This window comes from Capsicum annuum, chromosome 1 (genome assembly GCF_002878395.1).
Source record: "Capsicum annuum cultivar UCD-10X-F1 chromosome 1, UCD10Xv1.1, whole genome shotgun sequence".
In the NCBI taxonomy this organism is placed as follows: domain Eukaryota; kingdom Viridiplantae; phylum Streptophyta; class Magnoliopsida; order Solanales; family Solanaceae; genus Capsicum; species Capsicum annuum.
This window is the reverse complement of record NC_061111.1, coordinates 20,557,269-20,609,035: the sequence shown is the minus strand read 5'-3', so window position 1 is coordinate 20,609,035 and position 51,767 is coordinate 20,557,269. Positions and strand designations below refer to the sequence as shown.

Here is a 51,767-nt window from a genome sequence, read left to right as displayed (position 1 = left end):
TACTACTATTCCTATAAGTGTATTATTCCTTCTGTACTTTTCAGTTTTCACTTATTCCATATAGTATAATTCAAAAAAGGAATATTTTTTTAAATATTTTTTAATCAAATTTTCTATTTTGATTAGTACGAGTATATTTGAAATATGGAGATTGATATGCAAAACACATCTATTGTTCATTTACGAAAGTTGAAGATTCGACGAAGATTATAGTTGATGATTCAATAAAAAAGATTGAGAATTTTAATTTGAACGTCAAAGATTGTGGGTTCGACTTAAATAAATTTTCGGTAGAAAGAGAGGAAGGATTTGAAGACGCAAAATTAGAAAAGACGTATGCAAAATCTTACAATGTCAAAGACTGTGGGTTCGACTTAATGATGCATTTTTTTTTAAATACCTCGTACCTTAAAAGCATGGAAGGCTATATCTCCACCGTATGGCAAGGGGTTAAAACACCACAAATTTTAGCTCATGATGAGGGGTATTTTATATTCTGATTTGAATCCCAAGAGGACTGTGATAGTATCTTAAATGGAGGATCGTATACCTTCCATAACAAGCCGTTTATTATACGAGAATAGGAACTGAATTTTGAGTTTCAACCAAATTGTCTCACCACGATCTCATTATGGATAACATTGCCTGGGTTACCTGTGGGTTACTGGTCCACAGAAGCTTTGAGCAAAATTATGAGTGTTGTAGGGAGGCCTCTATACACGGACGGGATCACAGCGGGGATGCAAAGAATCTCTTATGCGAGAATCTTGGTAGAGGTTGATGTCTCACAGCCTCTTGTTGAAATGGTAACCCTGAATACACCTGGGGTGAATTTCAACAACGGGTTGACTATGAATGAAAACCCCGATATTGCTACTATTGTATGAAATTTAGGCATGTCGAGGAACATTGTTGGATTAAAGAAGAACAAGAGCCAAAGGAGCAACAGATCCCAGATAGACCTCGAAGAAGAAGAAGAAGAAATCATAGACCGAGACCATGCCAAGATGGGCTGCCTAAAGATTTAGATGAGGAAAGGATAGAAAAACTCCCGCAGCATAAAGGTCAGTCTTTTATACAAGAGAAGACTAGGAATTCACGAAATGGACACACAAGAAGCAAAAACAACACAAAAGAAAGGGGATGAAGAAGAAGATTGCATAAACGTAAAGATAGATAGAAAGACCCTTACTTCTACCAAGTGATTAACAAAAGATAGTGTATCAAACCATCAATCAAACCTCACCAATAAAAGCTCAAACCTTCCTCTTAGGTGGACCAAAGGAATTCACACTTCTCAAAACCCACCTTTCTTGCCAATTTGTCAACACAAGTGAAATCCATCAAATGTGCTAACCCTAATTCAGTTTCTCTCTCTTAAGGATAAGGAGAATACTACAAGCTAACACTAATATTACAATCTGAAAATTCACTCAATTCATTATGTCAAAACTTAGGAAAAATAAGAGCTAAGGTGTCTATTTATACTTATTACAAACAAGGACAAAAATACCCTTAATGAAGGGTGCTCCTTTGGAGTGTAAAAAGGGAGTCTTAAAAGACAACAATAGCCCTAAAATGGGGCGCCTCTTGAGTGTCAAATCATAGTGTGCAAAGTCCATTTTGTCCTTCAAGTGAGGCGCATCTCGAGTGTAATGATTCCCTTCTCCTCCTTCCACTTGACAAGGCTTTAAAATGCTCCAAACACTTGCCAATTCTGAAGTTTGAACCTTTAAAAATGCCTTGTACAATTTTGTGCACCTCATGCTTGTATCATCCTCTCCATCTTAGTGGAATTTGTCCTCAAATTCTGATCCTATAAAATCAAAGAGAGAAGAAAATAAGCACACAATCCTCTTTGTAGGAGGGTTAGAATTAGTGCCAAATTATATGAACACACCAAGGGGGCACACTCTTAGAATATAGCCAACAATCCTTTGTAATAATCATGAAACACTTACTATAAGCAACACAAAGGACATGAATAAGATATGCATCCAAGAGAGGAAAGTCCAACCCAAAATCATCATATATTTCAACACTCCAAGGTTGTTCACATTTGAAATACAACCACGGGTCCTTTGTGTGTGAAATGAGAAGCTTAGCATGAATGGCATAAAGGAGGTGGTTTTGGAAAATATCAAAAGATAAGGAAACTACAATGGTCTTAACGATTTTACTATACCCAAAAGGTAAGACTACCTTTGGCTTAGGAACCATAAGATATATTTGTTTCATTACCTCTACAAAGGACCTCATCAAATATGGTTCCACTATTAATCCTAAGGTCCACCTCACCCACACATCACTATCATTCAAATAAGGAAACCAGCCACCAAACTTCCTACCTCTACACAATACAAATTCAGAATTAACATGTTTATCATCATAGCTAAAGAGGTAGTATAAAAAGGAATCAAGTGTGAAGACATCATGCCGAGGGGTACACTTTTAAAATACAACCAACAATCCTTTGTTCTAACCATGAACCATCTAGTATGAGCATTACAAAGGATAGGTATAAGACAAACATCAAAGGAAAATAAACACAAGCCGAAACAATTCTTTTTCCTCCCCACTAGTACACCGGGATCAAATGGGTGAAGTGGCCAAGGTACTAAACCGAAGCTACTCATTCCATCTACTAGGGTATCACACTCACCCAAAGCATTTGTTCTTAAGGGAAGACTACCACACAAGGATAAAGACCTACGGCTTAGTAGGCTTCCCTTAACAACATACACCTCATCATCCATAATCTCTCCATACACATGATCACCAAGAATACAATTAATAGCAAGGTTCTCACCACATAAAAAGTTCAAGGGACCATATTCATTATCAAGATCAACATTATATACATTAACACTAACTTGAATCTCATCAAGCACATCATACATAAACTCAAGTAGTGGGCTATATTCGTGAGTAAATTGATCATCATTCACATCCTCACTAGTTGTTGGCAACTCACATACCAACGTAAACTCACCTCAATTTTCACAAGGGTCAACTAGTGTGTGAATACTCTTGTCACTTAGTAATGGAACCTTATTCAAGTCATGAGTGCTAGCACTAGATGGACACAAATCATTCTTACGAAAAGAATCAATTTTGTCATCTTTAGGATCAACTAGTGCTTGCAAACTTACATTAAGAATTTGGTCTTCATGCAATCTAATAATACCAAGAGTATTACAAAGGTAAGACTCATGCGATTCTCCTCCCAGCAAACCATCAACTACATCCATTTGGCTACTACTAGCCACATCATGACATTCTAAGTTTATAAGAGTGTAGGAGATAGCATTGTTACCTTTTAGCTCACATGAGGTATGGCCTTTACCTAGGTTTGGATCATGGCAGCCCATTTGTTCCTTTGGGAAGCTCTCATTACAAGGGAGTTTGTCAAGAATTTTTCCTTGCATCACCTCTTTGTCATTTTTTCCAAAGTTGGAATTCTTAGCCAAGAGCTTCATTTGATCAACAGCTATGTGTTCTTGAGGAACTCTCCTTGAATTCTCCAGTGGAAGTATATTATCTTGAACCTATACACAAGGCGAATTGATACTAGGCAAAATGCTAGCATCTTGGTTAGTAGTGATTCGGCTTAGATGACATGTTTCAATCATCAATTGGCGTAGACTTTCAAGGTGCCAATAGAAATTTTCAAAAGGATCCGAGGTAGTATAAATACTATAACTATCCGGAGTGGATGATATTGTTCCTTCCATTGTCAAGGTACCTAAAAAGAGCAAAAAAAAACATCAAAGGCAAAAACCTACAAAATGAACAAATAAGTTAGTTCAAATAACCTCACACACTCATACTCGGATCTCACCTCACACTTGGTCTCACAAGTGTTGAATACTTGGCAATACTTGGTAAGTGAATTGAGTGGTGAATATGCCTTGGTTCGAAATTGATTTTTGTTTGATAAGACTCAAATAAAATGATGCATGGACTTGAACCAACAAACTACTATGACTTAAAAATAAGAAAAGCACACAAAAAGCGAAGACACGAACAAAATGAACTCAAGACTAATTATCAACCTAGTAGGTACTTACTAGTTTGCTAATTATTGATAGAATCAAAACAAAAGCAACTAGAAACATCAAATAGAAACTTAGAAATCTAATTTAGAACTCAATTTGGTTGTTCATAAAATGATGACACGGCAACTTGTGGTTGACGTCACTTTTCAAAATTTTCAATTCCAAATCTCTTGTTTCGGAGAAATACTCCTTTGGGGAAGAAGAATTTCAATTTTATGAGGGAAAATGAAGGTTTGAAGCCTTTTTGGAGCTTCAAATGAATTCAAAATGGATTGGTCCCCTCAAGTGTACTTTCAATTGTACTTGTTTGTCCCCTTGTCCCCTCTTTCTTTTTGGAAGACTTAGAATATGCTAGGGAATATTCTTGTACAAACACTTTGTACACTCTTTTTATACTCCCTTTTTGGATCAAACAAGCTACTTGAATATTCTTCTTCAAGATTTAAAGATGGTGGATGAACAAGATGACTATTCAAGAGTTGACCAAGGTTTGACCACTAGGCAAATGAACCCTAACTTTAATTTTTCTTTTAGATCTAGGTTTTCTTTGTCAAACCAAGCACAACCAACACAAAACCAGCCACAAAACACCATACACAATTTGATCAAAAAATGAGACCCCTCCTCAAAAGCTTCAAACAAGCCACAACAATGGTGGATCTAGCTCAAAAACAACCAAATCTTGTTCTAAACTTAGATCTAGACCCTTTAAGTGCTAAAGAACAAGAATATAACACTAGAAACTATCAAAACAGACTAAAAATTAGTAGATCTAAGTTGTGAAATTCGGATCTACTACCAAACAACAAGACAACACATAATTTTATTTTGAGTTTTTCAAATTTTTGACTCTTTTTGTGGATATTTTGACTCTAGACTCTTTTTTTGTGAAGATTTTATTAGATCCAAGACTTAGAGTTGTGGGAACAACTCTAATACATGTATCTGATACGAAATGATACAAGATAAGACTACGAATTCACGAAATGGAAACACAAGATGCAAAAATCAGCAAGCAAAAACAACACAAAAGAAAGGGGATGAAGAAGAAGATTACATAAACGTAAAGATAGATAGAAAGACCCTTACTTATACCAAGTGATTAACAAAAGATGGTGTATCAAACCATCAATCACACCTCACCAATAAAAGTTCAAACCTTTCTCTTAGATGGACCAAGGGAATTCACACTCCTCAAAACCCACCTTTCTTGTCAATTTGTCAATACAAGTGAAATCCATTAATTGTGCTAACCCTAATTCGATTTCTCTCTCTTAAGGATAAGGAGAATACTACAAGCTAACACTAATATTACAATCTAAAAATTCACTCAATTCATTATGTCAAAACTTAGGAAAAATAAGAGCTAAGGTGCCTATTTATACTTATTACAAACAAGGATAAAAATACCCTTAATGAAGGGTGCTCCTTTGGAGTGTAAAAAGGGAGTCTTAAAAGACAACAATAGCCCTAAAATGGGGTGCCTCTTGAGTGTTAAATCATAGTGTGCAAAGTTTATTTTGTCCTTTAAGTGAGGCACCTCTCGAGTGTAATGGTTCTCTTCTTCTCCTTCCACTTGACAAGGCTTTAAAATGCTCCAAACACTTGCCAATTCTAAAGTTTGAACCTTTGACAATGCCTTGTACAATTTTGTGCACCTCATGCTTATATTAGTCTTCCCTTAACGCACAATCTGAATTGAGTAATCAAAAAGCTAGTGATCACTCTGGGAAGTTTAAGACTATGAACATGAGAATCAATAGTGTGCCAACTGGCAATCAATTTGAATCCCTCTGCGACCCAGTTAGCCAAATTGACGAAGGTCATGGGGGTGATCATAGGGGAAGTCACAACCCTCCATTATCATTGCTAAATGGAACATGAGGGGCTTAAATCAGCCCTTAAAGCAAAAAGAGGTGCGACTCTTTTTGCAAAAGTATGAAGTAGAGGTTTTTGGTTGTCTTAAAACTAGAGTAAAGGAACATAAATACAAGGGTATCTTACAAAAAATTATGCAAAGGTGGAACTATAGTTGTAACTACCCTATGGTTGCAAATGGAAGAATATGGCTACTATGGAAAGAAAATATTAATTTACAAGTCATTGAAATCAGAGAACAATTTGTGCACTGTCATGTTAAGAACTCCACAGTCAACTTTGCAACATTCCTAACAATAGTTTATCCTAGGAATGAACCCCAACAGAGGGTACTATTATGGAATGACCCGAAAATATTAGGCAGAGCTATGCAGGGCGCTTGGTTACTAAGTGGTGACTTCAATAATGTGCTCTCTACAAATGATAGAATTGGTACACCAGTGATACCTGGAGAAATTCAAGCTTTTCAGGAATGTATTGATGATCTACAACTCACCACTCTAAGGGGAAAAGGCTGGCACTACACCTTCTGTAATAGACATGAAGGTATTACCAGGGTTTACTAAAAAATTAATTGGCTTTTGGTAATTTCCAGTGGTTGCAGAGATACAACCAGGTGGAGGTAGAATACTTAAACCATGGAGTCTCAGATCATACCCCAATTCTGATTGAATATAGACAGGTTAATAACAATAACCCCAAGCCATTCAAGTTGTTTAACACAGTGATGAAACATCCTGATTTCCCTGGCCTGGTAAAAGAAACTTGGGCAAAATCATGTAATGTCATAGATTATGGAGGAAGTTGAACTTGCTTAAGCTGATAGTTAAGAACCTAAACTCCGATCTATCACCTTATGTGTCGGCTGCTTAGAAACCCTCAGGATCAAACTTTGATTGAGGAAGAGAAGCAAATACAAAAGGATGTGATCAAATAGAGCAGTGTTGAAGAGCAAGGTCTGAGGCAGAAATCTAGAGCAATATGGATAAAATTTGGAGATGCCAACACTAGATACTTCCATGCTCATTACAAATTAAGGATTCATAAGAATGTTATCTCAATAATGTACAATGACCACGGCACCAAGCTTACTGAACCAGATTTGACTAAAAAGGATTTTATCGTTGTCTTTATCAACCAGATGGGTACAGCTGCAAATGAACTCCCATGCCCAGATGCAGGCATTATTAGAAGAGGACCCTGATTGACATATCATCATAAATGCTCTCTGATCAGACCTGTGTCGATAGAGGAAATTCAAATTATATTGAAAGAGATACCAGTTGAAAAATCTCCTGAAATTGATGAATTTCCTATAGATTTCTTCACTCAACAGTGGGATGTGATAAATGATGATGTGAGGAAAGCTGTTGCTGAATTCTTCTCCTCTGGTAAACTTCTTAAAACCTTCAATTGTACATCCCTTACATTAGTCCCTAAAGTTAAATCCCCTACTTATGTCAAAGATTATAGACTCATTGCTTGTTGTACCACCTTCTATAAAATAGTCACAAAGATCCTCACTAACAGAATCAAGAGAGTAATTAATACTATAATCAGCCCTTCACAATCAGCATTTATAGAACGAAGAAGCATTACTAATAACATATTATTTAGCCATGAACTACTCAAATGGTACACTAGAAAAGGGTTATCCCCAAGGTGTGTATGAAGGTAGATTTAAGAAAGTCCCATGACTCAATAGAGTGGGAACTTATGGAAAACATGCTTGCTTATATGGGGTTTCCTTTCAAGTTTATTCAATGGGTTATGGAATACATCTCCTCTGTATCTTATTCGTTGGTCATAAATTGTGGGTTTACTAAACCTTTTTAAGGAAAAAAGGGTATTAGGCAAGGTGATTCAATGTCACTCTACCTATTTGTAATTACAATGGTGTATCTACTAAGGGAATTAAATGTCATAGCTGACCACCCTCAGTTTAAATTCCATCCTAGATGCAAGAAGTTGGGTGTTATGCATATATGCTTTACAAATAATCTGTTGATGTTTTGCAAAGCTGATATTCCCTCTGTAAAGCTAATGATAGAAGCCTTTACTAAGTTCTCAAAAGCAACAGGCCTGCAAGCCAACATTGACAAAAGCTCTATGTACATGAGTAGGGTCAAAGACCAAATGAAATAGACAATCTTATAGGAACTAGGCTTTGTAGAAGGCTCCTTACCTTTCAGGTACCTGGGGGTACTAATTTCATCAAAAAAACTGACAATAGACCAGTGTATGCCTCTTATGGACAAGATTGTTGAGAGAATTACTTGCTGGACAGCTAAGCTTCTTACCTATGCAGGGAGATTATAGCTTATCAAAGCTGTAATCTTTGGTCTCCAAACATATTAGGCACAAATCTTTGTGCTCCCCAAGAGAAACTTAAAGCTTATTGAAACAGCTTGTAGAACTTTTCTTTGGACAGGTTCAATGGAGGTATCAAAGAAGGACCTAGTTTTTTGGGAGAAAATACGTCATCCAAGGGCAGTAGGAGGCCTAAATGTCTTAAACATGCACAGGTGGAACAAAGCTGTTGTGATGAAGCTGCTTTGGGCACTAGCAACCAAGAAAGATTGCTTATGGGTTAAATGGGTACACATATATTATATGAAGCATGAAACAATTGATAGCTGCCAGGTTCCTCAGAATGCTACATGGGTCATCAAGAAGGTACTTGAAGCTAGGGAAATCCTCAACACTTTGAGTACCCTAAATGGTGGTGTTGTTACTAGATTGCAAACAATGGTAAGCAGAGATAGATTCCTGGTCAAAAATATGTACAATACACTAACACCTACATTTCCTAAAGCAAGCTGGAAGAGTTTGACAGAGCAGCCGGCTATACATCCTCAACATAAATTCTTTTTATGGCTAGCATTGCAGAAGAAACTTCCCACAGTTGAGAGGTTATTGAAGATTGGTGTGGTAGTTTCTCCTACTTGTGTATTCTGTAAGTCTACTGATGAGACTAAAGAACATTTGTTCTTTGAGTGTAGCATCACCTATCAGCTCTGGCATAGAATTCTAAGATGGATAGGGGAGCACAGAACAATTGGACAATGGCAAACTAAAATGAAATGGGTTACTAGCTGGTAAAGAAGAAAAATGACAATGGAGGTATAATAAGTTGTCTATTTGCTATGGTAATTCATGTGATATGAAGGAAACGTAATATAATGAGATTCCACCAAGGACAATATGACCTGGATAGAGTGTGCAAAGAAATTGTGGCATTCATCCATACTAGAGGTTGTGACATCAAGCAATGGAAACCGATTTTGCAGCAACTGAACATGCCTCCATGAGGATTTGCAGCACCTGGACATTCACTAGAATTACTGTAGGAGCATTTTGTAATTAATTTCCTTAATGTAAGTGAATTTCTTAGTATCAGTAGATCTAGTGTAGTGAAATGATTGTATGAGAGTTAGGAGGTCTGCTCCTAGCTGGCAACATGTACGAACACTTTGGTATTAAATAAAACCTGTTTAGTTACCCAAAAAAAAAAAATTAATGATTTATAGATTCTAGACATATGCATTCATGGTTGGAATAATTGCACTAACTTTCCATGCTTACTTTATTATTGAATCTTACAATGTCAAGAAGGGTAAAAAGGTAAAATACACATCTAATTATTAGGTTTCTTAATGGGTGTGTCAAGGTTGAAAGGGTCATCTAATTCGAAACAGAGGGAGTAGAAAAGGATTTACTCCTTCGTTCATCTTTACTTGTCCACTTTTCTATTTTGATAGGTCCAACAATACTTGTCTAGTTTATAAATTAATAAATAATTTACTTACTTTTACTCATTTATACTTTATATTATATACTCCCTCCGTCCTAAATTACTCATTCCAAATTTCTAATTTGATTTTCATTTTACTTGTCCTTTTTCATCAAGAAGAGACAAAAAAAATTTTTTCATGTTTTACCCTTTGCATTAATTACTTTTTCTTCAAATTAAAACGTAAACATCATTTAATAGGGGTACTATGGTAAACTAGTCATGTTATTAATTATTTTTTTAATAATGTATCATCTCAATTTGGGACTGATAATTTGAGACGGAGCGAGTACAATACATCACTTATTGTATTTTTCAAGGCAAGAAATTTTTTATATTCAAAGAGTGACATAGTAAAATCACCCATCTATTTATTATTTTTTAAGATATGTGTCAAATTAAAAGTAGATATGTATTTACGGACAGATGGAGAACATTAAAAATTATTTTTTACTCTTAATAAAATGTTATATAACTAATATACTTATTCAAGGATTACCTTAAATTATAAATTTTACTTTTATATATATATCATGTCAAATTAAAATATATCACATGAGATGAAAAAAATATCATTTATCACATAATATATATTATAAGATATTAAATTTATTATTGTTAAAAAAGGTGATATTGTTATTAACAATGTGTGTGTGAAGATAATAATGAACAAAGTATTATTATCCACCAAACTGGCCTTTAAAAAAATGTTGTCGGTGATTGGGGAGAAGTGGGCCCGAGTATTAACGCACGGAGAAGTGACACGTAGATGACAGCGTGGAATATTCGCCGAAGAATAAGGAAAACAGAATATTATTCGTACATTCACGTGCCACGTCCTCCCAAATACTACTAACTCAATTAGGTAATATAGGCCATTTAAGACAAAATAAAAATATTCTAGTTCTAGCTAAATTATGAATAAGAGCATTTTTTTCTTTCTTTCTTTTTAATTCTTTAGCTATTAATAATTTTTGTGTGTGTGTTATATGAGTTAATGTTTAAACATTGATTAATTACAAAGATAATTTTGTAATTAGCTTTTGAGAAAGGAATAATTAAATGAAATACTCATTTTGGTGATCTCTAGTCTATTAGATTTAGCCTAATTATTAGTTAATTAGGTTTACCATAACATTTGGTGATCTAAATTATCAAATGTGGCCAAACTTTGGTATTGAAAGTATAATGCCATTTCTTAAATATCCAGTTTTATTTTTATTTTTTAGTATAATTTTATAAGTAAAATTCAAGGATGATAGAATATACGTAAATTTTACTTTCCGAAAATAAAGTAATTAACTCGGTCTATAAAACTAAAATAAAAGAGGCCAGAAAGAATGTGTGTTTGAAGAGTTAATAATAAGTTGTACTAACCATATGCAAATGGGAACATAAGTTTTACGTGGCGTAAATTCAAATTAATCCTTGAATACAAATATTTAGCACCAAAAAAGATAGTGCATGATAGGTTCCCAAAAATCCTCTCTTAACGGCACTCCTTGACAAGAATAGGAAAATTGAAGATCATTAATTTTCTACGTTATTGTAATTTCTTAATTCAATTTATCCTTCCTTCGTTATCATACATACATGAAAGCTATATCAAATTAAATATTAGGAAAAGGTTTAAATATGTCATAAAAAATTTTAAAAAAAAAAACTCATTTATATCATTCATTAAAAGTTGGGCTCACCTATGCCCAAGCGAGAGATGGCAGTCAATACTCTATTGTATATCATAAACAGCAGTGGCGTTGGTGAACCCAACGTTTAACGGAAAACAAAAATAAACTTTTTTCTAAAAATGTTTAATAGCATATTTGAGCATTTTCCCTTAAATATTTAAAAGGAGAAAGAAGGCAGGTTTATTCAACAACCAATACTATATAGTACTAGTATTTAATTAACCAGTTCATCTCTAAATGTACCTACTCCACGTTAGATTTCTCTACTACATAAAATTTATCTCTGTCTATCTTTTGGATTTTTATGAGTTCAAGGATCAGAAACCATCATAATCACATACTATTTTGAATAAATTTCAGCCAGCTTACCCATGTTCTCTCAACAAAGTGAATAAAAAAAGCTAAATTGCATATACATTACTAATGTCAAACCTAGCTTGTTCGCAGCTCAACTAATTTTACGAACATTAGCTTTAGTGAATGCTAAATGCATATGCGGAACTTCTGAAATGGGAAAGAATGTGAGCAGTCTATTATCATGATTAAAAAAGAATACCTCCTTTCCAAATTAAGTGTCGTTTCACATCCAAAAAAAATTGTTAGTGTCACTTTAAAAATTCAAGAGAAAAATAGACTTCCTATGTCTCAACTTATATGATTCATTTTGTTTTTTTAGTCGGTCCAAAAAAAAACAACACATTTCTACCTTTAGTAAATTTATAAATAGATATTGGAGTAGCATATTGTTCTCTCAAAGAATCTCAATATTATTATCTTTCTATGGAACAACAAAAGAATTGTAGAGGTCAGAAATCAGACTGAAAATGGCACTTTGAATAAGAATATTGCAGGAAAGCAAAAAAGAGAAGGGAGCAGGAAAGAAGGGGAAGGATGACAGTAGAATTTTTTATTTTGTTTTTGAGAAGGATGACAGTAGAATATTCTTGCAAGAAAAAAGATACAACAGACAGAAATGTCTTGTTAGAATAATATTGACAGCAATGAGCCAGCTATAACGCTTCTTTGACCCTATTTTTAACTCATCCAAATAGGATTTTTTGCTAAAGGGAGATCAGAGCACAAAGCATCCCGCATTAATGTAGGAAAAAGGAAGAGGATTTTTATCTATGCTATTAAGTCTGAATTCTTGGCAATCTAAGATGACATAAGTATGACTTGGTTGAGTTGAACCAAAAAGCATTATGCAGGCCCAAAAATAACACCTTTTTTTCACTTGCTAACAAATGTTGAACTAACACGTTCAGACTCATACCTGAGGGGGGAAGCATGTAACAGCACAAACTGAAACACAAACACAAAATGATAGAGAAAACATGAAGGAAGCAAAGATTGACTTCAATGTATATCAATTTCAAATGAGACGGTACATCATTCATCACAATCTTTTTACATGGGACACATCCCCGAAGAGGAGAAATTGAGAGAGAACAAAGATACAAGAGGACAGTATCACATGAAATCATACCCTATATAGATTGCATGATTGAACTCTCACGGTTTCATGGAGGTCACCTAACGGCTATTAGTATGCATCTATGCTCAAGCTGAACTATAGAGCTTGCCGGTGGATAACATGCGTCCATGATCTATTCCTCACGTAAGCAGCCTTTGAAACCTTTTCTTAATGCAGTTTCATTTAGGTTTCTACCTATGAATACTAACTTGTTTATTCTCTTCTCGTTTGGTTCCCATGTCTTGCCTGGGCATCCATCTAAAATGGAATGTACTCCCTTTGCCAAAAAATTAAAGAAAAGCAAGACGATAATCAGAATTAGGAATGACAGAGCATCAAGAGGAAAAAATATCACAAAGACGAAATTGATGAGAACCTGGAAAACATAGCGCTGTTCAGAATTGCTCACAGATAAAACCCCTTTCATCCTGTACATGTCATCCCCATTCTCTTCAATCAGTCTTTCAAGCCAATCATCAACCTGGATCACATACCAGCACGGAAATGTTGTTCATACATAATCAACAAGTTTTGGACGAAAAATGGACAAGGAAGCATTTTCAACTATAAAGTTCATGTTTTTTCTCTAGCACATTCAAGTGTTTAGTAGAGCAAGTCTTGTTAAAATATCAATAACCGTTACATTAGGGCAGAGCCACAGGACTTTAAGCATGTTGCGGCGAGTGAAATTGGCAACTCAACAATAATCAGATAATGATATCAAAAAATAAGAAGTTAACTAGAAAGAGAAGATACCTCATCTAAATCTAAGGTTCCCTCGGACACAATACTAACACTGGATACAGCAGAATCATGTACATGATCATGAAGGTGGCCGTGGCCCTTGTGATGTTCTGCAAACAATGAGGCATGCTATCAAAAACCTGAAGGAGCTTTATGTTTATCTTCTACTAAGATGAGAAGTCAGATCAGTAATAAAAAAGAATCAGACATATCAAACAACTCAAACATACATTTAAAAAAAAAGGAAGAAAACCAGGGAGAGTCGGGGAGACATTAGAAAGAACACGGAGAACAAAGAAATGTTTCTCAAAGTTAACACCATTCACTAACCATGCCCATCTTCATGTTTGTGCCCACAGTGGGAGCCCTCTGATTGAACTTCAGAATCAACTCTGGAAAGCAGGCATAATTCAGCAACAATAACTCAACATACCATTCTCAGCCAAGGAAAGGGAAACAGTTAAAGGAGCAAGTTCTTTAAGCAAAATCACCGGTCAAGATCGTAGCCACCAACTCCCAAAACGAAGTCCATATCAACCACCCCATGCTTTGCTCTCTTTATTTGTGCCATCCCATTGATATGCTGGAAAGTCACGGCAATCAAGATTGTATTCAAAAAAGGAGTCGTAAATATAATTGGAAAAAGGGAAAATATAACTAAATGCAGGCTCAAGGAGTACACATTGCATATCCAGCAGAAATGGCTATGCAGATGTTTACCTAGCTGTCAAAGCTGTTAGAAACATGAAACAGATGCCACATAACTTTTTTAAAAAAGGAAAAAACAGAAAGAGTTCAAGATTGCAGCAACTCAAAATGCATTACTAGTCCTATTGGAACAAACATTACGGAAGAAATTAAAGGATTACAATAAGAAAGCAGCGAGAAGAGCCTCACAAGGAAATTCTTCCTTCAGATTAAGCAGATTAGTTCTTAAAACTAAATACGCAATAGGGCAATTTTTAAGCTTAGTATCATTGAATCATTCATACATAACATATTGCAACAATGTAAGTTATGTTTATGTTAGAGCAACTACCTGCACTGCTATTGTAAAAGAAAGAGAAATAAGACTAGAAAAGAAGAGACTCTACCTTGATTCTCTTTGTTAACACTTCGAGCTCAGATTCAGTTACCAAGTCTATCTGTCAACACAATCAGAAGAACACAAACTGAAATATAGGATTCCCATGATTGCTTGAACCTACAGCAGGCTAGGAAAAGTGTAACCAAGTAAAAGCTAGAAGCTGCCTTACCTTGTTCAAGATAATACGATCTGCATAAGCCACTTGTTCGACAGCCTCATTCGTAACAAATCTGGGTTTTACCTCATTTAAATGCTGCAACGCGTGCTTGCAATCAACCAATGTAACAACTCCATCAAGTTTGACATGTCTTGAAACCAATTCATCAGAACAAAATGTTTCAATAACTGGACCAGGCTTTGCAAGACCTGGAAAACAAGTAGTGACTCAAAGGATCGGTTAGGGAGATGATGAACACACGCTAAACATGACTTCCAAATTTCAACTTCTGAAGTACAACATCCTATAGAGATTTAGTTAGACCAAGATGCATAATTAGTATTTAGTCAGCATTCTTTTTCCTTTGCGCTGCTTCTCCCCATGAGTAAGAGGGTCTATAAAGGATTGTTCATTTCAGAAAGCTAGCAAACAACATTTAGCAAAATTGATAAACTTTTTCTGTCAACGCCAGCAAACAACATTCAGCAAAATTGATAAACTTTTTCTGTCAGCAATGCCAGTGGACATTAACTATCCCAGACCACTTAGAGAGCAATTGAAGTTAACCATGAAGTTACAACAGATTTAAACAAGGTTTCGTGCAAAAGACATTAAATGAAGCTACATGCATCAAAACATCTGAATTTCATTGTCACCGTCAGGAACAGACAATTATCAAAACGTAAGATCAACACTACATATGGATATGTTCCCTCTTTTTTCCTGTCCATATCATTGCATCAACATTGTTGGGAGAAGAGGTAGCAATAGTACAAGCTACTGTTTTGGATTAATGCAGATCTATTTCTACGTGGAATTGTTTATGGCACATAAATTTAACCCATCCCATCAATAAAAGAGATTAAGAAGAACCATATACTAAAATGCTTTGAGAATGGTAACATAACCCTCCATTAAAATGTGTTCACATACTTTATAGAAGAACTTTAGCTATTGCTAATAAGATGACCTGCATATACCAAGGCAAAGTTATCCTTTCAAGTATTGAAGTGACTTGCAAGTGCTAAACAACATAATCAAAACTTTTTCCCTTTTGATAAGTACTTCGTGATCAGATGTTCTTGACGTCTTATTAACAAAATTGAGTCCACCAGTGCACTCGAGCACGTTTGAGAACAACAGTTACAACATTTTATTAAATAGTTTCACATACCTGTTGTCTCTATAACTATGTGATCAAATTTGTCTCTCCTATTCTTAACGAGCTCCAAAAGCATCTTAACAAGGTCACCACGTACAGTACAACATAGACAACCATTATTAACCATGAGAATGTCCTCATTAGATGAAGAATGACTAGCAACCAATGAGCCATCAATGTCCACCTCACCAAACTGCAATTGGATTAGTCATATAAGAATTTAAGTAAATGTAGATAATCCAAAATTTACTAGCCCTAACATAATTAAATACAAAACAGGAAGTCAAAGGGCATCCATTAAATGGAAAAAGAATCATCTTAGGTTATAAAAGTTAACAACAATAACTGGATAAAACAAGAAAACACTGGAATACCTCATTTTCAATCACAGCAATCCGCTTCCCATGCTGAGATGTCAGTATGTGATTCAACAGAGTTGTCTGCCAGAATATCCAAAGAAGAAAAGAAAGAGATGTTTCTCATAAGCATACTAATCCCAACATCTTATAATGCAAAGTGATTCAGATATCTCAATTCAACATAGAGAAACACTACATTCCTAGTCATTGTAGGTTAAAAAAAGAAACCGACAAAGAAAAACAAGGTTGTGACATTAACCAAACAAATCATTCACTTCTAATTCTACATTGGGCATAATTTCTTGAACACATAATAAAACAAACACTAGCACAAACAAAGAAAAGGAGGAAAACATTTCCCTAACTTTCAGTTGAATACAATTAGTTTTAAATCAAGTTCAGAGAAGAATGTCATAACCTCAAGGGTATGACCCCTCCATCCCCCAAATTCACAAGATGACGAATTCAGAGCAAGAGAATCAATTTATGTAATTTTCGTTGTGAATAAAATTTACATGCTTGAAAACCACTCCATCTGTTTCATAAAGAATGTCCCTTTTTTTTTCCTGGCAAATCGTTCATTCTAACTTTCCACATGACATATTTAACACCACGTGATTAAAGAACATTTTAGTACATTTTTATTTATTCAAACTCTGTGCCACGTCAAAACCAAACAAACAATTGAAACGGAAGGAGTATATAAATAAAGCACCTATTTTTTAAATCCATTTCACTATAATATTCAATAATTTAACAAAACAATAAAATACGTCCCAATCCCGAGCTAATCGAACTCAGCTACAAATTAGAATCTAGCCTCAATTCTAATATTCAATAACTTAGATTACAATAGCTAAAAAGAAAATTAAAAAATGTGAGAAAAATGTACTCTCCCCGTTTGTACGGTTTTGACTTGACAGGAAATTTAAGAAAGTAAATAACCTGGTAGTCTTAAAATAAGCATACATAGAAGGTACCAAAATGTGTTTAATCTTGTGTTCTTACATATGACACATGCAAAATTGAAATCAAAGAGTTATTTATTAAAAAAAAAAAGAAAGGAGACATTACGGACTACACCCTCCGTCCAATTTTAGTTGCGGACATTCCATTTATACGGCAATTAACAAAATCATATATTGAATAATAAATTTTACTATTTTACCCTTTGCTCATATTAAAATGTCAATGGACATTGCAATTGTAATTGCTTACATTTAACGCATGCTATTAATTGTAGGGATAAAATAAAAAATGTCCATTTATTTTTAGCATGATGACCAACTAAAATGAACGGAGGTACTGATAAAAAGTAAGACAAACATATTGAAACGGAGGAAGGGAGATTTGGGGTCACCTTTCCAGAGCCAAGAAAACCAGTAATAACAGTGGCGGGAACGCGACTATCAAGATTCAAAGCGGCAGCGATAGAAGAATCAGAGTCTTGAGGGAAGTATTGGGGAGAAGTGGAGAAGGTTCTAGAATTATTAGGTGAATGGCAATGGAAGTTTCTGGAAGCCAATGAGTGAAGAGCTCTAAGCAATTGGGAAATGGGTGGGAACTTGTTGGAATGTTGATTGCTGAGTTTAAGGGAAGTTGATGACTTGGAGAGCAAGTACCTGAGAGTAGTCGCCATTGTTGCAGAGGACAGTGAAGCTTAAACCCTAGTTAGGGGTTTTGGTGAATTTTTGAGTTTGAAAAATTATTTATACTAAAATTTGGATGTGAAAAGAGAGGGGGGTGCTACCAAATTAATACCATTATTTATGATGGTTCCGTGATTGAATAAACTAAAATATAATTAAAATACATAGTAATTAATCATAATTAAATAACAGTAACTCTAAATTCAAACACATATCATAATATCAATAAATATAGTTACTTATCGTGTTTTTTATATAGTAACTACCAGGTACCACTAATATATAAATCTGAACACTATGCCTTGAAAAATTAAATTTAACTATACTATCTTCGTCGATTATTTATTTTTTATTATTTATCATTTTGACATTTGAAGAAAAAATATTTTTTTATTTTTTCTGCCTTATCTAAGCATTAATTATTTTTCCTCAAAATTAAATTCAAGACACAATAGTAAACATCATTTAATATGATACTATAATAAAATAATTATGCCAATAATTATTTTTCTTAATGAATGTGTAGAATTAAAGTGTGACAAGTAAAAACAAATGGAGGTAGTACTTTACATATTTTAAATATAGGAATAATATTGAAAGAATATGTCAAATTTTTATTGATTTCATAAAATGCATAAGTAAACTGAAACAATCTATTTTCTCAATAGGTCATCTAAAATTTGAGGGACTCTTCAAGAAAATCTAAATTCCCATAAACTCATGGATATTCATAAAAAAATTGAAATCTCCAATATCCCATAAAATCAACAACAACAACAACAACAAACCCAGTGTATTCCCACTTAGTGGGGTCTGGGGGGTAAGATGTACGCAGTCCATACCTCTACCTCTGATGAAGTAGAAAGGCTGTTTCCGAAAGACCCCCGGCTCAAGTCACGAGATATCACACAAACACATAGTAAAGCACAGAAGCAGATGACATAACATAGATACGGCACCCATAAGGACAATATCCCATAAAATCATGGGATAAAAATCACGAGATATTAATAAAGAAATTATCCTATGTTCGAGAAATAGGTCACTAACGGCTCTCGAATTACGAAAAAAATTGAAAAAAGGATCAAGAGGAATAGATTTGTAACCACCTCGTTTATCAATAAAATTATTGTTTCTTCGTATTTTTATTTGTGGTTGAAGTTTATTTTCCATGTAAAAATTTGTGGAAAACAAATTGACACACTCAGTGGGACCAAATCTGTCCTTCATCTCTAAATCAGATAATCTGTAGCCGCCACATAAAGATGGAAACTCTATTGGTACTTCAACACTCGTCATCAAATCTACACTTCGACGACATTTGTGGGACTCTAAATTCTGTTAGAGTTCTAGGAGGGTACTTTACCTAAATCCCGCCTATTTAAAGGGGTAACATATTCCCTAAAATAGACATCTTGAATATCTCATAAACTGTGGATATTCGTAAAAGGATCGAAATCTCCAATATCCCACAAAATCATGGGATATTCATAAAGAGAACATCCTATGTTCGAGAAATACGCCACTAATAGCTCTCGAATTACGGAGAAAATTGAGAGAAGAATCAAGGGAGGAACAGATTTGTAACCACCTCGTTTATCAATAAAAACTGTTGTTGTATAAGTCATCTAAACTTAAAGAAATGAATTGTAAATGATTACTACTTATTAATAAAGATAAATTAGGCCGTAAAATATAGTAAATGTTCTTATTTTTTAAAACTGAACAAGGAAAAACAAATATAGATTTTTAGTATAATGAAGAAGTAAAAATGGACAGAAAAAAATGTTTGAGACAAATATTTTTAGTATGGAGATAAGTATTTTGAGATGAAATTATATAAGGCAGTTCAATCTTTACTACACAACAGGACTAATAGATAGATTTCATGTTGGAAGAACAAAAGGCTGAGCAATCTTATTGCTCAATTTTGTAAGTTAAGGATACTTACAAAGAGGTGACATTAGACATAAACCTACTTTAGTATGTCAGCAGTCAGAAGGAAAAAAAAAACTAAAAACATATCTTGCTTATGATCATTCATTTCCAAGAGCCCCTACTAAGTTTATGAATATGTCTTTCACAGGGACACATGCTTGTCTGTCATCTTTTGCAGCATTCTGGATTCTGGAATCAGCAAGGTAGATTTTTCTTGCTCTCTTCTTTGACATGTTTGCCTTCTTCGATAACTTCCCACGAGACTTGGTATTAAAGGGACCATTTTTCCTAGCTTGGGAACTCATATCTCCAAATTTCTTGCTGTTTTGCTGAATGTTGTCGTAATTAGTTGCAGGAGAGGAGGTAGAACTTGTGTAACAGACGGGAGTTCTCTTCGACTTTCTCCAAACAAGTTGAGGCATTTTGCTCTTGTTTGTCGTCTGATCAGAGATCTCTTTTTTAACAGGAAGCATTGAACTATCATATAACACTTCTATGTTGATGGGGTGCCCGACGATTGCCTTTCCGTTTAGTCTACTCATTAGAGAAACAAGGGGAGTATGCTCTCCTCTATAGGTGCGTTGAACTGTCATATGCACATCCATTAATGTCTTGGTACTATTCTTTCGTGTGGTCAACTTCGAACAAAGGCTTTGGATGCTGGCGTCCTCCGAGAAACTGTTCCCTGGACCAGGCTGAGACTTCTGACTGCCATTCCTTGACATGGTTTCAAATGATTCAGTCTTGAATCCAAATTCAGTGCTTCTTTCATTAGACGAAACAACTGGTCTGCTCTTAAAATGTTGATTATGCACTTTCCCATTGCGCTTCCATTTGTTGACTGCTGGACGACTGATGACCTTGAAGCTCATCTTCGTTGGTCGCAATGCATAGTGACCTGAATTTTCAGAATAGATTAAAACAGCACAACAGAATCCAGTCAATTGGTCGGTCCTGAAACTACTCTATGACTTTTGTAATGCCTCTTCTGTTGAGCAGCATCATACTGACAGAAGGAAAGGAAAAAGTTTCCATCTTTCATCGATGTGAATTAAATCATATGATGTAACGGATATTCTTAGATGTAGATTTTCTAGAATTGAAGTCACTGTCGATGCCATTTCCATGACATCACAGCAGCACACTGATGTAATAACTCAAAGAAAATGAATGCAAAGGAAGGGAAGTTTGCTAGTGCTTTAGGAATCATTGCATAGAAATGTAAGGCAAGATTATATGTAACATCTGCTCAAATAAGAGAAAGGCAACACTTAAAAAAAGAACCAGCTCAAGTGATGCTAATTAAGTAAAGATAAGGATTTAAACTTCAAACATTACGATGGAATAGAAAGGAGATAGATGTGTATCAAAACCATAAACAAGAGGATTAAACAAAGAAACATGGGATAAACATTAACCTGCAGTTGTCTTTCTCTTTCTATGTGAATCACTCTTCAAGGAACTCGTGGACTTGGAAGAAGAATTTTCTGCAATGATATTTGATGATTGAGAATAAACTGATTTCTCCAAGAAAGATATCGAGTTGATAGGGGAGCAAAATCTTTTGCTTCTCGTTGCTCTTTGATTACTTTCGCCATGAGTCTCACCCTCTTTGAATCCAGAAACAAATACTGTAATGAACAAACAAAATTTACCAGCAGATCGCTTTGTTGATTTAAACAAATTTCAAGATTAGGATGATGAGACACTTCTTTCTTAATGTGGCATCATGAACATTAAATTTAGCATCCATCTTGATCGACATATAAGCATCATTATTCACATATATTATCAAATACAAGTACTAACAACGACGAATTGGCAGCCTAATACAACAAAGACACAAAATCTCATAAAATACCTGGCCTTTCCAGTTTCTCCTGATCTCCCTTTTCAAGTTCAAGAGCATGAAGAATGGCATCTTCTCTACGCACATATTTCAGGCTTTTACTACAGGTAAATGTCTTGGATGATTCAGCCTTTTTGATACAACCATCAAACTCACCACATCGAAATGACTTTACACGATTAGAATTCTCCAAATTGTACCAACACCTGAAATAATTTTGTTAGACAATTGCACACAAACATGATTTCACACACTCATTTGCCTGATCTCAAATCCACAAAAGATTGCAATAAGCACACCAAAGGTAAAAAGCAACAACAAATATAGCAGAAATTAACCTCTTTCTCTGTTTCCTTACTGCTTAGCAACAAAAGACAGCTATATATCCATTTACACCCTTAAATACTTGGTTTTTCACCCAAAAAAATCCACCAAATCTCAACTCCCTACCAAAAATAAAAGGGGGTACTCAAGAACACCATATTCTAAACTTCTAACAACACATAAAAGCACAAAAAGAACAGAAAAAAAAAAGAGCTAAGAACCCAAAAAAATAAAACAAATCTCAACTCCCAACCAAGAAAAACCAAAAGGGATATTCAAGAATCCCATGTTCTAACATGTAACAACACACAAAAATAAGCAAAGAAAACAAAGAGGGGTATTCAAGAATCCCATATTATACCTTCTAACAACACACAAAAAGCACAAAAATAAGCAAAAAAACACAAAAGGGATATTCAACAAAAAAAAAAAAAAGAGCTAAGATAAGAGCATACACAGAAGCATTATCTCGACCAAGAAGCTTAATAGGAAATCTTGAACTTAAACTAGCACGAGAAAGAATCCCAGAGCTTGGAATCTCATCACTACACAATATTCTCCCAGGCCACCATGTTCCATTTTGTCTTAACACCCAAACTACACTACCTCCTCTTCTTTCTATAACACTCCCTCCCATTTTTTTTTTCAACAAATATTCAGATTCAGCTCTTTATGAGGAGATATATAAAGAGATTTTACCAAAGTTTTTAGTACTACTTTCATCATTATCATCATTTGGCACAAGGTAGAAAAAATAAATTTAAAAATAAAGTTGAAGAGCCAAGAATAAAGTGTGTCCAATGGGGGAATGCTAGCTGTGTTTTTTTCTTCTTTTGTTGTTTTTGAATGTACGATTAAGGTACCGTTGCCTCTCTTTTTGGTTTTGTCTTTTTGTTTAGACTTTGGAGCATGGAGGGAAAGCTACTTGTGTAATACTATCATAGGTGTCAAATAGAGAAAATGGTGAAAAGTCACCTAACCCAAATTTCAACTACACACTTATATTTTACGGGTCTATGATCCTCTTAAATTATTTTAAAATATAATTATTATTCCCCAAACTATTTTTAAAGTGAAGTATATATCCATCTAAAAAGCTCATACCCAAATCTTTTTAGGTAATGGTCTACTAGCGCTGCCACGTATCATGTCACGTAATTTCACGTCATATTACTTTTTTTACTATAAAAAAATTGATTATTTTTCCTTTTCTCTCTTCGTTTTCTTTCTTCTTCTCCAATTTTTCATCTTCCTCTTCCTCCTCTTCCTTCTCTTCTTCTTCTTCTTTTCTTTACAAACAATGACATCAATGGCATATGACCAAATGATGTAAGATTACTCCTCCATCAACAATTAATGTCTAAAAAATATTCAATTTTCATAAAATGGCACCGCCTTCTCCGATTTACGGAGAAAGATAAGTATCTTCAATGATGCACAATTTCTGACAATGAAACACCGTTGGATCGTGACGGTGACAGCAAAATTCAAAATTCCAACGTAGTCTTTTTCGATAAATTTTAGCATTCTCAACGTCAATAAATTTTTTAAGAGCTAAGGAAATATTCTAACCCAAAAATTAATTCGATTTTTCAATCTGAATTGATTCACATTCTCAACGTCAATCTGAAATTGGTTGATAAATTAACGTTGAGAACACTGAAATTAATCCAGAAAAATTTTAATTATATATCAGTGAACATCATTGATTTGACTAAGAATATTCAAAATTCTCAATCTGAACTGATTCAAAACTAGTTTTATGAAGTCGGAACAAGTCGATTTTGTTCATGAGGAAGATGATAAATTAATTTTAAATGTCATTGATGAGTTCTTGCATGTCAAGAAGAAGGAGAAGGAGAAGGCGGAGGAGAAGGCGGAGGAGAAGGCGGAGGAGAAGGAGAAGGAGAAGGCGGAGAAGAAGGAGGAGGAGGAGAAGCAGAAAAAGAAGGAGGAGGAGGAGGAGGAGGAGGAGGCCATTGATGCCATTGTTTGTGAAGAAGAAGAAGAAGAAGAATTGAAGAAGAAGAAGAAAGAAAATGAAGAGAGAATAAAGAAAAATAATAATTAAAATTATATATATTTATTTAAAGAAATATAAAAAATAAATTTTTAATAAATTATTTTCGTTCTCACTCTCTTTAAAGAGAGTGAAACACTCTCTTGCTATATCAGCGTTCAAGGGGTAATAATTTCATTTTAAAATAGTTCAGGGGGTCATAGGATCCTCGTAAAGTATAAGTGTGTAGTTGGAATTTAGGGTAAAGGTTGGGGGAGGGGGGCTTTTGACCATTTTCTCAGTCAAATATATACTTCATCTATTCGATTTTTCTAATTGCATTTTCATTTTGTTCTTTTCACTTCTTATCATTAATTATTTATTCTTTAAATTATTTTCAAGATATATATTTTTTTAAACATTAATTAATAAAGATTACAATCATATAGCTATATCAATAATTATTTTTTTTAATAATGTGTCGTATCAAAATGATAAAGTAAAAACGAATAAAGGGAGTAGTTTAAAATATTTGTGCTCCAACAGCACAGCACATGCGACACACTCACCTAAAAAGTTTTTATAATCACACAAATATTATGACATATTTAAAGCCATATATTTAATAAATTCTGTAGTCACAAAAACCACAAGTTTGAAAGTGCACTCTGATCCCATTGTATGTATGTGTTGCAATTAGCTATGAGCATAAAAATCGAAATATCGAACCAAATTAAATTAATTTGGTTTTTCAATTCTATATTTCTAGACTTTGGTTCTCGGTTGTAGAGTTTCAGTGCACCGAAGAATCAAATTTTTATTTTTTTTTACTGATTTGGGTTCTCCCAAAGTTCAATATCGATCGATTAGCTGTTCAATTAATGACGCCAAGCACTCTGTTCTAATTTATATGAGGTAATTTGACTTGACACGGAACATAAAAAAGGAAGAAAGACTTTTGAAACTTGTCATCTAAAATAAGTCATAGATATTTGTGTTGCTGTAAATCATTTCAGTTTCAATTCTCTATAGTGACAAACACTAAGGGGTCATTTGGTAGAGTGTATAAGATAATTCTGAATAGGTTGTATTAGTAATGCTGGATTAGTGGTGCAGGGATTAGTAATACAGGGATTAGTAAGACTGGATTATTTTTTATGCAGTGTTTGGTTTGATGTATTGAAAACAATATGTATTGTTATATTTTAAAAAGAATATTGCTTGTTTACAAAAATACCCTTTGACATATTATAACTTTGTTAATTTTCTTTGCAAAACTTTATTATTCTTTTAAAAAATATATATATAACTAATTATTTACTTTGGAATTTTAAGATTCAATCATTCACTTACAGATAATTTTTGGTTATCTCTTCTTTATTTGTTCATCATTTTTTTATTGTTTCCACTTTGTGATGTTCTTACGTTGGAGGGAGATACGTGTAACTTTTGAATGAGACAATAGAATTATTATTAACATAAATTTGTGTTGCGTAAAGTGTTAAAGCTAATTAGAAAAAATATTTTTATTTATGAATATCCTATTTTCAAAACTAAAGCTTGTATGCAATCATGCAATTTATTTTCGAATTTTGATCAATAAGTATTTTTTAAATTAATGGAGTAGTTTTTTTATGACTAAAATTATTTGGAGGGATATTATTATCTTCATAAATTGAAAAGAAATAACTCATATTGAATAAATTGAAAAGATTTAGAAAAAAAATTAAAGAAATTTGAGGGCGTTTTTGTCTTGACACATATTTGTCCATGGACTAATAATCTCATCAAATTGGGTGTATTAGTTATACACCCTATAATACCATGTATGATATATAACTAATCCATGTATTAGTTATACATAGCTTCAAAATTGCTACCAAACAATGTATTTAAGTAATCCCACCATTTAATCCATGGATTATTTTCGTAATTCACCCTACCAAATGGGAGCTATCTGATACCTATTGCTGGTGGAGTGACACATATCTCGTGGAATTAGTTGAGGTGTGCACAAGCTGACGCTTACAAAAAATCATTTCATTAAAAATAAGATAAGTATTTTACAATCAAATTGTTACTAAATATAAAAATATGAAAATGTATCGTTCTTAGCAAAAAGAAAAGTGTGAATTAGGAAGTAGTATATGATGACAACTCTACATAAACATTGGATAGATTGTGATTCACTCAAGGCGCTAACCATCTCTTGTATTAGCATTTAGCGCACTTCAAGAATCTCTCTCTCTTTTCCCATTTTTGGGTTCAAGATTTGGGAGTACAATAACATCATTGCTTTTCCATATGTCATGTTAATTACTTCTGATGGAAGAACATAATACGTTATTCTTGGTTCCACTATCATCACAACATTTAGAGTTGCATTCATAATAGATTCATAGCAAATGAATCAGACTATCATAATGTATCAGATGCATCACCAAAAAAAAAAAAAAAAATCGATGTTACAATCAAACAAACAAATGAAAAAAAAAAAAAAAGAGAGAGAATCGTTTGACTTGATTGGGTTATTAATATCGAAATGAAGTCATCAATTCGGCTACGATATGTTTTTTCTAAATAAACCAAACTTCAAAATCACAATAATTTAAACGATATAACTCTCTCCAGATTGCACAATTTTCTTAAATCGTTCTATTCGTACTACACGGATGTAACAATTGAGCACCTAGAGCATATGGTGGTTGTGTTATAAATGATTGATCAATCTTTTATATGTGCAAACCATGTAACTAACTCTGTCAATTTAAATTTAAATTTAGATTAACAAAATAATATAGTTGACATTCAAGCAACCCTTTCTAGAAATAATAAGTCACAAAATAATATAATTGACACTCAAGCAACCCTCCTAATATCCAGGTTGACATTGATTAGGGTAGTTAACTGGAGCTAAAATTAACTCAAGACCTAAAAGTTATGAAATTCCAAATCATATTAATTTACCCTGATTAAATAAGAAATAAAGTTAAAAGAATAACAGTAGCGCACAAAGCATTCGTTCAATGACATGAACACAATTGTATTCATTGACTTGACTTAATGTGAACATCGACTACGTGTAAGAAAACAGAAAGAACAATAATAACGGGACTTTGAATTAAAAGAGAAAAACAAGTTTTCCAATTAAGTGAGAGCCCTTCAGATTTTTAAAATTAGGTGAAAGGGACAAAAATTTTTTGAGTTTTTTTTAAAGTTTTTTCGTTCCAACAACTTCTCCCAATTGTTTGACAACTGTGCCAAGTTGTTGAGACAACTAATGTAATTGTCGAACAACTGAGAGCGACTTCATTTTTTCAAACCCACTTGTCCCCTTTTTTCTCAATAATAACTGCAGATGGAAAAGCAAAAAGTTGTTATCGATAACAGTAACTTAGCAGGGAAAACAAGATGGGAGAAATCAATGAAACATTTGAGAAAGAGGAGAAAATAATATGGCCTGGCTACAAAATGCAGCTGATCAAAGATGTACAATGCCCTCTCTCTATCCAAAAGAATAGTCAAAATAGATAGAAAAGAAAAAGCTATTTTTAGGAACTTTACAATATTTGGATCTAAAGAACAATGTGAGCATCATAATCTTTCTATCATTCACCTAGAAGGAGTTTCTGATGGCTGACTATTCAATGCAGAACTTGAGGGAATAGAAGGCATAGCTCCATTATCTTGAGACGATGAACCGCCCCACCTGGGCTCCGCATCTGATGGCTCCATTACATGCACCGCGCCATCACTCATACCAAGAGCAAATTGGTTGGAATCAGATGGATGTGCTGCTATCACCACAGGAAATGTAGCGCCGCTGCCACTGCTTAAACAAGTGAAATTCAGATTAGTTGGCCACAGTACCGAAAGATTACCCCTAATACCAGATATAGAGTAAAGAGCATGCCATTATTTCATGTTACGACATAGAGAGGCTCATGCCCTATTCACCAAATATAAGCAGAAATCGCAAGTGCTGACTTTGTTTTACCAAACGTATTGTACATTCAGTCGAGAACTTTCTAGCAAGTTAATCTCCCTCAAAATTGTCCTCCATATAGTGTAAGGTTTTGCGGGGAAAATGATCATTTCTTTTAGAATTTCATTTTCCTTTTGAACAAACACATGCAAGAAAACCATTTTCCTTAAACTTGCATACCATAATTTTCTAGAGTAATATATTTTCCAGCGAATAAGTTGGCATCCAAACAAAGGCAAGTTTCCAAGAGATCACTAAAGATCTGGCATCGGCATATTTAGGCATCATGGACTAGTATATCATTCAATGTAAAGAGAGAAATATGATTGGTTTGATTGATAGGAAGCCGGGGTGGCTCAAGGGTAAAGCTAGTAAAGCGTCTACTTTAGGCCCCAAAATTTTGAGGCCCCAAAAAATTTAATATGAATTTTATGATTTTAATTTCACTTCAAATAATATCAAAGATTGAAAAATATAAAAGGTATAAAATTTAAACTTATAAAAATAAAGGAAGAACTGTCTATTGTTTATTAAAAATATTTTAGAACTTTTTATCAAATCTTGATATTAATAAATAAAGTTTTTACAATAATATTCAAGGTAATGTATTGCAAACAAATGACTAATATCTTATTAATTAAAATTTGTCCTTACTTTTATAAATAATAATATTAGTATGTTCTAAGAATACTACACTAAAAAAAGTACGTAAGAATCAAAAAAATATTGATAATACTTTTGTTATGTGCATATATATATATATATATATATATATATATAGGCATAATATTAAAATTTGGCTTTTAGGCTACTAATTTTATTGAGACGGGACTTGATAGGAAGAGCACATAGATCTATTTAACATGTTTGATAAATCTTGCTATAGGAAACTTACAAGGACGTCTTTTGTTACTATTGAACTTGTGTGCTATTTGGGTTTTCGAAAAGGGGTTTAACGTTGGTCTTAGGCTTGAGCAATAATTAAACTCAGAATCTCCGATTTGAGGTACAACCGACTAAGAGCTTTTTATAATTTCTCTTTCCATTTATGCAATTTCAGTCCAACCCAGCCCAACCCACTACAGTACTACTTACATGTGCAGTGCTACCCATTTCGGAACAATGAATTTATCCAAGCAAAGCATTAATACCTGCTAATTGAAGATAAGTAAGCTGGGGGTGCAATTCTACATCGAAGTCTGAGACTGTCCGCATCAAATATTCCGATTGCACCATCGCAGAATCCAGTAAAGATCAGCAGACCATCGCAAGAGTATATAGCACTTGAAATGGGAGCAGAAAGGGAATCTCTTGGATACCACTGCAACCAATTACCGTTCAAATCATTTATATTTGAATATTTGAACTAGGAAAAGTAAGGAACTTAAAAGGTCAACATGTCTCGTGTTATAATTAAATATGAAACATGAAAGTTCTCTTTTGTGAGCTATGCCAAGCAATATATATGCAGCTACACTGCCAAGTAGAAGCAAGAAATGAAATAGAAACAAAAAGAGTGAAAAAATATCTCAATACAGCTTAACTCCGTCAAGCCTGGACGAGTAGTGAAGAAGTACAGAACTCCGTCAGAGCACTGGACGAGTAGTGAAGAAGTATAGAGCACTTTAGTTGGTTTTTGACCAACGGAAAGCATGCGATCAGGGTTGGATTTGAGTAATAGACTGACTGTCAAGGAGTGAAAGCAACTTGACTGGTTGAAAAGGGTACTAAAAAGGGACTGCTACCAACTAGGCCAGAAAGAAGACAAACATGGTAAAAGCATTAAAAAATAACTTTTATAATGGGAACAAAGAACACAGAAAATTGCATTGGTTCCAAGCAATTTTGGTTTAGCATTGCCATAATAGATCCTAAGTGCTAAGTGATTGTCTCCTATCGAACTCTTGAAATATATCCTAAGTGCTAAGTGACTGTCTCCTATTGAACTCTTGAAATATGCTGGAAACTTAACCCAAACAAACAAGAAACAGCAATATTTAAAACATCCATCCCAAAGAATGGATGTGATACAATCACAATTAAAGATGATGACAACTTTACAATAAACACTACCAGGATTGTCATCAGTACAATCACAATTGAAGAGGTGATGAGAATGATACATATACTGATAAGTGGAATTTAGTTAACCTAAAACACCTGCTTTATGAGCAATCAATACAAATTCTATTTGCACATTTACTAATAAAATACAATAAATTCATGTGAAGACTTACTGAACGTTGACATTCAAGTTGGGTATCATAGATTCCAATTTGGCTTTCATGAACTACTAGTACATGAGATTGGTCATTATGGAACTGGACTCTAGTTTCTCCAACTAAGGGAGCTTGGTGACCTGGCGGCGCTTGTATAGGCCTTGCTTTTTTCTTGTCCCAGCCATCAACACTCCAGATACATAGCTGCATCACAGAACAAGCACCAAATATTTTGCTATTAGCATGTCATTGAAATTTTACAACATTACTACTATAGCATCAAAGATGCGACGAAAGCACCATTGCCCACCCTAAAGAAATAACAAACTTAACGCATGCATAAATACAATCCATAAATCCAAATGGTACCAGCAGTGCTGTGCATTGAAAGGAAATGAATGTAGAGAGGTAAAATTAATGTAAAGAGGAGAAAAAAACGTCAACATGCCTGTGCATCTGCACCTGAAGATACCAGTACATTCAAACTCTGTGAAAATGCAAGGCCTGTGATCCGTTTCTGGTGACCCTTGAGCTTGATTTTGACCTAAGAGTGAAAGATAAAGAAGAAAACAAAAAAGATCCGTTACCACAAAATTCTAAAGGACAGACAGGAATAAGGAAAACAGAAAACAAAGTTGTTAAGCATAAGGCTTAATGGAAATGTAATAAAATAAGCCTCTTGCTTTGATATTGATGGTCTATATAATCCTGACCTTAAAAAGTATGTTAATTTTGAGGTGAGGAGAAGAAACATGGTTGGTTACTGTATTATATTAATGATTAACAGCCATTTGTCTAAGAATAAAGATAAGGGGTCTATACATTCACGCTTCCGTCCACTTTTAATTAATTGATAATGCTGATGGGGAGAGCACCCAACCCCTCCATATTTACTTTCTTCCAAACTGAGTGAAATGGACCTCATCCCTCGAGATTTGCCTCCACTCAGGCAATCCTTCCTCTTTACAACCCAAAACTAAACATAGCATAAGAACATTCTTTCAATTTCATTATCTAAACCTTCACTAAAACAATGAAGCCTAACGTAAACTCAGACTTATTAGCAGGCATATTTGAAGACAAACATGCATGCTGATATTCCCACCATGCATGGCTAAAATAAGCATTGTAAAAAATAGGAGAAAGAGGAGAAGATGGAAGCTACATAATGAAGTTTCAGAATCAGAATAAACGGTGACAGAAAAAGAGCAATACTGTTCCTTCCAAAATGACATGTGCAACCTAGGACCACCACACAAAGAAGGAAAAGTACCTCATCAACCCTAACATTGTATATCTGGATAGTGGAATCCTCCATTCCTACCGCAATAACATTGTTATCTTGAGGATGAAATGCCAAATAGGTGGCTGCAGGGGGTGGCGGCATGAAAGTTGTCATCACCTGACCAGAGTTCATGTGTCAGTCCAGTATAACCAATTTATCATCGTCAAAGAAGGGACAAGTCAACTTTTTACATAATGATAAAAATGTTGATAAACTTCACGTTCAAGAACTAGACGAGATCTTCGTCCACTCCTTTTCCTAGGGAGGGTCAACAAACCTTGAAGGTCATCATGTTAAACAAGGACACCTTCCCTCCAGAAGCAGACATGACATAAGAATCATTTTTAGATAAAGCAATACATGCAGCGGCATCTTCAGCTGATTTTGCATCACCGACATCATTAGACATGAGTGCTCCATTTGCCGGCAGCCACAGTTGTGGAGAAACTGCCGCTGAGGACTGAAAGAAAGAAGTAAGGAAAGCAAACCAATCAGAATTTTCTGAAAAGAACTACTGAGAATTAGATCTGAGCCATATGGATACTCCAACTTAACCTTTCCAGATGGATTTCGCTCATTTCTCTGCCATTTCCAGAGCTTATGAATGGCATTAGAGCCCAGTGCCAGGACAGCAAGCCCAGAGTTTGTATAGAGCAGCCGCAACACCTGCCACCATTACAACAAATATCTTTAGGTTGCTGACAAAGACTGTTAATCGAAGAAGCATTTTGTGCCTCAACAATACAATAGCAACAATTCATATTCCACCAAGAAAGACATAAACATGCAGCAGGAGATTCAACAACAGTATCCAGGAACAATAAAGAGTTGTGAAAGACCTCATAGAGCAAGCAAAAGAATGGCATATCTGATAATACAAGCTATAAATGAGGTGGTCAAACAATTCAACGGTATTAGAGCAAACAGAGAACCTAGGTTCAAGTTTCTCTGTCACCCTTCATCAAAAAAGAGTTTCCAGGTACTTTTGCCGAGAAAAAGGATCAAACCCGCACATGAGAGCGTATTCGAGATATAAGCAAATAAAATAGTCTTTTCTAAACTTTTTATATGAGGTAGTTACACAATTCAATTCAACAAGGATTATGACAAACGATGCCACAAAATTTAATCTTCAAAAGAGAACCTAACACAAGCAAGTGAAACTAAAAATGTAGATGAAGTTTTCTAACAACCTTGCTGGCTGACTGAGGGTCTGGCAACTTTAGCGTTTTAAGTTGAGATGAGTCGGTAATATCAGAGAATTTCCAGCTTTTAATCTTGTTCATATTTTCCGCAATTTTAGGTTTCACGTCGGGAACTCTGCTGCTTTCCATAGTGGCCTATTGATACAACAAGCAGGCTAAGTAAAATATAATAGAATCATACTTCAAACGACAAGATCAGGAAGCACCATGCATTCCCCTGTCAAAGGTGATAAAGAGGGGGAGGGGGAGATCATGGCAGATAACATACCAGATTGCCGATAGACATTGATTGCTGAGTTCTATCACTCCGTTCAATGATTTGAGGTGCCGAGCCAGATATATTAGGAATTGGACCTAAGGAACCAGCAATTGGTGGCTGCACAGTGAATCAATTTAAAGACAACCATCAACTGGCGGTATGAATATGACAATTTAAATTAGTTAAGGGCCTTGTGTAGTAAGAAACCATAACTGCCCAAATGAGGAGCAATAGTACCTTAACATTGACATCAGAAAACGCACGTGAACCCTCAAATGCCCTGCTCTCCAGCATCCTCAGCATTCGCTGCCCATCAGTATTTGCCAGAACCTTGATTCCATTATCACTCGTCGTGACAGCCAGCAAAGAGCCTTCCTTATTGAATCTTAGTCTCGGACTGGCCTGAAAAGGAAAATGGAGTTCAAAAATTATCAATTTCAATATTGATGATCAAGCAAATGAATTCAAGTAACAGAAATACTAACAGGCAATCCACCATCGCCATCAGTAGACGTAAGCATGTTGGTATTATCCATTTCCCAAAACTTTATCTGGAACTCATCACCTGCAGCTAAGAAACGATTTCTCGTTGTGTCAAACTGCACTACACCTAATGAACGCTTTCTAAAGCCAGAGAATGTCCTCTTGATTGCTCCTTCACTCTCATTCCACTCTACAAGGTGGGATTCACCTTCTTTACTTGTACCACAAGAGAAAAGTCTGAAAGAAGATCAGAAAAGTTAAAAATGACTAGATATAAAATCAAATGCAAACAAGTTTGTCTTGCTTCTCAAAAAAGTTCGTCTTCTTTCAGACATCAATCATAAAATCGCGTAGGCCTCTTTACAATTCATTTTTCTACCTTCAATAAGCACCATTAAATCATTCACTATTGCTGCCATATTTTTTATCCTGGCACCTTTTGAGTATAAAACTCACCCTAATGAGTCCTCCTCCAACGGCGTCATATTTTGCCTTAGGGAGTGTGCATAACTTTAGCCCTTTTTTATTTTTTGGCCAACGGTATGTTTGATAGAGTGCCAAAGAAGGTTGTTAGAGAGAGCACACTTTTATTTATTTAAAAATGTTTTTCAACACACCATCTCAAGTCCGTCTTAATCTTTTTTCACGAATCAAGCGCATGGAAATTCTCTTTGATAGTGAGTGACTCAAGACCTTTGCTACCATGTTGAAGGGTATGATCATCTCATCCAACAACTTAAGCTAGACAGAAACTTTTATATATTTAATCATGTCGTTCAACAAAGAAACCGAAATTAGAGCTAATAGGAGGAAGACCACTGATAAAATCACAAACAGCCGGTGATTTATTCATGAGCTAGAGAGATAAGAGCTTATATTTGCAGGCAGGATATAGAAATCCGGCACTATCTATATATAGTAGCTTCTAACTCCGCAACCAAACTAAAGACTCTGGAACATAGAATACGCCTAGAACTAGTGATGCAGATAATGTATATGTTGGAATTGGAGCGAATCCAGATGCAATTTAACAAGCCAAAGTGAGGGGTAGAAAAAGCACCATCAAGGGACGGGAACGACACCCTGACTAAACAAGAGTTTCTTCAACTGTCGAAAGTCGTAAAGAAGGCACTAGATAAGCAGCTAACATAAACTACTACCATACAATGCATCCTGTGGGCAGCCTTCAAAGGAATTAAAGATGATTGAGTTCAATGTGAGTTATGGCGGGTAAAGGCAAATTTTTGTTAACATCTGCCAAAAGAAGCTATGTTTTATTAGTTGGAGTGCTCGCGGACATAACAGCAGAAAAAAAAAAAAAGGAGAAGTATCGAACTATTGACTCAAACATGGAAAGCTAACGTTTACTGCTTGCAAAAGACTAAGATGTTCCACCGGGATCCTTAGTTCAAAAATCTGGGCAAATAGATGGTTAGATTATGCTGACTTTGGATACAAAATGAACTGAATTTGACCAACAAGGCAGGCTCGCAGCCAGTAGTCAGGTATGGAGTAGGACTGGATAGACAATACTATATATGGTTTAGCTGGATAGGAGGACTTTCAGCCGACACTGATAACATCACCTCTGTACATTTTCTCATGCTTTATACTGATGACACTCATATTTTGTGATGCTTTTCTTGATGAAGTCGACCTAGAGTAGGCAGCAGAAGCATCTCAGCATTATACTGTTGGTTTATTTGAGGCTAATTCTAGATAGACTATAATCTATCAAAGAGCCATCTTTATCCAGTAAATGACGTGCAAAACATTTTTTTATAAAGTGGTGTCCAAGTAAGCTTGTGCATACCATAGGTACCAGGTAACTTTGTTCACTAAGGATAAGCTAGCAGGAAGAAATCACCTAACATTTTCTTGTCTCTGCCAGGTACATAACATTCATATATTAGCAGAAATTATAGGTTGCTGAGCTGAGAGTTGGTTCCTTCCCTACTACTTAACTTGGCATCCCCTTTGGACTAAACACGAGGATGAGACTATATGGCACGGGGTACTTGATAGGGTGGAAAAGATTTTCAAGGTGAAAGAGGCAATATCGCTCATTTTGGGGAAGAAGTGTCCACATTGTGTTCTAGATAGCTACCAACATATGTCATGTCTCTTTGATAGTTACCTGTTAAAGTTGAGAGGAAACGTAACAAGTTTAGAAGGGATTTTCTTTGCGAAGGCAAAAGGAACAAATATACATTTCCATTAAACAAAGGGAGTCCAGGGACAAATCAACAAGGTTTCTTGGTTGGCTCAATTGAAGGATGGTTGGTGTGCATCATCTTGATGATTTCCAACAAAGTAAAAACTTCACATTCAAATGCCACAGGGAGGGCAACGAAATTCACTCAATCGACTCTCTGAACTTCCACCCTGCTCATGGAACATTTGCCACTGCAGGATCTGATGGTTCATTTAACTTTTGGGACAAAGATAGTAAACAGAGGCTTAAGGTATCCTTGATCTTTTTCAAGTGCCATTTTCTATGAAGTTCAGTCATTTTCTTTATTTTTTGTGATTTCTAGCATTTATTCCTTATGAATGGAATTGGCATACATTTAGACGCATGAAATTGATAAAGCATCTTTCTTTGTTTAGCATAGCCTGGTTTCTGGACATTAAAAGCTAAATATCTCTTTTTGTTTGTTGTTTATTCATTCATGTGATTATATGGCAAAATAGAAACTGTCATGTTGCAAAAGAGAATTGCTCTATAAAACCGACCTTGGTCGACGTAAACCTTTCTGAATATTAGGTTTTCCAATCTAGGAGTTACAAGAATTTCTTGAATCTCCCTCTGTATCATTTGGTAGTACACACCAGCTGCACATTCTTTCATGCAAATTTATAACTTTATAGTTTGCATCAGGTGGTGGCGGAGATGAGGATGTTGTGATGGATGTGTGGTCTAACTAGGAGAGATAGGGTTAAAAATGAAATTATTCGAGAGAAGGTGGAAGTGACTTCGGTGGAGGACAAGATGTGGGAAGTGAGATTGAGATGTTTCTGGCATGTGACAAGGAGGTGCATGGATGGCCCAGTACGGAGGAGTGAGAGGTTGGCTATGGATGATTTCAGGCGGGGTAGAGGTAGGCCGAAGAAATACTGGAGGGAGCTGATTAGACATGCCATGGAGTAGTTACAGCTTACCAAGGAAATGACCTTACATAGGAAGGTGTGGAGGACGCAGATTAACGTAGATGGTTAGAAGGTGGGAGTGCGTCCTTGCTACTAGGAAGGGATTGCTTTGTTTGTAGCAGTGTCATTAGTCGTGTGTGTTCTAGTTTCTTGTTCGTGGTGTTGTGTTGATGTTTGTGATTTCGGATAGATAGTTTATACTCATATTCTGTGGGTGTCTTGTTTCTATTATTATGCATTGATGTGTTATTCCATCTTGTTTTTTGCTTCTATTGTCTTTTGATGTTGTTTCTTGTTCTGAGCCGGGGGTCTTTCGGAAACCACCTCTCTACTTCATTTTGAGGTAGTGGTATGGACTGCATACACTTTATGCTCTGCAGTACACTAGGTATGTTGTTGTTGTTGTTGTAGTAAAGGGAGTCCAGTGATACTACCAGAGGAAGTCAGAGATTTTGATATATAAATGCCAAAGTATAATAAGATCCTTTTATTTAAGTGACTCCAGATATTTGGTCGACAGTCACAAAATTCATACTGCTGGTTATTGGAGTTCCAAACCTTGGTGCAGCGGTTTGGAAGAGTAGTAGGAAGTAGGAACCTAGATGGATTTTCTTGAACTTCCAATTCTCAGCAGGAAAAGCAGATGAAATTGAGATTTTGGCATGATGCTTGGATTGGACACCTTGCTGAAAATTGAAATCCTTTAACCGTTCAGTTATGCTCTTAATACGGAGGGGGAAGTAGCCCTATTCAGGTCTCAATCTGGATGAAACATATCTTTCAGAGGGAGGTTTGAAAATTGAGATATACACGGATCAGACCAATTGTTAAAATAGCTAGCAGCTGCGTATATCAAATAGGAAATGCAAGACTCAATAAGATGGAAAACCTAAAGGATGGCCAATATTATTTTAAGCTGGCTGTAATTGTCAGTTGGAAAGGTAAGCTAAGCTGGCTGTAAATTGTTGTCTTATTGTCCTCTATTTAAAAACCTATATAATGACCTTAAAAGTCTATCCGAGATAATAGAGCACCTCCTACAGTTGTTGGTCTTGGTCCGGTTGGGTCTAATAAAAGCCTGACTGGCATAAGTTAATCAACAAAAAAGAGGCACCATCATGTTCTACAGGTGATTTATGTACGAAACAGAATGGGAATATTTAAACTATCATTTGATTCAGCATCAAGATTCTGGACAATCTTGAGTATGTTAACTTATGTGGCCAGTACTAGCTAATGCCTGGGACAGTAAACGACTTTATTGAGTTGGACTGGACGAAAGTTGAGCACACAAGACGGATGGATATGGTTCACTACTCCAGCAGGTATTACTTGAGTAACTCGCTAAAAAGAATCATAGGTGTTTCAATGGCAAGAGAAACCTGTCCATAGACCTTTTTTATGAGGTGAAGTCGGAAACTTGTTCAGAGTAGATATAATTTTTTGTGCTTTTAGGTTTTTGGTATGGCATGCTCAACGTATATGATATATACAATCTACTTGAGTTTTTCTATTCCCAAAATTTATAAAGGAAACCTGGGTTTCTGTAAGCTGTACTAGTGTACACTTTGTTGGTGCAGTTTTGGTGGAATAAAAATATTTTACTTGTTAAAGGTACTGCAGAGGACAAGTACAAAGAGACAAAAAAGAAGTACAGAAAGATAACACACACAAATAAAAAAAGGAATAGAGCGTGTTACACCAAATTTGAAGATAAAGAAGATGGTAGATTTTAGAATCATTATACTACTTTAGCTTGGTATAAAGGAGGATAAATAAAACGCATTACCAAAAATTGCATCACAAGGACGAGATCTTTCGAAGAAAGAAATGTAAGATTACATTCATTGCATAAAAATCGTCAAAGCTTCCTTACTTTGAAACAAATAAGGTCACTTACTAAACAAAGATCAAAATGTACTGGCTTTTGGACCAACCTGGTTCCATCAGCACTATATGCCATTGTTGTGCACCAAAGACCAGGAGCATCATAATCTACTCTTGATCCCAAGCAATCATACAGCCAAGCTTTTATTTTGCCATCAATGGCCGTAGAGAAAATAAACTGCAAAACACAAATTCAGAAAATAGTCTTCTTTATCAAACGCAACATCATAAAATTATAAGACAGCTTCCTTGACTCTCATTTTAAGAAGCCCAACGGAAAACATTCAACAGCCCAAGAGTCGATAATGTGAAAAGTAACCACAGAATGCAAATGATTTACCTGGATACTCTCTTTGTAGTGAGGGCAGACAGAATACACAGGAGCTTCATGCCCCTCAAAAATGTGTTGTCTACGACCACTTACTGCATCCCAGACCTGTTATAAGAAAGCAAATAATTAAGACAATAAAATCCTACAATATTACCAACAGCTTTCTTCTTCTTTTTCTTAAATAAAGGAAGCATAACACCAATATTATGTTATCATGTCAGAGAATACCTTGATTGTCTTGTCATCCCCACATGTTACTACGCATAGTTGCTTATTAGGGTGGGCAAATGCAATATCATTAACACCGCCAGCATGAGCGTCAATCTATAACATGGAAGAATAATAAAAACTTGATAAGTTACGTAATTATTGATGTAAGGATGCGAGACAAAGAGACAGCGTTTTTGCATGGCTTACTTCTAGATGCTGTCTCAATTCTCCCGCTGGGCTGTATGTATATATTTGAACAATGTGATTCGAAAAGGCAACTCCTACAACAAGCAAAATGCAAAATCATGGATACAATTGAGTTCCTAAAGCTGCAAAAACTTATCACAGAAAATTAAAAAGAACCAATAAAAGCTCATCTTACCAAGTAGAGAACCATCTGGACCCCACACACATCGATTGACTGATACAGTGGCATCTTTGACCAAAGCTGACTGAATGATAAGCAACCAAAGCATGTTAGTTTGGGAAGCAAAAGTGAATCTTACAACCCAAAGAAGAAAATGGAGAAATATGCTCAATTGAGGAAATAAGACTTAATATAGACATGCTCCTTCCATCCTGAATCAAATGAAACCAATAAACAAGCTGAAAAATATGAAAAGAGTTTTTGGAGCTTGTTATTAAGGTGCATTCGTCTAGTCAAAGTGTTATGCATGTGTCTGGTAGTTTTGTTCGTGGTGTTTTGATGATGTTTGTTATTCCGGATAGATAGTTCATAGTATTACTCTGAGTGTCTTGTTTCATTTATTATCTAGTGGTGTGTTGCCCCATTTTGTTGTTTGTTTTTATGTTTTCTGCTTGACATACTGTTATTTATCCTGACCAGGGGAATCTATCAGAAACAACCTCTCTACTTCATCTTAGGTAGTGGTATGGACTGCGTACACTTTACCGTCCCCAGACCCCACTTGGTGGGAATACACTGGGTATGTTGTTGTTGTTTATTGAGGTGCATTCTGATTTATGCTAATAAGATGCTACCATGTGACCTGTGAAGTAAGGTAGTTCACTGAATGATGACATGCCAAGACCAAATAATATACGGCACAATACTGAATTAGTTCGGCATCTCATTTAGGGGACAGGATTCACATTTAAGTATGATGGACTGGAAAGAGAAATCTTTTCACTAATTGGGGGATCAAATAAGCAATATTGGGCTTCAAAACCACAAGAATCACCTGGAATGGCATTGAGCATGCAGATATATCCCAAACCTTGAAGCTCTTATGCGCTAACCGTTCGCGAGATCCAACTTCCCAAATGCTAATGTCACCAACATTGGTACCCACTACACGGTGATACAGGAAATTAGGACCAACAGAAATTGGAAGCCACACAATGCCCCCTTCCCAACCATGGGTCTAACTTACAAAATACTTAAATGATAAATCACAACTTTCAATAGGAATATGCACATAACCATGCAATAATCATAAGTAACCCTTCCCATATTAACTACGGAAAGGCCAATCAATCAGAATCAACCTAGAAGAACAGTCTGTTGTTGTGGATGGAAATCCATGCTCATAACGTTAGATCCTTGGCTAAGGCTCCGCACAACAGTTTTGGGAAGGTCATCCGGTGAATACATATTGGGAGGATGAGTTGAACCAGAAAAGGATACCTGAAGAATAACAAGATAGAGTTGTGTTTGCTTGCCTTGGTAATTGATTAGGTAATCTAATCTCACAAATTAGTGATTTCCATCTTACTTCAATCTCACCTCATCAGATTGACCGGCACGCATTCGTTTCATCAAATGCTCTGAATCAGCCATTTGAAAGTCCATTCCAGGACCGCCTGGGTTAGTTCTTGGATGTTTTAGAAAGGCAGCTGATGACATTACAGTAGACAACTTTAGTTTAAGAAACATACTAACTTTTTGAAAATGCAACCACAGTTTCCTCCAAATCAATAATAATATAACAGACCAGCACCAGGAGCCTGCACAAGACCAGGGGGTCCAGGAGCAACAGCAGGGTGAGACAGAGAAGGATTTGCACTTGACATCCACCCTGCGATAGCACTTGGTGAAGGTGAAGCAACTGGTTGGAATGGCTGTAATGAGAAAACTAAAATAAGTGAGACACCTTATGGAATATAACAAATGGTTTAGCAGATAAGTAAGAGGTTTTGTTCTTAAGGAAAAAACATGTTTAATGAACTCTACTCACACTGTGAACTCCAAGTGGAGGAAATGCCCCAGGCTTTGGAACTGGTCCAGCAAGAGGAGTATTTCCAGGAGGAGGAGGGCGAGTTCCATTGCTAGAAGCACAAGTATGATCAGTAAAAAGTGTTTTAATATCAGGATTTGGACGTGGATTCTTGCATAGCTGATGCTGCCAGTTAAGACTGAAATCCAAATAACACAACTTAAAAATGCAGTCTTAACAAGAAAATCAGATTATCACAGAAGAGGATCGATCTCATCCTTAATTAACAATACCAACAGCTAACAGCAACAAACGATTATAATTAGCAGCGGCGGAAAAATGGACCCCCCATGACATTGATAGCCAGGAATTGAAGCTAACTTGATCTATCACTTCGTATTTGAGGTAATCTTTGTAGGATTGATGATAGATAAGAGCTAAGTTGCGCAGACTCTTCATTTTTGTTGCTGAACCCGTGTCGACCCGACACGGGTGTGGGATTCGGTCAACCCACATCGGGTACTTTGACAACATAGTCCATAAACATTTCTTTGGGGGGTCCATGTTGGGGGGGGCTTCAATCTCTTTTAGGTTTCCCTCTTCGTCAATATTTGCTATTAATAAATGTTTTCTTTCTCATAGAAAAGAGGGAAATTTTCTATATTAATTATTAGCATTTATATTTTTAATGCCCATCTTGGAGAATGAAAGACTGATTTCTACAACATATATACATGTAAGTTTCTTCTGAGGTAGTGGTATGGGCTGCGTACACTTTACCCTCCTCCGACCCCACTTTGTGAGAATACACTGGGTATGTTGTAAGTTTCCACAGAATATCTCTCAAAATTTAGAATATACTTATAGCTTTGCTTTTATAATTTTGATTTTCTAGCAGAATCCAAGCACCTGTATCCCTACATGGAGTCTATACACTCGAATCTTAAAGTTAAGTGTTTGCCGAATTTGACCCTCGGATCCACATCCAAGACGGATACCCCCACCGAATCCGAGCAATTTAGGATGAGATCATGCCAAATCGCTTTCTCATTTTATGCAAGTATAAGAAGCATTAAATATTCCCATATAGATAACCTCGACAGATTAAATGCAAGATAACTAAGCACAATTTAGCATAGAACCTTTGATTAATCAATGTCCGCAGTCGTGAAGCTTTGAAAGAGGGAAAAGCTAACTTGTCACGGAACAGAGGGTTTGCCTCAATAAGCTTTTTTAGTTCTACCAGCATAATATTTCTTGCCGATTTTGTATCCCCATATTTGGAGAGCTGCTCGTTCTGCCTAAGGACACAACAAAAGGTTTTCAATCAATCATCAACAAAATGAAAGAGTACGTATCACACTTCAAGCCAAAATATAATACCTAAAATTGTCAAGAGTCAATAATTGGGTGATCTCCTTGAAGAGATCTTCATTAAATGAAGCAAAAACCTTAAGGTCCTTCACAAGAATCTCAACTGCTTTTACTCGATCATGCCTGACAAATATATTTCAGAAACCAACCAAATGATTAGAGGCATTGATGAAACTTGAGGAACGATTTAATGGTGAAAGACATTTGAACTCACTTGTCAAGAGCTTCGAGATATTTTTGCTTTCTTATTTCAAAGAAGATCTTCATTGAATAGCGGTTGTCCTCAACCTTTGTGAACCCACTTAGGTATCGCTCAACTTCATCCCATTCACCAGCTTGCACTTGATCCTCAAAGTATTTCATGTTGAAGAAGAAGCCAGATTCTTGCTCCAACCTACAGTTAATATTCATGCAATTTTATAAAATGGAACATGAGAAGAGAACAAAAGATTTAGCACTACATCCCCTTAAGAGTTAAAGAGTTATGCCATCTAGCTTGCTCTATAGACTCAAAGAGTTATGCCATCTAGCTTGCTCTATAGACTCTAGCTAAGTGATGAAATGACAGAGTACAATCAAATAACCCTAAAGGAAACAGTCACAAGATTTCATTTTCACCATTAAGCTGAAAATTCCTTAAACAAAGCAAATCCAAATCTGACTCAAGGTGATCACTAGGCTACATCATACATTCATCAGGTCTAATCGAAATGAGATAGGCATCGAAATATCAATTTCAGAATACTACATCACATTTCACTGGCTAAATTATATATGCATTTGAATTTTAATGATAAAGGCTTAAATAGAGAGGAACTTCTTACTTATGAACTGTCTCTTTGAACTTCTCCTCATCCAAAAATTGGAGGATTAAGAAAACCAGTTCCCTACTCAAGGAAGACATGGTGACAGCTCCAGGAACCCCTAGCCACTCCAGTGCAAATACTTGGATGTTAATTAGCAAAAGCAAAGAAAAAGTAACCAAATCTTCCACCAATGGAGCCCCTTTGCTCCAAGTAATCAATCACCTACTTAATCTAGATCACTTCCCCAACAACCAAAAAAACACTCATCCAGAGATTCTAAAAACACAATGTACCAACACCAGGGTTCCAAAAAAATCACTTCAATTCTTGCTCTTTCAACCAGTAGTTCCTACCTTAACCACCATCAATGCATCCAATTCAAATCCCAAGAAGATGCCACCCCCAAAACCCCAATTAAACAACCACAAAACAAAGTCAAAAACTTTCTTGGAAAATGAGTTCCTCCAAATTACACCCCAAAATCCTCAAACTCCTAAACCAAGGTTAAAAAAAAATGCAATCTTTAACCTACCCAATACATCAAACAAACAATCCCTCTACAGAAAATCTTAAAATTCCTTAACCAAAGTCAGAAAAATGCAATCTTAACCTACCCAATACAATAAACAAACAACCCCTCTTAATCAAATCCTAAAATTCCTAAACCAAACTCATAAAAATGCAATCTTTAAACAATCCCACTTCAGTTTTCCTCTAAAGAACTCATTTTTTCACAATAATGAGAGCAAAAAAGGACACTTTTCAGATCTGGATACATAAAATATCTGAATAAGAATGCATATTTTGAAGTGTTTTAGAGGCTACTTTTACTTGTTTTATGACAACCCCCACATGATATTTTTAACAATGCAAAAGCTACTAGGGTTTTTTTGTTTCTATTTTCTTTTTCCTCTTGTATAGAAGAGGGGACTAAATATATACTGAAAGGGACTTCCTTTTTTTCCTCTCTTTTTCCCTGTAGACAACCACCCACTACTCCTACTGTTTCTTTCCTTCCTTTGTATTCATTCACTCTCTTTCTATATATATGGCATGTGTTCCATTTTCCTTTCTCTTACAAAAAGTGCTCATTGTTCCCCTTTTTTTGTAAGGGTGGGGTAGGTAGGTTTTTGTTGGGTTTATGAACATAATACATGAACAAAATATTTATTATTCTGAGTCGATTGCTAAGTAAATATTTCAATACACGAACACATATTTATATTTGTCGCCATCTGATAAGCAAATTACTTCAATCTCTCTCTCTATATAAGAGGATTAGAGGCATGCCTTAAAAGTCATCATTCTCATTTTTCTTTTTTTGTGGATTTTTTGCATTTTTATTATTCAAAAATAACATACATAAAAAGATAATTCAGAGAAAACAAAGAAGAAAATAGACCAATAAATTTTATGTTTCAGTTTTTATTTCTATGCTGAATGACATAAAAATGAAGGATCTAAACAGTTACAAATTAAACAAAACGGTAGTTGAATAGATGATTCCAAATAAAATACCATTTAACACAAGGAAAAGAGAATAAATATTTTTAAAAAAAATAGGGAGAAGAAGCATAAGAACAAAAATGGAAAAATCTACTCTTTGACATTGATTGCAATGATGTAAAATAGTGGACGAAAGATCTCAGAAACTGAATACGAAAAGGGAATTTTAGTTTCGTAAAATCAATTGTGCATCTGTAAAAGTGGTGATAAATACAAAAATAATGGTGCATTTGTTAAAGTGGTGATAAATACAAATTTGATGAAGTTGTGGCAGTCCAAACCTCGAGGTCAATTTTTCATCTCTTTAATATGATATTCTACTTTCTTCTCTATTTCTATTGTATGAGAAGCTTAAAAAACTTTGTACGAGTAAATTATAATGAATCTGAAAAATACATTAAGGAACAAGTAAAAATATATAATTAGAAGTATTCGAATTAATATATAAATTTGAAAGGTAAAAAATAGTAGTTTAATTGAAAGGTTTTGCACTTAAACGGCAAACTAAGTGCAAAAACTTGACAAACATAGGTTTTACTTCGTGGGCTGTTCACAGAAAAAGTTTTGACGTATTTAAATCCTAACACGTATATAGTATATTTTATAATTATGATTAGAGTATTGTATTTTGATATTTTATATTACTTATAATGCTTACTTTTTTTTCATACAAGGCAGTTGATTGTTTGTTTCTTCTTTTTCATATTTTTAATAAAGTCAAAGTTAATCAATAATTTTTAGATATATATATTCAGTTTAAAATACTTTTTATGAAAAATCATCCCTTTAAATTTAAGATCCAATCAATATAAAAATTCTTAATTATCTATCTTCAAGTATATATTCATTATATTGTATTTTAGGGAAAGAGAAGTAATTAATATGATTCCGTTTCTGGAACATGAGTTGTACTAAATGAAGGAGGTGATTGAAGAATCTAAAAGGAAAGAAAAAGAAGAACACTGATAGTCAAATAATCGAAAGAGAGAAAATAAGAGGTACATAATTATAACTTGCTTTGTTGTTTGTTTTTCTTTTTCCTCACACACGTTGTTTTAGTTTTTTCTATTTTGCTTTCATTTTTTCTTTATTAACCGTTTGGCCAAATTTATTTTTTTCCAAAAATATTTATCTTTCCTCAAAAGTATTTATTTTAAAAACTTGAGGTGTTTGGTCAAAATTTTGAGAGAAAAGAAGGACTCATTTGACTATAAAAAATAAAAAACGTATTCACTTTATTTGATATTTTTGAAGTTGAAAATATAGTTAAAGTTATGTTTGGCGGTAGTATTTTCAAAAAAATATTCTAGACTTTGGATGTACTTTTTTTTTTTTTAATAAAGTGAGAAAAATTGTATGCAAAAAAGGTGAAAACACCTCAAGAGGTATTTTTTAAAAAATTTAAAATTGTGAAAACATATTCTGAAGTACATTTTTGGTTGTCATGGCCAAACAAATATTCCAGAAAGCAGTGAACATATTTCGAAATATTGTGAATAATATTTAAGGCCAAATGCCTACTAAGTGCTTTTGGGAAGTAGCAAAAACAGTTTTTCATTAGTTAAAAAAAGTAGCTTCTCTCTAATTTTTTTTTTTTAAATACTTTCGAGAAAAACACACGCAAGAGCATTTTCAAAATTTTAGTCAAACATTAATTGTTATTCAAAAATGTTTTTAAAAATTTATTGGCCAAACACCAATTGTTTCACACCATTTTTTTTTTTTTTTTGAAAAGTATGTTTTAAAAGATACTTTTCAAAATATGCTGATTTTACAAGTTTGGCAAAACATGCTACAAGAAATTTTAAAAAAATAATAAATTCACTATCTAATCAAAATCTACATATTAAAGATAGGAACAAAAAAAGTGAGATAACACTTTCTTATGACCAACATTAGTTTTCTTTTTTAAAAAATAAAATCATTTTTTAATTTTTATTATATTTTTAATTTAAAATTAAATATATTCTTGAAGACAAAAAACTTAATTTAACGAAAATAGAAAATATTATTTATTTCAATTAAATGCTTAACATTCATCTATGAAAAAATATTAAATATATTTTGTTACTACTTCTAACTTGTTTGTGGTCATTTTCATTTCTTGAGTTACAAAAACATTCTTAAAAGGCTTAAAAATGGAGGAAATTAGTTTATCTTTTATCTCAAATTTTGACATTATTTTTCCTTATTTTTCACTTTAAAAATTGCATATATTTAAGGTCAGATTGACATGTTTGTCTCCTACATTATTAATTTCTATAATTATAATTACTATTCTCAAATCTCTCTATTTTTCACTTAAAAAATAGCATATATTTAAGCTCATATTATCATGTTTGTCTCCTACATTTTTTATTTTTATAATTATAATTACTATTCTCAATTCTCTCTATTTTCCTTAAATTTCGTTGGTCTTTTCCTTCCTAAAATGAAGTAAATGCAATAGTTATGAGAATTAATGATGAAAAATATAATTTATTTAATATATTTATCTACAATTTATTTGTAGCAGCATTTATTTTTTTTTTTTTTTTTTTTCATTTACCTTTTTTTTTTGCGATATGTTAAAATAGGAGAAGCTATAAATATATCTTTTAAGAAAAAATATAATTTTATCTCAAATTTTATACAATTAAGAATCAAAGAGTTAAGTGTGAAATCAAAATAATCTCCATAAAATAGAGATGAAGTTTCAAAAATTATGTAAGAAAATATAAATAGCAATTATAATATTTTCCGAAACAAAAAAATGTCTATGATAAATTTCTAACTGCGATTTTTGTTAAAGAATATTTGAGAACATCAAATTATTCAAATATAAAAAGAACAGTAACATCTCTCTTTGACCAATAATTCTATGTATTTCTTTTCTTTTTTTTTAACTTTTTTTTTTAGTAATAGTAAAAATCATACTCTCAAGTTTTTTACATTTATAACCTTTAATTATTTGATATTCAATTTTATGACACCTTAAAATTACATCAAGTATTTCTATCTAAATTATAAATTTACTATAAATTTAATTATTTTACTCTTTAAAATGCAATAGCTCATCAGAAATAACAATTAATTTTATCGATTTGATGGCATGGATGGGTAGAGTTCTTTCTACTAAAATGATTTCATTTTCTCTCTCTCTTTTACTTCTTAAATAAATTTTCGCATCATAATATAGTTCTTCTTTCTTCTTTAAGACTTGAATATATAGCACTCTCAAATCAATCTATAAGAGTCTCACTCTGAATCGAAGGATCGAGGGGCTTATATTTGAGCTTTAGAAAAAAATTAGATTGTTAATTTTACCACGAAAAGTATGATCTTTTAATTAATTACTTCATTTTTTGTTTATAAATCTAGCAAAACTTTGTTATATTGGGGTTCTTACCGACAAGTACAAAATTCAAAAATTGAAAAAAAAAATTATATGCTATGAAAATCATTTTAAGATGAAACAACATTTAATTTGACACAAATAAATAACACATATTAGAGGGCAACATAAAACTAAAGACATAAATATATAAAAAGAAAAATGACACTTGAACATTTTAAACAGAACAACCAACTAATCAATGGAATTTCAATGAAAAGAATTATATTTGTAATTATCAATTTCTTCATAGATGGATAAAGTGATAGTGTGGTGAAGATAGAGAATGTGACAGTATGCTCTGATGATATACGTTTCTGATTTTAATTGGTTGATTGATGGATAAAATGGAAAAAAATTGGTAACTAAACACTACTATTTTATTTGCCTTTTACTAGTAATTTTTTTAATCTTTTTTTTTCTTTGGATAGCTCAAGCAAACACCCAGAAAAAGAAAGAAATTTTAACTTTTTCAATCAAACTGCCCTCATAATTGAGTCATGGCCTTTTGATGTGATAATTGTTTAATCTTTTATTTTTATGATGGGTATCCATTTATCCGTGATTACAAACTAGTGTTTCATATAATATTTTCATTGTATTTTTTTAGTAAATATTATATTGTATTAAGTTTTCCATGATTTGATGTAATTCTTCTTACAAGAAAAGAAATAATAAAACCTTTAAAAAATAGTAAAGAGTTGAATCTTTAATACAAGTCATACCAAAATTATAACTTTGAATTATAATACAAAACTAAAAATGAGGTACTACTAGATGTAGTTTATTTATAGATGTTTGATTTATTGAACTAAAAATGAAATATATAGAGTATAACATAAAGCATGTGGGTGGTTTACATTGGATAAATTGAGATAAACTTTTTATCTAATTTTGATTTAAAAGAAAATTTGAGGACATTTTATTATTTTAACATTTTATATAGGAATTAACAATTTATTCTATGAAAAAAAAATCGATTAAGTATAGTTCTATGAAACAATAATTATTATTTTTAAGTATTCTATGAAGATATTAATTCTCGAAATATTCTATGAGTATATGAGTATGAAGAATAATTCTATGAAGATAAAACCATATAACATTGTATCATTAATTTTATTCTATGAAAAAATAAAAATTATTTTTAAAGTAAGAGTTACTAATTGAGTGTATGAGTTAATGACATTCTACAATGGAATAAACGAGCAAAATAAAAAAAGTGATTAATAATAATCAAAATTAGTATCTATTTATAAGTAAGAAATTACATGAAATTATAACTTTATAAATATATCTCAATGCATATAACACAAAATAATAATAAAAATAGAGGTATATGTTATAACAAATCCTAAAAAATTATTGTAACTAATTAAGTTTAAATTTTTTAATTTAAGAAATATTTCATTATTGACAACCCAAAATCGTTTATCTATATAGTTGTTAGAGAATAAGAGATAATTTGAATATTCATCTATATACATAATTACATATATTCACATCTATATATTTAGTACAAAACTTCAAAAATTGCTTCGAAATAAGATCCTCGTATTAACCCTTTCCTAACCCAGAACGGAGGGAAGAGGGGAAGGAGGTCTCTTCCTACTGCCTAGCTCCTCAAAACGATGTTTCACTTGAATGTATTGAGCTTGTAATATCAAAAATATCAATCATAAAATTGTGATAAATTAATAAAAGAGTTATTCTACTTATAACATTAAAGAATTTAAGTAAAGATGGTAATTAGCTAGGAGGAGAAAAATAAATATGTATATATTAAGCTATTACATAAATAAAAACTGAAAATATTGATGTTAAAATAGACATTGCATAGAATAAATGGGGGAGAATAATTATTGATCAAAATTGAGGGCAATATTAATTTTTGAAGTTCAGAGATATAAACTATTTTCACCCAAATTTTATCTAATTTTTTAATCCTGGGTTGTTATTTCTTACCTCACAAACAAAACAACCCCATAAGGAGTTAAGTGATGACTAATGACACATTATTTCTTAGGGACCTGATATTGCACTTTTATAGTTCTATAGTAAATATGAATTTTATTACTTTCAGTACTATACTTGTTCTATATACTATTAATTTTTAATATAGTTTAAACTTCAAACCAGGAGAAAAATCAAAAGTGGAAAGTGGCAAAATTTCTCTCTTTCTAGCACTTTCCCTGCCTTTTCCTTATTCCCAACTTTTTCATTAAGTGGGAATCAAATGACAAAAACAAAAATAATAAACTTTTTTCACTTAGTGGAGTAAAAGATTAAATGGGGTACTATATGGTGCCTCAACAATGCACCTGGCCTATATTATTATATAAACATGTTGCTTACTCAGAATTTAGATTATTATTATTATTTTTTTTTTTTGTCGAAAGGGTGGAAAACGAAAGGCGTTTTATGGTCCCCATGAGTTCGGAGGTGTTTGTAGGGGGTAATATCAAGCCTTTTGTGCCATATTGATCTTCTGCTTATGGTAAGTAGTCTGTTGTTTCCTTTACTAGATTAAATAAGAAAATTCAAAATGTATATGAAAAAAAATCTTATTTGATCATCATCATTTGTGCCATATTTGATTTTTGACTTTTTGTTCTTTCTGTTGCCACTGCAACTGCTTAGCTATATTTGTCTCCTTTTCTTAGTCCCTGTTAGGAAGGCAAGCTCAAATCCTTTCTATCCAATTTTTTTTTTTTTTTAATGGTAATTAGGTAGGATATTATATTAGCATCGTAACAAAAAGTCTACAGAAAGGCATTTGGCAGTGTTGTTACCATAGTATCTGCACATTGTGCATTATTTACAAATCATCCGTTATCACTAAGCACAATACTAGTAGGAATATTTACAGATGTACTAGAAGGTAAAACTCGCAAAGTCTTAACACGCCTAGTAACAAAATCTCCTCTTTTGTCAGCACCCAAAATGATCAGAAGATCCTGTGGAGGAGTCAAAAACATAGTAGAGTCCATAGCTGGATCTGCAGTAGGTAGAACGGATGCCTGTGCAGTAAAGATGGCTCTTTTTGCTAGGTTATCAGCTACTCTGTTCTGCTCTCTGTAGATATGAGCTAGTGCTGGACTACCCAGTAGCGGGAGGAGGTACCTGCAATCAGCCAACAAGAAGGAGACGTTAGTATTTATGTCTGGAATGTTTAACATGGTGGATAGGTGCTCTGCATCTACATTTACGTCTAAAGGCTTGAGATTATACTTCACAGCCACCTGCAGACCAAGAAACAAAGTTTGGATTTCAAGTTGCATTATATCTTTTATAGCAGTAGATTATGAATGAACCTTGCAATGGTAGAAGTTGATGAACCAAATATTTTTTTCACCTA

The 51,767-nt window shown here is 34.0% G+C and overlaps 3 protein-coding genes across 7 annotated transcripts; all 3 read right to left on the bottom strand.

Annotated features, from left to right (window-relative positions):
• Positions 1-12,741: 12,741 nt before the first annotated feature.
• LOC107869679 (P-loop guanosine triphosphatase YjiA) lies at positions 12,742-18,166 on the bottom strand. Its single transcript, XM_016716166.2, has 10 exons — positions 17,761-18,166; positions 16,416-16,481; positions 16,054-16,234; positions 14,892-15,088; positions 14,730-14,780; positions 14,127-14,218; positions 13,966-14,027; positions 13,648-13,745; positions 13,268-13,372; positions 12,742-13,168 (listed from the first exon to the last, which is right to left on the bottom strand). The coding sequence occupies exons 1-10, from the start codon at positions 18,037-18,039 to the stop codon at positions 13,025-13,027; spliced, it is 1,275 nt and encodes a 424-aa protein (XP_016571652.1). The 5' UTR covers positions 18,040-18,166; the 3' UTR covers positions 12,742-13,024.
• A 1,682-nt stretch (positions 18,167-19,848) lies between these two features.
• On the bottom strand, positions 19,849-23,057 carry LOC107869690 (uncharacterized protein At1g51745). Its single transcript, XM_016716172.2, has 4 exons — positions 22,616-23,057; positions 21,849-22,042; positions 21,406-21,618; positions 19,849-20,885 (listed from the first exon to the last, which is right to left on the bottom strand). The coding sequence occupies exons 1-4, from the start codon at positions 22,795-22,797 to the stop codon at positions 20,086-20,088; spliced, it is 1,389 nt and encodes a 462-aa protein (XP_016571658.1). The 5' UTR covers positions 22,798-23,057; the 3' UTR covers positions 19,849-20,085.
• Positions 23,058-27,571: 4,514 nt separating this feature from the next.
• LOC107869701 (protein TOPLESS-RELATED PROTEIN 2) lies at positions 27,572-44,644 on the bottom strand. 5 transcript variants are annotated; one of them, XM_047395011.1, is made up of 25 exons: positions 43,549-44,644; positions 42,939-43,118; positions 42,734-42,847; positions 42,493-42,651; positions 41,372-41,549; positions 41,135-41,255; positions 40,921-41,030; positions 40,683-40,821; positions 40,376-40,485; positions 39,556-39,625; positions 39,381-39,454; positions 39,192-39,287; positions 38,973-39,068; positions 38,683-38,810; positions 33,598-33,832; positions 33,350-33,514; positions 33,122-33,229; positions 32,842-32,988; positions 32,204-32,314; positions 31,926-32,108; positions 31,637-31,765; positions 30,812-30,907; positions 30,382-30,567; positions 29,296-29,465; positions 27,572-27,991 (listed from the first exon to the last, which is right to left on the bottom strand). In XM_047395011.1, the coding sequence occupies exons 1-25, from the start codon at positions 43,626-43,628 to the stop codon at positions 27,772-27,774; spliced, it is 3,405 nt and encodes a 1,134-aa protein (XP_047250967.1). In that variant the 5' UTR covers positions 43,629-44,644; the 3' UTR covers positions 27,572-27,771. The 5 variants fall into 5 exon arrangements, with proteins under 5 accessions (XP_047250967.1, XP_016571665.2, XP_047250976.1 ...); XM_016716179.2 differs by having other exon boundaries at positions 41,129-41,255; positions 43,549-44,638; XM_047395020.1 differs by having other exon boundaries at positions 27,572-27,988; positions 43,549-44,630.
• Positions 44,645-51,767: the final 7,123 nt, after the last annotated feature.

Bases quoted from the DNA above. Each gene is read 5' to 3' on its own strand.
- LOC107869679 (XM_016716166.2), bottom strand. From the start codon at position 18,039: ATGGCGACTACTCTCAGGTACTTGCTCTCCAAGTCATCAACTTCCCTT. The intron at 14,781-14,891 runs GTAAGGCAGCTT...TTGTGTTGACAG, and splicing joins ATCGTATTATCTTGAACAAG to ATAGACTTGGTAACTGAATC. The intron at 14,219-14,729 runs GTAGAGTCTCTT...GTGACTTTCCAG, and splicing joins TGTTAACAAAGAGAATCAAG to CATATCAATGGGATGGCACA.
- LOC107869690 (XM_016716172.2), bottom strand. From the start codon at position 22,797: ATGGGAGGGAGTGTTATAGAAAGAAGAGGAGGTAGTGTAGTTTGGGTG. The intron at 21,619-21,848 runs GTATTTTATGAG...TGTTCATTACAG, and splicing joins GGAGAAACTGGAAAGGCCAG to TATTTGTTTCTGGATTCAAA. The intron at 20,886-21,405 runs GTTAATGTTTAT...CTGAAAATTCAG, and splicing joins AAAGAGAAAGACAACTGCAG to GTCACTATGCATTGCGACCA.
- LOC107869701 (XM_016716179.2), bottom strand. From the start codon at position 43,628: ATGTCTTCCTTGAGTAGGGAACTGGTTTTCTTAATCCTCCAATTTTTG. The intron at 40,486-40,682 runs GTTGATTCTGAT...ATCACCGTGTAG, and splicing joins ACAACAGACTGTTCTTCTAG to TGGGTACCAATGTTGGTGAC. The intron at 39,069-39,191 runs GTATTCTCTGAC...TTCTTATAACAG, and splicing joins GGGATGACAAGACAATCAAG to GTCTGGGATGCAGTAAGTGG.